This window comes from Triticum urartu, chromosome 2A (genome assembly GCF_056163025.1).
Source record: "Triticum urartu cultivar PI428250 chromosome 2A, HENAU_Tu73, whole genome shotgun sequence".
Taxonomy (NCBI): Eukaryota; Viridiplantae; Streptophyta; class Magnoliopsida; order Poales; family Poaceae; genus Triticum; species Triticum urartu.
In genome coordinates this window covers 595,086,818-595,158,906 of record NC_141874.1, presented here as the reverse complement: position 1 = coordinate 595,158,906, position 72,089 = coordinate 595,086,818, and the positions used below count along the sequence as shown (strand labels likewise).

The 72,089-nt window shown below is 42.8% G+C and overlaps 1 protein-coding gene, 1 long non-coding RNA gene and 1 pseudogene across 3 annotated transcripts; all 3 read right to left on the bottom strand.

Moving 5' to 3' along the window:
• Window positions 1-44,726: 44,726 nt before the first annotated feature.
• LOC147986140 (uncharacterized) lies at window positions 44,727-45,585 on the bottom strand (annotated as a pseudogene).
• An 8,160-nt stretch (window positions 45,586-53,745) lies between these two features.
• LOC125537439 (uncharacterized) lies at window positions 53,746-54,874 on the bottom strand. The gene is made up of 2 exons (XR_015615180.1): window positions 54,509-54,874; window positions 53,746-54,202 (listed from the first exon to the last, which is right to left on the bottom strand). It is a non-coding gene; the product is annotated as an uncharacterized LOC125537439 (long non-coding RNA).
• A 799-nt stretch (window positions 54,875-55,673) lies between these two features.
• Window positions 55,674-59,692, bottom strand: LOC125539024 (ribonuclease MRP protein subunit POP4). 2 transcript variants are annotated; one of them, XM_087544495.1, is made up of 9 exons: window positions 59,375-59,692; window positions 58,805-58,972; window positions 58,616-58,707; window positions 58,472-58,545; window positions 58,120-58,382; window positions 57,891-57,959; window positions 56,773-56,831; window positions 56,575-56,676; window positions 55,674-56,110 (listed from the first exon to the last, which is right to left on the bottom strand). In XM_087544495.1, the coding sequence occupies exons 2-9, from the start codon at window positions 58,954-58,956 to the stop codon at window positions 55,974-55,976; spliced, it is 948 nt and encodes a 315-aa protein (XP_087400621.1). In that variant the 5' UTR covers window positions 58,957-58,972; window positions 59,375-59,692; the 3' UTR covers window positions 55,674-55,973. The 2 variants fall into 2 exon arrangements, with proteins under 2 accessions (XP_087400621.1, XP_048558335.1); XM_048702378.2 differs by having other exon boundaries at window positions 58,616-58,660; window positions 58,746-58,972; window positions 59,375-59,691.
• Between the last annotated feature and the right edge of the window lie 12,397 nt (window positions 59,693-72,089).

Here is a 72,089-nt window from a genome sequence, read left to right as displayed (position 1 = left end):
GAGCAAATGATATTGGCCATATCATGTCACTATTTGATTGCATGTGATGTTTATCATGTTTTACATCTTATTTGCTTAGAACGACGGTAGCTTAAATAAGATGATCCCTCGTAATAATTTCAAGAAAGTGTTCCCCCTAACTGTGCACCGTTGCGAAGGTTCGTTGTTTCGAAGCACCACGTGATGATCGGGTGTGATAGATTCTAACGTTCGAATACAACGGGTGTAAGCCAGATTTACACAAGCAATACACTTAGGTTGACTTGACGAGCCTAGCATGTACAGACATGGCCTCAAAACACGGAAGACCGAAAGGTCGAGCATGAGTCATATAGAAGATACGATCAACATGAAGATGTTCACCGATGTTGACTAGTCCGTCTCACGTGATGATCGGACACGGCCTAGTTAACTCGGATCATGTTTCACTTAGATGACTAGAGGGATGTCTATCTGAGTGGGAGTTCATTGAATAATTTGATTAGATGAACTTAATTATCATGAACTTAGTCTAAAATCTTTACACTATGTCTTGTATATCAAATGGCCCACGCTAATGTTGCCCTCAACTTCAACGTGTTCCTAGAGAAAACCAAGCTGAAAGATGATGGTAGCAACTATACGGTCTGGGTCCGGAACCTGAGGATCATCCTCATAGCTGCCAAGAAAGATTATGTCCTAGAAGCACCGCTAGGTGACGCACCCATCCCAGAGAACCAAGACGTTATGAACGCTTGGCAGTCACGTGCTGATGATTACTCCCTCGTTCAGTGCGGCATGCTCTACAGCTTAGAACCGGGGCTCCAAAAGCGTTTTGAGAGACACGGAGCATATGAGATGTTCGAAGAGCTGAAAATGGTTTTCCAAGCTCATGCCTGGGTCAAGAGATATGAAGTCTCTGACAAGTTCTTCAATTGTAAGATGGAGGAAAACAGTTCTGTCAGTGAGCACATACTCAAAATGTCTGGGTTGCATAACCGCTTGACTCAGCTCGGAGTTAATCTCCCGGATGACGTGGTCATTGACAGAATCCTTCAGTCGCTTCCACCGAGCTACAAGAGCTTTGTGATGAACTTCAATATGCAGGGGATGGAAAAGACCATTCCTGAGGTTTATTCAATGCTGAAATCAGCGGAGGTGGAAATCAAAAAGGAACATCAAGTGTTGATGGTGAATAAAACCACTAAGTTCAAGAAAGGCAAGGGTAAAAAGAACTTCAAGAAGGACGGCAAGGGAGTTGCCGCGCCCGATAAGCAAGCTGCCGGGAAGAAGTCAAAGAATGGACCCAAGCCTGAGACTGAGTGTTTTTATTGCAAGGGAAGTGGTCACTGGAAGCGGAACTGCCCCAAATACTTAGCGGACAAGAAGGCCGGCAACACTAAAGGTATACGTGATATACATGTAATTGATGTGTACCTTACCAGTACTCGTAGTAGCTCCTGGGTATTTGATACCGGTGTGGTTGCTCACATTTGTAACTCAAAGCAGGAGCTGCGGAATAAGAGGAGACTGGCGAAGGACGAGGTGACGATGCACGTCGGGAATGGTTCCAAGGTCGATGTGATCCCCGTCGGCACGCTGCCTCTACATTTACCTACGGGATTAGTTTTAAAACTCAATAATTGTCATTTAGTGCCAGCTTTGAGCATGAACATTGCATCAGGATCTCGTTTAATTCGAGATGGCTACTCATTTAAATCCGAGAATAATGGTTGTTCTATTTATATGAGAGATATGTTTTATGGTCATGCTCCGCTGGTGAATGGTTTATTCTTAATGAATCTCGAGTGTAATGTTACACATATTCATAGTGTGAATACCAAAAGATGTAAGGTTGATAATGATAGTCCCACATACTTGTGGCACTGCTGCCTTGGTCACATAGGTGTCAAACGCATGAAGAAGCTCCATGCAGATGGAATTTTGGAGTCTCTTGATTACGAATCATTTGACACGTGCGAACCATGCCTCATGGGTAAAATGACCAAGACTCCGTTCTCAGGAACAATGGAGCGAGCAACCAACTTATTGGAAATCATACATACTGATGTGTGCGGTCCAATGAGTGTTGAGGCTCGCGGTGGCTATCGTTATGTTCTCACCCTCACTAATGACTTGAGTAGATATGGGTATGTCTACTTAATGAAACACAAATCTGAGACCTTTGAAAAGTTCAAGGAATTTCAAAGTGAGGTTGAGAATCAACGTGACAGGAAAATCAAGTTCTTGCGATCAGATCGTGGGGGAGAATACTTGAGTCACGAATTTGGCACACACTTAAGGAAATGTGGAATAGTTTCACAACTCACGCCGCCTGGAACACCTCAGCGTAATGGTGTGTCCGAACGTCGTAATCGCACTCTATTGGATATGGTGCGACCTATGATGTCTCTTACCGATTTACCGCTGTCATTTTGGGGCTATGCTTTAGAGACTGCCGCATTCACTTTAAATAGGGCTCCGTCGAAATCCATTGAGACGACACCGTATGAATTATGGTTTGGGAAGAAACCTAAGCTGTCGTTTCTAAAAGTTTGGGGATGCGATGCTTATGTCAAGAAACTTCAACCTGAAAAGCTCGAACCCAAGTCGAAAAAATGCATCTTCATATGATACCCTAAAGAAACTATTGGGTATACCTTCTACCTCAGATCCGAAGGCAAGATCTTTGTTGCCAAGAATAGATCCTTTCTAGAGAAAGAGTTTCTCTCGAAAGAAATAAGTGGGAGGAAAGTAGAACTCGATGAAGTATTACCTCTTGAACCGGTAAGTGGCGCAGCTCAAGAAATTGTTCCTGAGGTGCCTGCACCGACTAGAGAGGAAGTTAATGATGATGATCATGAAACTTCAGATCAAGTTGCTACTGAACTTCGTAGGTCCACAAGGACACGTTCCGCACCAGAGTGGTACGGCAACCCTGTCCTGGAAATAATGTTGTTAGACAACGGTGAACCTTCAAACTATGAAGAAGCGATGGCGGGCCCAGATTCCGACAAATGGCTGGAAGCCATGAAATCCGAGATAGGATCCATGTATGAAAACAAAGTATGGACTTTGACTGACTTGCCCGATGATCGGCGAGCCATAGAAAATAAATGGATCTTTAAGAAGAAGACAGACGCGGATGATAATGTAACCATCTATAAAGCTCGGCTTGTCGCTAAGGGTTATTGACAAGTTCAAGGGGTCGACTACGATGAGACTTTCTCACCCGTAGCGAAGCTGAAGTCCGTCCGAATCATGTTAGCAATTGCCGCATTCTATGATTATGAGATATGGCAAATGGACGTCAAAACGACATTCCTTAATGGTTTCCTTAAGGAAGAATTGTATATGATGCAGCCGGAAGGTTTTGTCGATCCTAAGAATGCTGACAAGGTGTGCAAGCTCCAACGCTCGATTTATGGGCTGGTGCAAGCATCTCGGAGTTGGAACATTCGTTTTGATGAGATGATCAAAGCGTTTGGGTTCACGCAGACTTATGGAGAAGCCTGCATTTACAAGAAAGTGAGTGGGAGCTCTGTAGCATTTCTCATATTGTATGTGGATGACATACTGTTGATGGGAAATGATATAGAATTCTTGGAAAGCATAAAGGCCTACTTGAAGAAGTGTTTTTCAATGAAGGATCTTGGAGAAGATGCTTATATATTAGGCATCAAGATCTATAGAAATAGATCGAGACGCCTCATTGGTCTTTCACAGAGTACGTACCTTGACAAGATATTGAAGAAGTTCAAAATGGATCAGTCAAAGAAGGGGTTCTTGCCTGTATTGCAAGGTACGAGATTGAGCACGGCTCAATGCCCGACCACGGCAGAATATAGAGAAAAGATGAGTGTCGTCCCCTATGCCTCAGCCATAGGGTCTATCATGTATGCTATGCTGTGTACCAGACCTGATGTAAACCTTGCCGTAAGTTTGGTAGGAAGGTACCAAAGTAATCCTGGCATGGAACGCTGGACAGCGGTCAAGAATATCCTGAAGTACCTGAAGAGGACTAAGGATATGTTTCTCGTTTATGGAGGTGACGAAGAGCTCGTCGTAAAGGGTTACGTCGATGCTAGCTTCGACACAGATCTGGATGACTCTAAGTCACAAACCGGATACGTGTATATTTTGAATGGTGGGGCAGTAAGCTGGTGCAGTTGCAAGCAAAGCGTTGTGGCGGGATCTACATGTGAAGCGGAGTACATGGCAGCCTCGGAGGCAGCACAAGAGGCAATCTGGGTGAAGGAGTTTATTACCGACCTAGGAGTCATACCCAATGCGTCGGGCCCGATGACTCTCTTTTGTGACAACACTGGAGCTATTGCCCTTGCCAAGGAGCCCAGCTTTCACAGGAATACCAGGCATATCAAGCGTCGCTTCAACTCCATTCGTGAAAGTGTTCAAAATGGAGACATAGATATTTGTAAAGTACATACGGACTTGAATGTGGAAGATCCATTGACTAAACCTCTCCCTAGAGCAAAACATGATCAACACCAGAACTGCATGGGTTTCGATTCATCACAATGTAACTAGACTATTGACTCTAGTGCAAGTGGGAGACTGTTGGAAATATGCCCGAGAGGCAATAATAAAATGGTTATTATTATATTTCTTTGTTCATGATAATTGTCTATTGTTCATGCTATAATTGTGTTATCCGGAAATCGTAATACATGTGTGAATACGTAGACCACAACACGTCCCTAGTGAGCCTCTAGTTGACTAGCTCGTTGATCAAAAGATAGTCATGGTTTCCTGACTATGGACATTGGATGTCATTGATAACGGGATCACATCATTAGGAGAATGATGTGATGGACAAGACCCAATCCTAAGCATAGCTCAAAGATCGTGTAGTTCGTTTGCTATAGCTTTTCCGAATGTCAAGTATCATTTCCTTAGACCATGAGATTGTGCAACTCCCGGATACCGTAGGAGTGCTTTGGGTGTGCCAAACGTCACAACGTAACTGGGTGACTATAAAGGTACACTACAGGTATCTCCGAAAGTGTCTGTTGGGTTGGCACGAATCGAGACTGGGATTTGTCACTCCGTATGACGGAGAGGTATCTCTGGGCCCACTCGGTAATGCATCATCATAATGAGCTCAATGTGACCAAGTGGTTGATCACGGGATCATGCATTACGGTACGAGTAAAGTGACTTGTCGGTAACGAGATTGAACGAGGTATTGGGATACCGACGATCGAGTCTCGGGCAAATAACGTACCGATTGACAAAGGGAATTGTATACGGATTGATTGAATCCTCGACATCGTGGTTCATCCGATGAGATCATCGAGGAGCATGTGGGAGCCAACATGCGTATCCAGATCCCGCTGTTGGTTATTGACCGGAGAGTCGTCTCGTTCATGTCTGCGTGTCTCCCGAACCCGTAGGGTCTACACACTTAAGGTTCGGTGATGCTAGGGTTGTTGAGATATTAGTATACGATAACCCGAAAGTTGTTCGGAGTCCCGGATGAGATCCCGGACGTCACGAGGAGTTCCGGAATGGTCCGGAGGTGAAGATTTATATATAGGAAATCAAGTTTCGGCCATCGGTAAAGTTTCGGGGGTAATCGGTATCATACCGGGACCACCGGAAGGGTCCCGGGGGTCCACCGGGTGGGGCCACCTATCCTGGAGGGCCCCATGGGCTGAATTGGGAGGGGAACCAGCCCCTAGTGGGCTGGTGCGCCCCCCTTGGGCCTCCCCCTGCGCCTAGGGTTGGAAACCCTAGGGGTGGGGGGCGCCCCACTTGGCTTGGGGGGCAAGCCACCCCCTTGGCCGCCGCCCCCCCTTGGAGATTGGATCTACTAGGGCCGGCGCCCCCCCTAGGGACCCTATATATAGTGGGGGGAGGGAGGGCAGCCGCACCCTAGCCCCTGGCGCCTCCCTCTCCCTGAGTTTGGGGAAGCCCTGCCGAGATCACCGTTGCTTCCACCACCACGCCGTCGTGCTGCTGGATCTTCATCAACCTCTCCTCCCCCCTTGCTGGATCAAGTAGGAGGAGACGTCTTCCCAACCGTACGTGTGTTGAACGCGGAGGGGCCGTCCGTTCGGCGTTAGGTCATCGGTGATTTGGATCACGACGAGTACGACTCCATCAACCCCGTTCTCTTGAACGCTTCCGCGCGCGATCTACAGGGGTATGTAGATGAACTCCTCTCTCCCTCGTTGCTAGATGACTCCATAGATTGATCTTGGTGATGCGTAGAAAATTTTAAAATTCTGCTGCATTCCCCAACAACACCATTACGCTGTGGTGTTCCAGGTGGCTTGAGTTGTGAAACTTATTCCACATTGTTTTAGATGAAGGCCAAACTCGTAACTCAAATATTCGCCTCCGCGATCAGATCATAGAAACTTTATTTTCTTTGTTACGATGATTCTCCACATCACTCTGAAATTCTTTGAACTTTTCAAATGTTTCAGACTTGTGTTTCATTAAGTAGATATACCCATATCTGCTCAAATCATCTTGAAGGCCAGAAAATAATGATACCCGCCGCGAGCCTCAACACTCATCGGACCGCATACATTAGTATGTATTATTTCCAACAAGTCTGTTGCTCGCTCCATTGTTCCAAAGAACGGAGTTTTAGTCATCTTGCCCATGAGGCATGGTTCGCAAGCATCAAGTGATTCAAAAAGTCCATCCGCATGGAGTTTCTTCATGCGCTTTACTCCAATATGACCTAAATGGCAGTGCCACAAATATGTTGCACTATCATTATTAACTTTGCATCTTTTGGCATCAATATTATGAATATGTGTATCACTGCGATCGAGATTCAGTAAACCATTTATATTGGATGTAAGACCATAGAAAGTTTTATTCATGTAAACAAAACAACAATTTATTCTTGACTTAAATGAATAACCGTATCGCAATAAACATGATCCAATCATATTCATGCTCAACACAAACACCAAATAACGTTTAATTAGGTCCAATACTAATCTCGAAGGTAGAGGGAGTATGCGATGGTGATCTTATCAACCTTGGAATCACTTCCAAAACACATCGTCACCTCACCCTCAACTAGTCTCTGTTCATTTTGTAACTCCTATTTCGATACTAATCATAACAACTGAACCAATATCAAATACCCAGGGGCTATTATGAACACTAGTAAAGTACACATCAATAACAAGTATATCATTGATGTCTACTACACAACCTTCTTCTTGTAGATGTTGTTGGGCCTCCAAGTGCAGAGGTTTGTAGGACAATGGCAAATTTCCCTCAAGTGGATGACCTAAGGTTTATGAATCCGTAGGAGGCGTAGGATGAAGATGGTCTCTCTCAAGCAACCCTGCAACCAAATGACAAAGAGTCTCTTGTGTCCCCAACACACCCAATACAATGGTAAATTGTATAGGTGCACTAGTTCGGCGAAGAGATGGTGATACAAGTGGTATATGGATGGTAGATAATAGTTTTTGTAATCTGAAAATATAAAAACAGCAAGGTAACTAATAATAAAAGTGAGCACAGACGGTATTGCAATGCATTGAAACAAGGCCTAGGGTTCATAATTTCACTAGTGCAAGTTCTCTCAACAATAATAACATAATTGGATCACATAACTATCCCTCAACATGCAACAAAGAGTCACTCCAAAGTCACCGATAGGGGAGAACAAACGAAGAGATTATGGTAGGGCACGAAACCACCTCAAAGTTATTCTTTCCAATCAATCCGTTGGGCTATTCCTATAAGTGTCACAAACAGCCCTAGAGTTCGTACTAGAATAACACCTTAAGACACAAATCAACCAAAACCCTAATGTCACCTAGATACTCCAATGTCACCTCAAGTATCCGTGGGTATGATTATACAATATGCATCACACAATCTCAGATTCATCTATTCAACCAACACAAAAGTACTTCAAAGAGTGCCCCAAAGTTTCTACCGGAGAGTCAAGACGAAAACGTGTGCCAACCCCTATGCATAGGTTCATGGGCGGAACCCGCAAGTTGATCACCAAAACATACATCAAGTGGATCAATAGAATACCCCATTGTCACCACGGGTATCCCACGCAAGACATACATCAAGTGTTCTCAAATTCTTAAAGACTCAATTCGATAAGATAACTTCAAAGGGGAAACTCAATCCATTACAAGAGAGTAGAGGGGGAGAAACATCATAAGATCCAACTATAATAGCAAAGCTCGCGATACATCAAGATCGTACCACCTCAAGAACACGAGAGAGAGAGAGAGAGATCAAACACATAGCTACTGGTACATACCCTCAGCCCCGAGGGAGAACTACTCCCTCCTTGTCATGGAGAGCACCGGGATGATGAAGATGGCCACCAGAGTGGGTTTCCCCCTCTGGCAGGGTGCCGGAACGGGTCTAGATTGGTTTTTGGTGGCTACGGAGGCTTCTGGCGGCGGAACTCCCGATCTATTGTGCTCCTCGATGGTTTTAGGGTATATTGGTATATATAGGAGGAAGAAATACGTCAGGGGCCCACGAGGGTCCCACGAGGGTGGAGGGCGCGCCCAGGGGGTGGGTGCGCCCCCTGCCTCGTGCCTTCCTTGTTGCTTCCTCTACGTACACCCCAAGTCTTCTGGATTGCTTCCGTTCCAAAAATAAGTTCCGTGAAGTTTCAGGTCAATTGGGCTCCGTTTGATTTTCCTTTTCTGCGATACTCTAAAACAAGGAAAAAGCAGAAACTGGCACTAGGCTATGGGTTAATAGGTTAGTCCCAAAAATCATATAAAATAGCATATAAATGCATATAAAACATCCAAGGTTGATAATATAATAGCATGGAACAATCAAAAATTATAGATATGTTGGAGACGTATCAATCATATATACTTTTGTTCACTTTGCCATCCTTCTTATCCGCCAAGTATTTGGGGCAGTTCAGCTTCTAGTGACCATTTCCTTTGTAATAGAAGCACTCAGTTTTAGGCTTGGGTCTAGCTTTGGGCTTCTTCTTGAAGTTCCCTTTCTTTCCCTTGCCCTTTTACTTGAAACTAGTGGTCTTGTCAACCATCAACACTTGATTCTTTTCTTGATTTCTACCTTCGCTGATTTCAACATCGCGAAGAGCTCGGGAATCGTTTTTGTCATCCCTTGCATATTATAGTTCATCACGAAGTTCCAGTAACATGGTGATAATGACTAGAGAATTCTGTCAATCACTATCTTATCTGGAAGATTAACTCCCACTTGATTCAAGCGATCGTAGTACTCATACATTCTGAGCACATGCTCACTGGTTGAGCTATTCTCCTCCATTTTGTAGGCAAAGTATTTGTCAGAGGTCTCATACCTCTCGACACGGGCATGAGTCTGAAATATCAATTTCAACTCTTGGAACATCTTATATGCTCTGTGGCGTTCAAAATGTTTTTGAAGTCCCAGTTCTAAGCCGTAAAGCATGGTGCACTAAACTATCAAGTAGTCATCATACCGAGCTTGTCAAACGTTCATAACGTCTGCATCTGCTCCTGCAATAGGTCCATCACCTAGCGGTGCATCAAGGACATAATTCTTCTTCGCAGCAATGAGGATAATCCTTAGATCACAGATCCAGTCTGCATCATTGCTACTATCATCTTTCAACTTATTTTTCTCTACGAACATATCAAAAATAAACGGAGAGTTACATCACAAGCTATTGATCTACAACATAGATATGCAAATACTATCAGGACTAAATTCGTGATAAATTAAAGTTCAATTAATCATATTACTTAAGAACTCCCACTTAGATAGACATCCCTCTAGTCATCTAAATGATCACGTGATCCATATCAACTAAACCATGTCTGATCATCACATGAGATGGAGTAGTTTTCAATGGTGAACATCACTATGTTGATCATATCTACTATATGATTCACGCTCGACCTGTCGGTCTCAGTGTTCCGAGGCCATATCTGCATATGCTAGGGTCGTCAAGTTTAACCCGAGTATTCTGTGTGCAAAACTGGCTTGCACTCACTGTATGTGAACGTAGAGCTTATCACACCCGATCATCACGTGGTGTCTCGACATGACAAACTGTAGCAACGGTGCATACTCAGGGAGAAAACTTATACCTTGAAATTCAGTGAGGGATCATCTTATAATGCTACCGCCGTACTAAGCAAAATAAGATGCATAAAGGATAAACATCACATGCAATCAAAATAAGTGATATGATATGGACATCATCATCTTGTGCCTTTGATCTCCATCTCCAAAGCACCGTCTTGATCACCATCGTCATCGGCTTGGCACCTTGATCTCCATCGTAGCATCGTTGTCGTCTCGCTAATTGATACGTCTCCGTCGTATCTACTTTTCCAAACACTTTTGTCCTTGTTTTGGACTCTATCTTGTATGATTTGAATGGAACTAACCCGGACTGACGCTGTTTTCAGCAGAATTGCCATGATGTTGTTTTATGTGCAGAAAACAAATACTCTCGGAATGACCTGAAACTCCACGGGAGGTCTTAGAAAAAACAATAAAAAATCCTCGCCAAATATGAAGACCAGGGGGCCCACACCCTTTCCACGAGGGTGGGGGGCGCGCCCCCCCATAGGGCGCGCCCCTACCTCGTGGGCCCCCTGTTGACCCTCCGACGCCAACTCCAACTCTATATATTTGCTTTCGGAGAGAAAAAATCAGAGAGAAGAAATCATCGCATTTTACGATACGGAGCTGCCCCCAAGCCCTAAAACCTCTCGGGAGGGCTGATCTGGAGTCCGTTCGGGGCTCCGGAGAGGGGGATTCGTCGTCGTCGTCATCATCAACCATCCTCCATCACCAATTTCATGATGCTCACCGCCGTGCGTGAGTAATTCCATTGTAGGCTTGCTGGACGGTGATGGGTTGGATGAGATTTATCATGTAATCGAGTTAGTTTTGTTAGGGTTTGATCCCTAGTATCCATTATGTTCTGAGATTGATGTTGCTATGACTTTGCTATGCTTAATGCTTGTCACTAGGGTCCGAGTGCCATGATTTCAGATCTGAACCTATTATGTTTTCATGAATATATGTGAGTTCTAGATCCTATCTTGCAAGTCTATAGTCACCTACTATGTGTTGTGATCCGGCAACCCCGAAGTGACAATAATGGGACCACTCCCGGTGATGACCATAGTTTGAGGAGTTCATGTATTCACTATGTGCTAATGCTTTGTTCTGGTTCTCTATTAAAAGGAGGCCTTAATATCCCTAAGTTTCCAATAGGACCCCGCTGCCACGGGAGGGTAGGACAAAAGATGTCATGCAAGTTCTTTTCCATAAGCACGTATGACTATATACGGAATACATGCCTACATTACATTGATGAATTGGAGCTAGTTCTGTGTCACCCTATGTTATGACTGTTACATGATGAACCGCATCCGGCATAATTATCCATCGCTGATCCGGTGCCTACGAGTTTTCCATATACTGGTTTACGCTTATTTACTTTCCTGCTGCTACTGTTAGAATCACTACAAAATACCAAAAATATTACTTTTGCTGTCTTTACTTTTGTTACCGTTACCACCACTATCATATTACTTTGCTACTAAACACTTTGCTGTAGATACTAAGTTTCCAGGTGTGGTTGAATTGACAACTCAACTGCTAATACTTGAGAATATTCTTTGGCTCCCCTTGTGTCGAATCAATAAATTTGGGTTGAATACTCTACCCTCGAAAGCTGTTGCGATCCCCTATACTTGTGGGTTATCAAGACCTTTTTCTGGCGCCGTTGCCGGGGAGCATAGCTCTATTCTTTGAGTCACTTGGGATTTATATCTGCTTATCATTATGAAGAATTTAAGAGATCCAAAAACCAAGATCTATCCCTCAACTACGAGGGGAGGTAAGGAACTGCCATCTAGCTCTGCACTTGATTCACCTTCTGTTATGAGTAAGTTTGCGACACCTACACCTGCTTCTGCTATTTGTTTTGATATGTCGCATGTTATTGATGATGCCACTTCTGCTATGCATGATACTTATGATGAAACTGCTTCTATGTCTGATACTACTGTGCCCCTTGGTGAATTTCTTGATGAACAAATTGCTAGGGCTGGAGAAAAAGAAATTATTGAATCTGAATACGATGATGATAGTGATGATGAAAACATGCCTATTATTCCTAAAGGTTATCTTTTTGACAGAGAATCCTCTGCTGCTATTTCCGCTTGCAAAGATAGATATGATCTTAAGAGGTTATTAATTAAATGGAACAAGGAATCACTTAGATAGAATGAGACCCGACCCTGCTTTTGCTACTTCACCTATATGTGTTCCTGATAAAGATTATGAATTCTCTGTTGATCCTGATATAATTACTTTGGTTGAATCTGATCAGTTTTATGGCTATGAATCTGAAACTGTTGTGGCACATCTTACTAAGTTAAATGATATAGCTGCCCTGTTCACTAATAATGAGAGATCACGTTACCTCTATTTACTCAAAATATTTCCGTTCTGATTAAAGGGTGATGCTAAGATATGGTTTAATTCTCTTGATCCTGGTTGTGTGCGTAGTCCCCAGGATATGATTTATTACTTCTCTGCTAAATATTTCCCTGCTCATAAGGAACAAGCTGCTTTGAGGGAAATATACAACTTTGTGCAAATTAAAGAAGAGAGTCTCCCACAAGCTTGGGGGAGGCTTCTCAAGCTACTTAATGCTTTGCCTAACCATCCTCTTAAGAAACCTGAAATACTTGATATCTTTTATAATGGACTAACCGATGCTTCCAGAGATTACCAGGATAGTTGTGCTGGTTCTCTTTTCAGGGAAAGAACACCGGATGAAGCTGAAATTCTATTGAATAATATGTTGACAAATGAAAATAATTGGGCACCTCCTGAGCCAGCTCCTGCTCCAATTACTGAGCCTATTCCTAAACCAACTCCGAAGAAGAGAGGTGTTCTATTTCTCAGTCCCGAAGATATGCAAGAGGCAATATGAAAGAAAAAGGTATTAAAGCTGAAGACTTTAAGAATTTACCTCCTATTGAAGAAATACATGGTCTTAATTCACCGCCTGTTGAAGAAACTTATGATCTCAATTATTTATTTGTTGAAGAACCTCCTGATCCCGATATCCCGACACAGGTAGTAAAGGTAAATTCTCTCTATAGATATGATAAAGCTGAAGTTCCTCCTACTAAAATTGCTAGTCAGCGCTTGGATGAGTTTGGTAACTTTATGTTTAAGCAAGATGACTTCAATGCTTATTTTGGTAGACAATTAAAAGAAAATGCTTATATGATTAGACGCTTGGGTGATTATATGGCTGATATTAAAGGAGAACTTAAACTTATTAGCAAACATGCTTCTATGGTTACCACTCAAGTAGAACAAGTACTTAAGGCTCAAAAAGAAGTGCTTGATGAAATGAATAGTAAGAAAAATGATTATGCTGTTAGAGTGGCTACTAGAACTGGTAGAATGACTCAGGAACCTTTGTATCCTGAAGGCCACCCTAAGAGAATTGAGCAAGATTCTCAAAGAAATAATATTGATGTTCCTAGTTCTTCTAAAAAGAAGAAGAAAAATGATAGAACTGTGCAAACTTCTAGTGAACCTATTGCTGAACCACCTGATAATCCAAATGATATATCTATGTCTGATGCTGAAACACAATCTGGTAATGAACATGAACCTAATAAAAATATTAATGATGATGTTCATGATGATGCTCAACCTAGTAATGACAATGATGTAGAAATCGAACCTGCTGTTGATCTTGATAACCCACAATCAAAGAATCAACATTATGATAAAAGAGACTTTGTTGCTAGGAAACATGGTAAAGAAAGGGAACCTTGGGTTCAGAAACCCATGCCTTTTCCTCCAAAACCATCCAAGAAAAAGGATGATGAGGATTTTGAGCGCTTTGCTGAAATGATTAGGCCTATCTTTTTGCGTATGCGATTAACTGATGTGCTCAAAACAAATCCTTATGCTAAATATATGAAGGATATTATTACTAATAAAAGAAAGATACCGGAAGCTGAGATTTCCACCATGGTGGCTAATTATGCTTTTAAGGGTGGAATACCAAAGAAACTTGGAGATCCGGGAGTGCCTACTATACCTTGCACCATTAAAAGAAATTATATTAAAACTGCTTTATGTGATCTTGGAGCCGGTGTTAGTGTTATGCCTCTCTCTATATATCGTAGACTTGACATGAATAAGCTGACACCTACCGAAATATCTTTGCAAATGGCTGATAAATCAACTGCTATACCTATCGGTATTTGTGAGGATGTGCCTGTTGTGGTTGCAAACGTTACTATTTTAACAGACTTTGTTATTCTTGATATTCCCGAGGATGATAGTATGTCTATTATTCTTGGAAGACCTTTTCTTAATACTGCAGGGGCTGTTATTGATTGCAACAAAGGCAATGTCACTTTTCATGTTAATGGTAATGAGCATACGGTACACTTTCCGAGGAAACAACCTCAAGTTCATAGTATCAACTCCATCGGAAAAATTCCATCGATTATAATTGGAGGTTTTGAATTTCCTCTTCCTACTGTCAAGAAGAAATATGATATACTTATTATAGGGGATGTGCATATCCCCGTTGAGGTAACTTAGTGTTATTCGAAATTTCTCCGGTTTCATGATTATCAGAATGAGTTTGTTAACAAGACTTGATCAACCTTGTTAGTGGATTCTTTTTTATGAGCATGAGATGGATGAAACTAGAAGCACAAACTTCTGTACCCTCTTTATATTTTCTATTATTTATATTAAATAAAGTAAAAATAGTATTTTTCTGTGTTTTATCTGATTATCCGTGCAATATAAAAATAACCCGAAAATAAAAGTCCTTAGAATGACATGCCAATTTAATATGATTTTTTCGGGAATATTTGAGGATTTACTGTGCAAAAATCACCGCGGGAGGAGCTGCCACCTGGCCACGAGGGTGGTGGGCTCCCCCCTATATGGCGCGCCCCCTACCTCGTGGGCCCACGGTGGCCCTCCTCCACTTATCCCAACACCCATCTTCTTCCCCTGTCTCATACAAACCCGAAAAACCAACTCAAGCACGTGTTCCAGCCACTTTTGCTGTGATTTTCGATCTCCTTGCTCAAAGCACCTCTTGCAAAACTGCTTGGGGAGATTGTTCCTTGGTATGTGACTCCTCCATTGGTCCAATTAGTTTGGTTCTAGTGCTTTATTCATTGCAAATTTGTGCTGCATAGGTGGCCATGTTCTTGCGCTTGCATGTCAATTTTATATGGTTCCAAGTAGTTCTAATGCTTGATATAGGCTCTAGGCACTTGTAGAAGTAGTTGCTATCAATTTTATTGAGTTTGGTTACTTTTATTTTGAAGTTACTAAAAAATTCAGATTATTTCAGAAAATGATGAGGAGATTATTGAGGGGCTCATCGAGCCAAAGCTCAAAGGAAACGGCACCCAAGCCTAAGTATAATTTGCCACGCACCGCGGAGATTCGGGCATGTGAATGGCCTTCTGAAGATTTCTTGAGAGCAGCCGGTATCTATGAAGATTTTCATGAATTGGCTCACAATGCTGGCCTCACCGCTTTCCTCCACGACCAATGCGATCAGTATCTCTTACTCACAAATACCTTTGTGCAAAACTTTTATTTTGATCCTAGGAATTCACCACCTACGGTGGAATTTCATTTATATGATGAGCCTAAGGAGATGTCACTTTTGATTTCTGTCGTATTTGTTTAGTCCCTTTTGAGGGCAAGACATAAGAACCACACCACGATGATGTGGGGGGATTTATTAATAATATCACTGTAGGAGAAACCAGGAAGGTTTCTGATGCACGAATCACTAGCATACTGCTACCTCTTGAGCTTGCGTTGGTTTTCCCCGAAGAGGAAAGGATGATGCATCAGAGTAGCGTAAGTATTTCCCTCAGTTTTTGAGAACCAAGGTATCAGTCCAGTAGGAGACCACGCGCAAGTCCCTCGTACCTACACAACACAAAGAGCTCAACGCAACCAACGCGATTAGGGGTTGTCAATCCCTTCATGGTCACTTACGAAAGTGAGATCCGATAGATAATATTTTTGGTATTTTTGATATAAAGATGCAAAGTGAAAAGTAAAAGGCAAAGTAAAAGCAAAGCAAGATTAAAGTGATGGAGATTGATATGATGAGAATAGACCCGGGGGCCATAGGTTTCAGTAGTGGCTTCTCTCAAGAGCATAAGTTTTCTACGGTGGGTGAACAAATTACTGTTGAGCAATTGACAGAATTGAGCATAGTTATGAGAATATCTAGGCATGATCATGTATATAGGCATCACGTCCGTGACAAGTAGATCGAAACGATTCTGCATCTACTACTATTACTCCACTCATCGACCGCTAGCCAGCATGCATCTAGAGTATTAATTTGAAAACAGAGTAACGCTTTAAGCAAGATGACATGATGTAGAGAGATAAATTCATGCAATATGAAATAAAACCCATCTTGTTATCCTCGATGGCAACGATAGAATACGTGTCTTGCTGCCCCTTCTGTCACTGGGAAGGAACACCGCAAGATCGAACCCAAAGCTAAGCACTTCTCCCATGGCAAGAACTACCAATCTAGTTGGCCAAACCAAACGGATAATTCGAAGAGACTTGCAAAAATAACCACTCATACATAAAAGAATTCAGAGAAGATTCAAATATTGTTCATAGATAGACTTGATCATAAACCCACAATTCATCGGTCTCAACAAACACACCGCAAAAGAAGAAGATTACATTGAATAGATCTCCACAAGAGAGGGGGAGAACATTGTATTGAGATCCAAAAAGAGAGAAGAAGCCATCTAGCTAATAACTATGGACCCGAAGGTCTGAGGTAAACTACTCACACTTCATCGGAGGGGCTATGATGATGTAGAAGCCCTCCGTGATGACGGCCCTCTCCGGCGGAGCTCCGGAACAGGCCCCAAGATGGGATCTCGTGGATACAGAAAGTTGCGGCGGTGGAATTAGGTTTTTGGCTCCTGTTCTGATCGTTTGGGGGTATGTGGGTATATATAGGAGGAAGGAGTACGTCGGTGGAGCACCGAGGGGCCCACGAGGCAGGGGTGCACGCCCTGTAGGGGGGGGCCCTACCCTCGTGACCGCCTCCGGTACTTCTTGGAGTAGGGTCCAAGTCTCCTAGGTCTTATCCGAGAAGAAAATCACGTTCCTAAAAGGATTTTTCTGTTTGGACTCCGTTTGATATTCCGTTTCTTCGAAACACTGAAATAGGCAAAAAAACAGCAATTCTGGGCTGGGCCTCCGGTTAATAGGTTAGTCCCAAAAATAATATAAAAGTGGAAAATAAAGCCCAATATAGTCCAAAACAGTAGATAATATAGCATGGAGCAATCAAAAATTATAGATACATTGGAGACGTATGAGGCATCCCCAAGCTTAATTCCTGCTCGTCCTCGAGTAGGTAAATGATAAAAAGAGAATTTTTGATGCAGAGTGCTACTTGGCATAATTTCAATGCAAAATTTCTTAATTGTGGTATGGATATTCAGATTAGAAAGATTCAAGACAAAAGTTCATATTGACATAAAGAATAATAACACTTCAAGCATACTACTAAAGTAATTATGTCTTCTCAAAATAACATGGCCAAAGAAAGTTATCCCTACAAAATCATATATTCTGGCTATGCTCTATCTTCACCACACAAAGTATTTAAATCATGCACAACCCCGATGACAAGCCAAGCAATTGTTTCATACTCTAACTTTTTCAAAACTTTTTCAATCTTCACGCAATACATGAGCGTGAGCCATGGACATAGCACTATGTGGAATAGAAGGGTGGTTGTGGAGAAGACAAAACGAGGGGAAGATAGTCTCACATCAACTAGGCGTTTCAACGGGCTATGGAGATGCCCATCAATAGATATCAATGTGAGTGAGTAGGGATTGCCATGCAACGGATGCACTAGAGCTATAAGTATATGAAAGCTCATCAAAAGAAACTAAGTGGGTGTGCATCCAACTCGCTTGCTCACGAAGACCTAGGGCAATTTGAGGAAGCCCATCATTAGAATATACAAGCCAAATTCTATAATGAAAAATTCCCACTAGTATATGAAAGTGACATAACGAGAGACTCTCTATCATGAAGATCATGGTGCTACTTTGAAGCACAAGTGTGGTAAAAGGATAGTAACATTGTCCCTTCTCTCTTTTTCTCTCATTTTTTTATTTGGGCCTTTTCTCTCTTTTTTTATGGCCTCTTTTTTTTCCGGAGTCTCATCCCGACTTATGGGGGAATCATAGTCTCCATCATCCTTTCCTCACTTGGGACAATGCTCTAGAAAATGATGATCATCACACTTTTCTTTTTCTTACAACTCGATACTTAGAACAAATATGACTCTATATGAATGCCTCCGGCGGTGTACCGGGATATGCAATGAATCAAGAGTGACATGTATGAAAGAATTATGAATGGTGGCTTTGCCACAAATACGATGTCAACTACATGATCATGCTAGCAATATGACAATGATGGAGCGTGTCATAATAAACGGAACGGTGGAAAGTTGCATGGCAATATATCTCGGAATGGCTATGGAAATGCCATGATAGGTAGGTATGGTGGCTGTTTTGAGGAAGGTACATGGTGGGTGTATGATACCGGCGAAAGGTGCGCGGTATTAGAGAGGCTAGCAATGGTGGAAGGATGGGAAAAAAGTGCATATAATCCATGGACTCAACATTAGTCATAAAGAACTCATATACTTATTGCAAAAATCTAGAAGTTATCAAAGCAAAGTATTACGCACATGGTCCTAGGGGGATAGATTGGTAGGAAAAGACCATCGCTCGTCCCCGACCGCCACTCATAAGGAAGACAATCAATAAATAAATTATGCTCCGACTTCATCACATAATGGTTCACCATACATGCATGCTACGAGAATCACAAACTTTAACACAAGTATTCTTTAAATTCACAACTACTAAACTAGCATAACTCTAATATTATCACCTCCATATCTCAAAACAATTATCATGCTTCAATCTTCTCTTAGTATTCAACGCACTCAAAAGAAAATTTCACATATCTTGAACACCAAGCATATTTATATTAAGCAAATTACCATGCTATTAAGACTCTCAAAATAATTTAAGTGAAGAATGAGAGATCAATAGTTTCTTTAAAACAAACCACCACTGTGCTCTAAAAGATCTAAGTGAAGCACATAGAGAAAAATTATAATGCTCAAAAGATATAAGTGAAGTGCATAGAGCAAAACTACATAGCTCAAAAGATTTAAGTGAAGCACATAGAGTATTCTATCAAATTTCAATTCAAGTATGGCTCTCTCAAAAGGTGTGTACAGCAAGGATGATTGTGGCATACTAACAAAAAAGACACAAATAATACAAGACGCTCCAAGAAAAACACATATCATGTTGGTGAATAAAAATATAGCTCCAAGTAAATTACCGATGGAAGTGGACGAAAGAGGGGATGCCTTCCGGGGCATCCCCAAGCTTTGACTTTTTGGTGTCCTTGGATTATCTTGGGGGTGCCATGGGCATCCCCAAGCTTAGGCTCTTGCCACTCCTTTTTCCATAATCCATCAAAAGAATTCACCCAAAACTTGAAAACTTCACAACATAAAACTCAATAGAAATCTCGTGAGCTCCGTTAGAGAAAGAAAACAAAAGACCACTTCAAGGTACTGCAATGAACTCATTCTTTATTTATTTTGGTTTTAAACCTACTTTATTCCAACTTATATATGGATTATAAACTATTTTACTAACCATAGATTCATCAAAATAAGCAAACAACACACGAAAAACAGAATCTGCCAAAAGCAGAACAGTCTGTAGTAATCTGTAGCTAGCGCAAGATCTGGAACCCCAAAAATTCTAAAATAAATTTCTGGACGTGAGAAATTTATCTATTAATCACATGCAAAAAGAATTAACTAAATATCACTCTTCAAATATAAATTACAGCAGTTCTCGTGAGCGCTAAAGTTTCTGTTTTTTACAGCAAGTTCAACAAGACTTTCCCCAAGTCTTCCCAACGGTTCTACTTGGCACAAACACTAATTAAGCACAAAAAACACAACCAAAACAGAGGATATATAATTTATTTATTACTAAACATGAGCAAAAAGCAAGGAATAAAAATAAAATTGGGTTGCCTCCCAACAAGCGCTATCGTTTAACGCCCCTAGCTAGGCATAAAAGCGAGGATAGATCTAGGTATTGCCATCTTTGGAAGGCAATCCATAAGTGGCTCTCATGATGGTTTCATATGGAAATTTTATTTTCTTTCTTGTAAAGTGTTCCATGCCCTTTTTTAATGGAAATTTAAATCTAATATTCCCTTCCTTCATATCAATAATCGCACCAACCGTTCTAAGGAAAGGTCTACCAAGAATAATAGGGCAAGAAGGATTGCAATCTATATCAAGAACAATGAAATCTACAGGCACATAATTCCTATTTGCAACAATAAGAAAATCATTAATCCTTCCCATATGTTTCTTAATAGTGGAATCCGCAAGATGTAAGTTTAGAGAGCAACCATCAAATTCACGGAAATCTAGCAAATCACACAAAGTTTTGGGGATAGTGGAGACACTGGCACCCAAATCACACAAAGCATAAAACTCATGATTTTTAATTTTAATCTTAATAGTTGGTTCCCACTCATCATAGAGTTTTCTAGGGATAGAGACTTTCAACTCAAGTTTTTCTTCATAAGATTGCATCAAGGCATCAACAATATGTTCGGTAAAGGCTTTCTTTTGACTATAAGCATGCGGAGAATTTAGCACGGATTGCAACAAGGAAATACAATCAATCAAAGAGAAACTTTCATAATTAAATTCCTTGAAATCTAATATAGTGGGTTTAGCAACATCTTAATTTTTATTTCTTTCAATCCCACTTTTATCAATTTCATCATAAAGATCTAAACACTCCGAATTTTTGGAACGCCTTCTAGGTAAAGGAAGATCATATTCAGTTTCATCAAGATTCATATTGCAAAACAAAGATTTGATAGGGGACACATCAATAACTTTTAGATCTTCATCTTGATTTTCATAGGTATTGGAAGAACACGCTTTAATAAAGGCATCTTTTGAAGCACGCATCCTAGCAGTTCTTTCCTTGCACTCATCAATGGAAATTCTCATAGCTTTGAGAGACTCATTGATATCATGCTTAGGAGGAATAGATCTAAGCTTTAAAGAATCAATCTCAAGGGAAATTCTATCAACATTCCTAGCCAAATCATCAATTTTAAGCACTTTCTCTTCAAGCAAAGCATTAAAATTCTTTTGTGAATTCATAAACTCTTTAACACTATTCTCAAATTTAGAGGGCATCTTATTATAATTTCCATAAGAGTTGTTGTAGGAATTTCCATAATTATTAGAAGGATTACTAGGATATGGCCTAGGATTAAAATTCCCTCTATAAGCGTTGTTACCAAAATTATTCCTACCAACAAAATTCACATCCATAGATTCATTGTTATTCTCGATCAAGGTAGACAAAGGCATTTCATTAGGATCAGAAGAAACACTCTTAGTAGCAAATAATTTCATAAGTTCATCCATCTTTCCACTCAAAACATTGATTTCTTCTATCGCATGCACTTTTTTATTAGAAGATCTTTCAGTATGCCATTGAGAATAATTAACCATAATATTATCTAGGAGTTTAGTAGCATCTCCTAAAGTGATTTCCATAAAAGTGCCTCCCGCGGCTGAATCTAAAAGATTTCTAGAAGCAAAATTCAATTCGGCATAAAAAATTTGTATAATCATCCATAAATTTAAACCATGAGTAGGGCAATTACGTATCATTAATTTCATTCTCTCCCAAGCTTGTGCAACATGTTCATGATCAAGTTGCTTAAAATTCATAATATCGTTTCTAAGAGAGGTGATCTTAGCGGGAGGAAAATACTTAGAGATAAAAGCATCTTTGCACTTGTTCCAAGAATCAATACTATTTTTAGGCAAAGAAGAAAACCAAGCTTTAGCATGATCTCTAAGAGAAAAAGGAAATAGCTTCAATTTAACGACATCATTATCGACATCTTTTTTCTTTTGCATATCACATAAATCAACGAAGCTATTTAGATGAGTAGCGGTATCTTCACTAGGAAGGCCGGCGAATTGATCTTTCATAACAAGATTCAACAAAGCAGTATTCATTTCACAAGATTCAGTATTGGCAAGAGGAGCAATCGGAGTGCTAAGAAAATCATTATTGTTGGTATTGGTGAAGTCACACAATTTGGTAGTATCTTGAGCCATCGCGACAAACAAGCAACCCAACACACGAGCAAACAAAAGGCAAGCGAGACAAAGGCAAACAGAGAAGGAGAAGGGGAAGGAGAAAGAGAGGGTGAATAAAACGGCAAGGGTGAAGTGGGGGAGAGGAAAACGAGAGGCAAATGGCAACTAATGTAATGCGGGAGATAGGGATTGTGATGGGTACTTGGTATGTTGACTTTTTGCGTAGACTCCCCGGCAACGGCGCCAGAAATTCTTCTTGTTACCTCTTGAGCTTGCGTTGGTTTTCCCCGAAGAGGAAAGGATGATGCAGCAGAGTAGCATAAGTATTTCCCTCAGTTTTTGAGAACCAAGGTATCAATCCAGTAGGAGACCACGCGCAAGTCCCTCGTACCTACACAACACAAAGAGCTCAACGCAACCAACGCGATTAGGGGTTGTCAATCCCTTCACGGTCACTTATGAAAGTGAGATCCGATAGATAATGTTTTTGGTATTTTTGATATAAAGATGCAAAGTGAAAAGTAAAAGGCAAAGTAAAAGCAAAGCAAGATTAAAGTGATGGAGATTGATATGATGAGAATAGACCCGGGGCCATAGGTTTCACTAGTGGCTTCTCTCAAGAGCATAAGTTTTCTATGATGGGTGAACAAATTACTGTTGAGCAATTGACAGAATTGAGCATAGTTATGAGAATATCTAGGCATGATCATGTATATAGGCATCACGTCCGTGACAAGTAGATCGAAATGATTCTGCATCTACTACTATTACTCCACTCATCGACCGCTATCCAGCATGCATCTAGAGTATTAAGTTGAAAACAGAGTAACGCTTTAAGCAAGATGACATGATGTAGAGAGATAAATTCATGCAATATGAAATAAACCCCATCTTGTTATCCTCGATGGCAACGATAGAATACGTGTCTTGCTGCCCCTTCTGTCACTGGGAAAGAACACCGCAAGATCGAACCCAAAGCTAAGCACTTCTCCCATGGCAAGAACTACCAATCTAGTTGGCCAAACCAAACAGATAATTCGAAGAGACTTGCAAAGATAACCAATCATACATAAAAGAATTCAGAGAAGATTCAAATATTGTTCATAGATAGACTTGATCATAAACCCACAATTCATCGGTCTCAACAAACACACCGCAAAAGAAGAAGATTACATCGAATAGATCTCCACAAGAGAGGGGGAGAACATTGTATTGGGATCCAAAAAGAGAGAAGAAGCCATCTAGCTAATAACTATGGACCCGAAGGCCTGAGGTAAACTACTCACACTTCATCGGAGGGGCTATGATGATGTAGAAGCCCTCCGTGATGACGGTCCTCTCCGGCGGAGCTCCGGAACAGGCCCCAAGATGGGATCTCGTGGATACAGAAAGTTGCGGCGGTGGAATTAGGTTTTTGGCTCCTGTTCTGATCGTTTGGGGGTACGTGGGTATATATAGGAGGAAGGAGTACGTCGGTGGAGCACTGAGGGGCCCACGAGGCAGGGGGGCACGCCCTGTAGGGGGGGTGCCCCCTACCCTCGTGACCGCCTCCGGTACTTCTTGGAGTAGGGTCCAAGTCTCCTGGGTCTTATCCGAGAAGAAAATCATGTTCCAAAAAGGATTTTTCTGTTTGGACTCCGTTTGATATTCCGTTTCTTCGAAACACTGAAATAGGCAAAAAAAAACAGCAATTCTGGGCTGGTCCTCCGGTTAATAGGTTAGTCCCAAAAATAATATAAAAGTGGAAAATAAAGCCCAATATAGTCCAAAACAGTAGATAATATAGCATGGAGCAATCAAAAATTATAGATACGTTGGAGACGTACCACATACATTTTCCTGTTTCACGTTACTTTGCATTATTTGCTAGTCGTTGTTTAATTGGACGCGGAAACAGTGGAAACCTTAGTATCCCTGATTTAACTATTCTACTCCAAGGTTTATACGGTGATAACACTTTTAGTATGGGCGGTATTATTGCTAGACGGTTAAATATGAACCGTACTAAGGGCCCCATCTTTGGAGGCATTTATGCTACACGCCTAGCCGCACATTTTAACATACCTATTAGGCATGCTGAGAAGGAAGAAAAAGTGCTACCCCGTGTTTATCTAGATCGTAAAAGTATGGTGGCACATGATTTTATTGTTAAGAATAGGGCAGGGGAGCTTAAATACCAATTGTTCTTTAATAAACATCATCCTGAGACTATTACCTTGCCTGCTCCTTCTTTGTTTGATTTGACTGCAGGCACGTACCTTGTTCCGTTGACGGCTATTCACGCCTACCGGAACCCTGCACCAACCGAGGAGCTAGAACAGGAACCACAAAATGAGCCCCCACGACATGACTGTCAGCCAGTGGCAGTCAAAGTCTTCTTCTTCATCACAATATGATCCCAACTATTCTTCCTCATCACAGTACGACCCCAACAACTATTATTATGGATATCCGCCAGGCCAGCCGTGGCCATAGACCAACTTAGGCCAAAAGCCTAAGCTTGGGAGAGTACGTATTTCTCACCGACATTACATTTATGTTCACACACACTCATTGCTAGATGTCGGTGCTCATACTTTTTCACTATAATATCCATGCTAGTTTATTTCCTTTTTCATGCTTTCTTCTTGTGTGTTTAATAAACCTTAAGAAAAACCAAAAAAATTAGTAGTAGTTTATTCTTCTGCTGTAGTAGCAATAATCAAAAAGAAAACTCAAAAACATTTCCCGTTCTTCTTTTGCTTGTTGGGAGCTTTCCCGTGTAAATAGTTTTATTTCTTTTCTTTTCTTTGGGGGTCAGTAGGAGAAGACCATAATTAAATTGTTGAAGTGGCTCTTATATGCATTATTGTTGAATTAACCCAAGAGCCCATATTGCCTTGTCTTCTCCTGTTTATTGAATACTCGCAGATTCCAGCTTAGTCCAATGCACGTGCACTCTTATTATTATTCACACCGTTCGGTCGTGCAAGTGAAAGGCAATTATGATGATATATGATGAACTGACTGAGAGGAGAAAAGCTGGTATGAACTCGACCTCTTTTGTTTTTGTAAATATGATGAGTCCCGCGTTCTTGATTCGGCTTATTATGGATAAACATGTTTGCAATGGCAATTAGAGATCGTAGTTGCTTGTGCCATGCTTGATTAGCTATGAGTTATAATGATTTACCTTGTGTGCCAACATGCTGTTGAGATGGTTATGATGTGGTATGATGGGGTGGTATCCTCCTTTGAATGATTTAAGTGACTTGACTTGGCACATGTTCACGCATGTAGTTGAAACGAATCAACATAGCCTTCACGATATTTATGTTCATGGTTGATTATATCCTACTCATGCTTGCATCCAATGTTTATTAATGTTAATGCATGTACATGGCTGTTGTCGCTCTCTAGTTGGTCGCTTCCCGGTCTTTTGCTAGCCTTCACTTGTACTAAGCGGGAATACTGCTTGTGCATCCAATCCCTTAAACCCCAAAGTTATTCCAGATGAGTCCACTATACCTTCCTATATGCGGTATCTACCTGCCGTTCCAAGTAAATTTGTATGTGCCAAACTCTAAACCTTCAAATAAACATTCTGTTTTGTATGCTCGAATAGCTCATGTATCAACAAAGGTTGTCCTTATCTTCCATGTTAGGCGGGTTATTCTCAAGAGGAGTGGACTCCGCTCCTCACTCATGAGAAAATGGCTGGTCACCGGGATGCCCAGTCCCATGCTTTATGAAAACTAAATCAAAATTAATTGCAAACAAAACTCCCCCTGGGACCTGATGTATGTTGGAGGCACTCGTTGTTTCGAGCAAGCCATGGATTGATGTTTGTTGGTGGAGGGGGAGTATAAACTTTACCATTCTATTTGGGAACCGCCTATAATGTGTTTAGCATGGAAGATATCGCCATCTCTTAGTTTCTATGTTGACAATGAAAGTATACCGCTCAAAATACAATTTATCTCTATTTCAAAACCAAGCTCTGGCACCTCTACAAATCCCTGCTTCCCTCTGCGAAGGGCCTATCCATTTACTTTTATGTTGAGACATCACCCTCTTATTAAAAAGCACTAGTGGAGAGCACAACTGTCATTTGCATTCATCACTATTAATCTGTGTTGGGTGTGACTATGATCGGATCTCTTTTACCATGAATTACAATGTCTAGTCAGTCCTTGATCTTTAAAGGTGCTCTGCATTTATGTTTTGCGGTCTCAGAAAGGGCTAGCGAGATACCATCTTGTTATATCATATTATGATTGTTTTGAGAAAGTGTTGTCATCCGAGATTTATTATTATTGCTCGCTAGTTGATTATGCCATTGATATGAGTAAACATGAGACCTATGCGTTATTGTGAATATGGTTAGTTCATAATCTTTGCTGAAAACTTGAATGCTGGCTTGACATAGTTACAACAACAAGAGCAAACAGAGTTTGTAAAAGTTTTTCTTTCTTTCTTTCAGTTTGTCAACTGAATTGCTTGAGGACAAGCAAGGGTTTAAGCTTGGGGGAGTTGATACGTCTCTGTCGTATCTACTTTTCTAAACACTTTTGTCCTTGTTTTGGACTCTATCTTGTATGATTTGAATGGAACTAACCCGGACTGACGCTGTTTTCAGCAGAATTGCCATGATGTTGTTTTATGTGCAGAAAACAAATACTCTCGAAATGACCTGAAACTCCACGGGAGGTCTTAGAAAAAACAATAAAAAATCCTCGCCAAATATGAAGACCAGGGGGCCCACACCCTTTCCACGAGGGTGGGGGGCGCGCCCCTACCTCGTGGGCCCCCTGTTGACCCTCCGACACCAACTCCAACTCTATATATTTGCTTTCGGAGAGAAAAAATCAGAGAGAAGAAATCATCGCATTTTACGATACGGAGCCGCCCCCAAGCCCTAAAACCTCTCGGGAGGGCTGATCTAGAATCCGTTCGGGGCTCCGGAGAGGGGGATTCTCGTCGTCGTCATCATCGACCATCCTCCATCACCAATTTCATGATGCTCACCGCCGTGCGTGAGTAATTCCATTGTAGGCTTGCTGGATGGTGATGGGTTGGATGAGATTTATCATGTAATCGAGTTAGTTTTGTTAGGGTTTGATCCCTAGTATCCATTATGTTCTGAGATTGATGTTGCTATGACTTTGCTGTGCTTAATGCTTGTCACTAGGGTCCGAGTGCCATGATTTCAGATCTGAACCTATTATGTTTTCATGAATATATGTGAGTTCTAGATCCTATCTTGCAAGTCTATAGTCACCTACTATGTGTTGTGATCCGGCAACCCCGAAGTGACAATAATCGGGACCACTCCCGGTGATGACCATAGTTTGAGGAGTTCATGTATTCACTATGTGCCAATGCTTTGTTCCGGTTCTCTATTAAAAGGAGGCCTTAATATCCCTAAGTTTCCAATAGGACCCCGCTGCCATGGGAGGGTAGGACAAAAGATGTCATGCAAGTTCTTTTCCATAAGCACGTATGACTATATACGGAATACATGCCTACATTACATTGATGAATTGGAGCTAGTTCTGTGTCACCCTATGTTATGACTGTTACATGATGAACCGCATCCGGCATAATTATCCATCGCTGATCCGGTGCCTACGAGTTTTCCATATACTGGTTTACGCTTATTTACTTTCCTGCTGCTACTGTTAGAATCACTACAAAATACCAAAAGTATTACTTTTGCTGTCTTTACTTTTGTTACCGTTACCACCACTATCATATTACTTTGCTAATAAACACTTTGCTGTAGATACTAAGTTTCCAGGTGTGGTTGAATTGAATTGACAACTCAGCTGCTAATACTTGAGAATATTCTTTGGCCCCCCTTGTGTCGAATCAATAAATTTGGGTTGAATACTCTACCCTCGAAAGCTGTTGCGATCACCTATACTTGTGGGTTATCACTAACTATTGCTTCTACGACTATTGCTACCGCTTAGTGATAAAGTAAAGCAATTACATGGCGGTTGCATTTCATACAATAAAGCGACAACCATATGGCTCCTGCCAGTTGCCGATAACTGTTACAAAACATGATCATCTCATACAACAATTTATATATCATCATGTCTTGACCATATCACATCACAGCAAGCCCTGCAAAAAGAAGTTAGACGTCCTCTACTTTGTTGTTGCAAGTTTTACGTGGCTGCTACGGGCTTCTAGCAAGAACCGTTCTTACCTACGCATCAAAACCACAACGATTTTTCGTCAAGTGTGTTGTTTTAACCTTCAACAAGGACCGGGCGTAGTCAAACTCGATTCAACTAAAGTTGGAGAAACACATACCCACTAGCCACCTGTGTGCAAAGCATGGCGGTAGAACCAGTCTCATGAACGCGGTCATGTATTGTCGATCTGGGCCGCTTTATCCAACAATACCGCCGAATCAAAGTAAGACGTTGCTGGTAAGCAGTATGACTATTATCGCCCACAACTCTTTGTGTTCTACTAGTGCATATAACATCTACACATAGACCTGGCTCGGATGCCACTGTTGGGGAACGTAGTATTTCAAAAAAAATCTATGATTATGCAAGATCTATCTAGGAGAAGCATAGCAATGAGCGAGGAGAGTGTGTCCATGTACCCTCGTAGACCGAAAACGGAAGCATTTATCAACGCAGTTGATGTAGTCATACGTCTTCACGATCCGACCGATCCTAACACCGAACATACGGCGCCTCCGTGTTCAGCACACATTCAGCTCAATGACGTCCCTCGTACTCTTGACCCAGTTGAGGTCGAGGGAGAGTTCCGTCAGCACGACGGCATGGCGACGGTGATGAAGAAGTTAACGGCGCAGGGCTTCGCCTAAGCACTACGACAATATGACCGAGGTGTGTAACTGTGGAAGGGGGCACCACATACGGCTAAGAGAAACTTTGATCTGCTATTGGGGTGCCCTCTGGCCACGTATATAAAGGAGGGGAGGGAAGAGGTGGCCAGCCCACGGGGGGCGCGCCAGGTGTGGGGAATCCTACTAGGACTCCCCAGTCCAAGTAGGATTCCCCTCCTCTTTCCTATTCCTAGTAGGAGAAGGAGGGAAGCAGGAGGAGGAGAGAAGGAAAGGGGGGCCGCCCCCAACCCTAGTCCAATTCGGTTTGGGCTAGGGGGCGCGCGCCACTCCCTGGCCAGCCTCCTCTCTTACAGCACTAGGCCCATGAGGCCCAATAACTTCCCGGGGGGGGTCCGGTAAACCCAGGTGCTCCGAAACTCATCCAAAATGACCCGAACAATTCCGGTGTCCGAATGTAACCTTCCAATATATGAATCTTTATGTCTCGACCATTTCGAGACTCCTCGTCATGTCCGTGATCTCATCCGGGACTTCGAACAAATTTCGGTCATCAAATCACATAACTCATAATACAAATCGTCATTAAACGTTAAGCGTGCGGACCCTATGGGTTCAAGAACTATGTAGACATGACTGAGACACATCTCCGGTCAATAACCAATAGCGGAACCTGGATGGTCATTTTGTCTCCTACATATTCTACGAAGATCTTTATCGGTCAAACCGCATAACAACATACGTTGTTCCCTTTGTCATCGATATGTTACTTGCCCGAGATTCGATCGTCGGTATCATCATACCTAGTTCAATCTCATTACCGGCAAGTCTCTTTACTCGTTCCGTAATGCATCATCCTGCAACTAACTCACTAGTCACATTGCTTGCAAGGCTTATAGTGATGTGCATTACCGAGAGGGCCCAGAGATACCTCTCCGATACTCGGAGTGACAAATCCTAATCTCGATCTATGCCAACCCAGCAAACACCTTCGGAGACACCTGTAGAGCATTATAATCACCCAGTTACGTTGTGATGTTTGATAGCACACAGGGTGTTCCTACGGTATTCGGGAGTTGCATAATCTGATAGTCAAAGGAATATGTATAAGTCATGAAGAAAGCAATAGCAATAAAACTGAACGATCAACATGCTAAGCTAACGGATGGGTCTTGTCCATCACATCATTCTCCTAATGATGTGATCCCGTTCATCAAACGACAACACATGTCTATGGTCAGGAAACTTAACCATCTTTGATTAACGAGATAGTCAAGTAGAGGCATACTACGAACACTTTGTTTTGTCTATGTATTCACACATGTATTAAGTTTCTAGTTAATACAACTCTAGCATGAATAATAAAAATTTATTATGATATAAGGAAATATAAATAACATCTTTATTATTGCCTCTAGGGCATATTTCCTTCAATAATATCATGGAAAAATAAAAAATTATAAATATGTTGTAGACGTATGAAACATCCCCAAGCTTAATTCCTGCTTGTCCTCGAGTAGGTAAATGATAAAAATAGAATTTTTGATGCAGAATGCTACCTAACATGTTCATCCTGTAATATTTCTTTTGTGGCATGAATATTAAGATCCAAATAATTCAAAGCAATATTCTATAATTTGACATAAAAAATTTCAATACTCAGGTATACCAACAAACAATCATGTTTTTTAAAATATCAATGCTAAAGAACGTTATCCCTACAAAATCATATAGCCTTGTCGTGCTCCATTTTCTTAACACAAAATATAAATCATGCACTACCCTGGTGTTAGCCAAGCAATTGGTTTATACTTTTTAACGCGCTTCAACATTTCAACCCTTACGCAATACATGAGCGCAAGCCATGGATATAGCACTACGGATGAAATAGTGTGTGGTGGTAGAGATGATATGGAGAAGACAAAAAAAGGAGAAAGTCTCACATCAACAAGGATAATCAACGGGCTATGGAGGTGCCCATCAATTGATGTCAATGCAAGGAGTAGGGATTGACATGCAACGAATGCACTAAGAGCTATAAGTGTATGAAAGCTCAAAAAGAAAACTAAGTGGGTATGCCAGAACGAGCCGCAGACACGGTGTTGTCGCCGCTCCCATACTGGAGCCGGCCTGACCTTGTTGATAACAACCAGGAAGTCTCCGTGCACGTGCCCCTAAGGACCAGTGCCCCGGAGCCGCAGTCATCGCTGTTGAATCCTTGAATCAATCTGAAGAACCTGACACCAAATATCACCATTGCATACGCACGATGAGAAACTCTAACCGCGCTGCCCCAAGGAGCTGGCAGGAATCTAAGCCGGAGCTCCGCCTAATCCATCCCAATGAATGAACTTGAGGAGGATCAAATCCCGGAAGACTGACTCAAAGAAGGAGTGATAACCCACAAGTATAGGGGATCGCAACAGTTTTCGAGGGTAGAGTATTCAACCCAAATTTATCGATTTGACACAAGGGGAGCCAAAGAATATTCTCAAGTATTAGCAGCTGAGTTGTCAATTCAACCACACCTGGAAACTTAATATCTGCAGCAAAGTGTTTTGTAGCGAAGTAATATGATAGTAGTGGTAACAGTAGCAAAAGGTAATGATAGCAATAGCAATGGAAAAGTAAATAAGAGAAGAACAATATATGGAAAGCTTGTAGGCAATGGATTGGTGATATAGAATTATGCCGGATGTGGTTCATCATGTAACAGTCATAACCTAGGGTGACACAGAACTAGATCCAATTCATCAATGTAATGTAGGCATGTATTACGAATATAGTCATACGTGCTTATGGAAAAGAACTTGCATGACATCTTTTGTCCTAACCTCCCGTGGCAGCGGGGTCCTAGCGGAAACTAAGGGATATTAAGGCCTCCTTTTAATAGAGTACCAGACCAAAGCATTAACACATAGTGAATACATGAACTCCTCAAAATACAATCATCACTGGTAAGTATCCCGATTATTGTCACTTCGGGGTTAACAGATCATAACACATAATAGGTGACTATAGACTTGCAAGATAGGATCAAGAACTCTCATATATTGATGAAAACACAATAGGTTCAGATCTGAAATCATGGCACTCGGGCCCTAGTGACAAGCATTAAGCATAGCAAAGTCATAGCAACATCAATCTCAGAACATAGTGGATACTAGGGATCAAACCCTAACAAAACTAACTCGATTACATGATAAATCTCATCCAACCCATCACCGTCCAGCAAGCCTACGATGGAATTACTCACGCACGGTGGTGAGCATCATGAAATTGATGATGGAGGAATGTTGATGATGACGATGGCGACGGATTCCCCTCTCCGGAGCCCCGAACGGACTCCGGATCAGCCCTCCCGAGAGGTTTTTGGGCTTGGCGGCGGCTCCGTATCGTAAAACGCAATGAATCCTTCTCTCTCCGAAACCAAATATATAGAGTTGGAGTTGAGGTCGGAGGAGCTACAGGGGGCCCACGAGGTAGGGGGCGTGCCCTAGGGGGGCAGGCGCGCCCCCACCCTCGTGGACAGGTGGTGGGCACCCTAGTCTTCATATTTTGCGAGGATTTTTTATTATTTCCAAATAGATGTTTCGTGAAGTTTCAGGTCATTCCAAGAACTTTTGTTTCTGCACATAAATAACACCATGGCAATTCTGCTGAAAACAGCGTCAGTCCGGGTTAGTTCCATTCAAATCATGCAAGTTAGAGTCCAAAACAAGGGCAAAAGTGTTTGGAAAAGTAGATACGATGGAGACGTATCAACTCCCCCAAGCTTAAACCTTTGCTCGTCCTCAATAAATTCAGTTGACAAACTGAAAGTGATAAAGAAAAACTTTTACAAACTCTGTTTGCTCTTGTTGTTGTAAATATGTAAAGCCAACATTCAAGTTTTCAGCAAAGATTATGAACTAACCATATTCACAATAACGCATAGGTCTCATGTTTACTCATATCAATGGCATAATCAACTAGCGAGCAATAATAATAAATCTCGGATGACAACACTTTGTCAAAACAATCATAATATGATATAACAATATGGTATCTCGCTAGCCCTTTCTGAGACCGCAAAACATAAATGCAGAGCACCTTTAAAGATCAAGGACTGACTAGACATTGTAATTCATGGTAAAAGAGATCCAGTCAAGTCATACTCAATGTAAACTAACAGTAATGAATGCAAATGACAGCGGTGCTCTCCAACTGGTGCTTTTTAATAAGAGGATGATGACTCAACATAAAAGTAAATAGATAGGCCCTTCGCAGAGGGAAGCAGAGAATTGTAGAGGTGCCAGAGCTTGGTTTTGAAATAGAGGTGAATAATATTTTGAGCGGTATACTTTCATTGTCAACATAACAACCAAGAGATGGCGATATCTTCCATGCTACACACATTATAGGCGGTTCCCAAACAGAATGGTAAAGTTTATACTCCCCCTCCACCAACAAGCATCAATCCATGGCTTGCTCGAAACAACGAGTGCCTCCAACTAACAAGAGTCCTAGGGGGAGTTTTGTTTGCAATTATTTTGATTTAGTTTGCATAAAGCAAGGGACTGGGCATCCCGGTGACCAGCCACTTTCTCGTGAGTGAGGAGCGGAGTCCACTCCTCTTGAGAATAACCCTCCTAACATGGAAGATACGGACAACCCTAGTTGATACATGAGCTATTCGAGCATACAAAACAGGATATTTATTTGAAGGTTTAGAGTTTGGCACATACAAATTTACTTGGAACGGCAGGTAGATACCGTATATAGGTAGGTATGGTGTACTCATATGGAATAACTTTGGGGTTTATGGAGTTGGATGCACAAGCAGTATTCCCACTTAGTACAGGTGAAGGCTAACAAACGACTGGGAAGCGACCAGCTAGAGAGCGACAACGGTCATGAACATGCATTAAAATTAATCAACACCGAATGCAAGCATGAGTAGGATATAATGCACCATGAACATAAATTATCGTGAAGGCTATGTTGATTTTGTTTCAACTACATGCGTGAACATGTGTCAAGTCAAGTCACTTAAATCATTCAGAGGAGGATACCACCCTATGATACCACATCACAACCATTTTAATAGCATGTTGGCACGCAAGGTAAACCATTATAAGATCCTAGCTAATCAAGCATGGCACAAGAAACTATGATCTCTAGTTGTCATTGCAAACATGTTTATTCATAATAGGCTGAATCAGGGATGATGAACTAATCATATTTACAAAAACACGAGAGGTCGAGTTTGAAAGATCGTGGATGTCGCCTAGAGGGGGGTGAATAGGCGTTTTAAAATAATTATGGTTTAGGCTTGAACAAATGCGGAATAAACCTAGCGGTTAATTTGCCAAGCACAAAACCTAAAACAACTAGGCTCACCTATGTGCACCAACAACTTATGCTAAGAAAGATAAGCAACTATGTGATAGCAAGATATATGACAAGAAACAATATGGCTACCACAAAGTAAAGTGCATAAGTAAAGGGCTCGGGTAAGAGATAACCGAGGCACGAGGAGACGATGATGTATCCCGAAGTTCACACCCTTGCGGATGCTAATCTCCGTTTGGAGCGGTGTGGAGGCACAATGCTCCCCAAGAAGCTACTAGGCCCACCGTAATCTCCTCACGCTCTCGCACAATGCAAGATGCCGTGATTCCACTAAGGGACCCTTGAGGGCGGTCACCGAACCCGTACAATTGGCAACCCTTGGGGGCGGTCACCGAACCCGTACACTTTGGCAACCCTTGGAGGCGGTCACTGGAACCCGTCAAATTGCTCGGGGCGATCTCCACAACCTAATTGGAGACCCCGACGCTTGCCCAGAGCTTTACACCACAATGATTGAGCTCCGAACACCAACAACCATCTAGGGCGCCCAAGCACCCAAGAGGAACAAGCTCAAGGGTACCAAGCACCCAAGAGTAATAAGCTTCTCAACTTATAACTTCCACGTATCACTGTGGAGAACTCAAACCGATGCACCAAATGCAATGGCAAGGGCACACGGAGTGCCCAAGTCCTTCTCTCTCAAATCCCACCAAAGCAACTAATGCTAGGGAGGAAAATGAGAGGAAGAACAAGAAAGAGAACACAAAGAACTCCAAGATCTAGATCCAAGGAGTTCCCCTCACATAGAGGAGAAAGTGATTGGTGGAAATGTGGATCTAGATCTCCTCTCTCTTTTCCCTCAAAACTAGCAAGAAACCATGGAGGGATTGAGAGTTAGCAAGCTCGAAGAAGGTCAACAATGGGGGAAGAACACGAGCTCGAAGGATAAGGTTCAATGGGGAAGAAGACCCCCTTTAATAGGAGGGGGAAAATCCAACCGTTATGTGCTCAGCCCGCACACGAGCGGTACTACCGCTCAGGTGGAAGAAACAGGGAAAAGGAGCAACAAAACATGAACCTTGGGGCGGTAGTACCGCAGGAGACAGCGGTACTACCGCTGGGTTAAGCGGTACTACCGCTCCCTTCGGCGGTACTGCCGCGCAGAACGAAGGGGAAAGGGAAAGAGGGAACCGGGCGGTACTATCGCGGAGGAAGGGCGGTACTGCCGCTAAGGAGCGGTACTGCCGCACTACTGCCGCAGCGAGGTACCGCACAATCCGACACAGAAAAAGACCCCTCGAATCGACGCGGTAGGGACATGGTAAGCCAGCGGTAGTACTGCTGCAGAGTCACCACCGGTACTACCATTGCGGAGCGGTACTGCCGCTTGTGACCCCTCAGCGGTACTACCGCTGGGTACCACGGTACTACCACTGGGACCCTGTCAAAAACCACACTCAAGAAAACAAGAACTGCCATAACTTCTGCATATGAGCTCCGAATTGAGCAAACTCAAGCTTGTTGGAAACAAGACGACGAGTAGCATCAAAACAGCGACTGGTTATAGTAAGAAGAGGTAGGGGAGGTATGCCTAACAAAAAGAGGAGTGAAACCTCCAACCGAGAAGAACCGGCAAAACCTCCAACATCGAAAACATCATAGAAGATGCAAGCGAACTCCGTTTTCGATGAACTCAAGCTTGTCAACAAGATGACCATAAGCTCTAAGACTCACAAAGAGAACCAAACAAGAACCAAGAAAGATGATGCAAGGATGCAATGGTTTGAGCTCTCAACGAACGATACGATCAAGCTACTCATCGAGAGCCCCCTTGATAGTATGGCAATCGATCCTATAACCCGGTCTCCCAACTACCAACATGAGACTGGTAAAATAGAAAACCTATCAAGGGCAAACCTTTGCCTTGCACATGGTCCACTTGAGCTAGATGATGACGATCTTGACTCCCTCAAGTTGGACCACCTTTCTTGATTGTGTTGGCTCGATGAAGACTAGTTGATTGCTCCCCCATACTCCACTATGGGTGAGCCTTTCTTCCGCACATCTTCACAAGTCCATTGTCACCACAAAGGACGGCAAGCTTCAAGCATTTGATCTCTTCGTGATGCTCCACTTGAACTTGCACACCGCAACCTTTCTTGATTGTGTTGACTCGATGAAGACTAGTTGATTGCTCCCCCATACTCTACTATGGGTGAGCTACTCTTCCGCACATCTTCACAGGTCCATTGTCACCACAAAGGACAGCAAGCTTCAAGCATTTGATCTCTGCGTGGTGCTCCACTTGAACTTGCACACCGCAACCTAACCCCACAAAGAACCCTCACGAAGACCATGGGTTAGTACACAAAGCGTAATTGACAATGCTTACCATACCATGGGATCACTTGATCCCTCTCGGTACATCTTATACGCTTTGTGGGTTGATCAACTTGATTCACTCTTTAACTTAGTCTTGATCAACCTCTCACAAGACCAATCTTTAGGTAATTCCTTGAATAGCACCTTGGTCGACACAAACTCTCCTTGAAACCAACACATGTACTCCAAGAAAAGCCTATGGACAAAACCTTCAAATATAACTCAAGGCAACCATTAGTCCATAGAGATTGTCATCAATTACCAAAACCAAACATGGGGGCACCGCATGTTCTTTCAGAGTTCATACCATCTTTTCTCATCTCAGTCAGTCCATCATATATCGTCATAATTGCCTTTCACTTGCACGACCGAACGATGTGAATAATAATAATAGTGCACGTGCATTGGACTAAGCTAGAATCTGCAAGCATTCAATAAATAAGAGAAGACAAGGAAATATGGGCTCTTTTGTCAGATCAACAATAATGCATATAAGAGCCACTTCAACAATTTAATCATGGTCTTCTCCTATCGACCCCCAAAGAAAAGAAAAGAAATAAAACTATTTACACGGGAAAGCTCCCAACAAGCAAAAGAAGAACAGGAAATCTTTTTGGGTTTTCTTTTTAATTACTACTACAAGCATGGATAAACTAATTAAAAGCTACAACTAATTTTTTTGGTTTTTTTATTAAGGTTTATTAAACACACAAGAAGAAAGCATAAAAAGGAAAATAAACTAGCATGGATGATACAATGAAAAAGTATGAGCACTGACATCTAGCAATGAGTGTGTGAACATGGATATAATGTCGGTGAGAAATACGTACTCCCCCAAGCTTAGGCTTTTGGCCTAAGTTGGTCTATGGCCACGGCTGGCCTGGCGGATATCCATAATAATAGTTGGGGTCGTACTGAGAAGAAGAAGACTCTGACTGCCACTGGTTGGCAATCATTTCCGGATCCCAATGGTAATTAGACTGTCGTGGAGGATCAACTTGTGGTTCCGACTCTGGTTCTGTGGCTGATGTAGGGTTCCGGTAGGCGTGAATAGCCTCTAACGGAACAAGGTACTGGCCTGCAGATAAATCAAACAAGGAAGGAGCGGGCAGGGTAATAGTCTCAGGATGATGTCTATGAAAGAACAATTTGTATTTAAGCTCCCCTTCCCTATTCTTAACAATAAAATCGCGTGCCACCATACTCTTATAATCTAAATAAACACGAGGCAACAATTTTTCTTCCTTTTCATAATGCCTAATAGGTATGTTAAAATGTGCAGCTAGGCGTGAAGCATAGATGCCTCCAAAGATCGGGCCCTTTGTACGGTTCAGACTTAACCGTTTAGCAATAATACCGCCCATACTAACAAAGTTATCAGAGAATAAACCATGGAACGAAATAATAATATCAAGAACACTAAGGTTTCCACAGTTTTCGCGATCAATTAAGCAACGACTAGCAAATATTGCAAAGTAGCGTAAAACAGGAAAATGTATGCTAGTGATTCGTGCATCGGAAACCTTCCTCGTTTCCCCTACAGTGATGGTATCAATAAACCCATACACATCGCCGCGATGTGGTTCCTCTGTCGTGCCCTCGAAAGGGACCAAACAAACCCGACAAAAATCATAAAGTGACATCTCCTTATGCTCATCATATAAATAAAACTCCACCATAGGTGGTGAGCTCCTAGAATGGAAATGAAAGTTTTGCACAAAGATATTAGTGAGTAAGCGATACTGGTCGTGCTGGTCGTGGAGGAAGGCGGTGAGGCCTGCATTCTTAGCCAATTCATAAAAATCATCATAAATCTCGGCTGCTCTCAAGAATTCATCGGAAGGCCATTTACACGGCCGAACCTCCGCAGTGCAAGGCAGATTATACTTGGGCTTCGTTGCCTTTTCATTTTGCTTTTCCTTCGAGCTTCGGCTTGATAAGCCCCTCAAAAATCTCTTCATTATTTTCTGAAAAATTCTGAAATTTTTAGTAACTTCAAAATAAAAGTAAACCAAACTCAACAAAATCGATAGCAACTACTCCTACAAGTGCCTAGAGCCTATATCAAGCATCCAAACTACTTTTGACCATATAAATTTGGCATGCAAGCTCAAGAACAGGGTCACCTAAGCAGCACAAATTTGCAATGAATAAAGCACTAGAACAAAAACTAATTGGACCAATGGAGGAGTCACATACCAAGGAACAATCTCCCCAAGCATTTTTGTGAGAGGTGCTTTGAGCAAGGAGATCGAAAATGGCAGCAAAATGAGTTTGGACTCGGGTTTGAGCTGAATATTCGTGTTTGTGGGAGGAAGGAGTGTGTGGGTGCAGGAATAAGTGGAGGAGGGCCACCGTGGGCCCACGAGGCAGGGGGCGCGCCCAGGGGGTAGGGCGCGCCCTCCACCCTCGTGGCCAGGTGGATGCCCCCCGTGTTGTGTTCTCGGTGCCAAATATTCTCAAATATTCCAGAAAAATCATATTTAAATTTCAGGGCATTTGGAGAACTTTTATTTTCGGGGTATTTTTATATTGCACGGATAATTCAGATAACAAACGGAAAATACTTATTTGTATTTTATTTAATGTAAATAACAGAAAGTAAAAGGAGGGTACAAAGAGTTGTGCCTTCTAGTTTCATCCATCTCATGCTCATCAAAAGGAATCCATTAATAAGGTTGATCAAGTCTTGTTAACGAACTCATTCCGAATAACATGGAACCGGAGAAATTTCGAATAACACTATGTTACCTCAACGGGAATATGCACATCCCCAATAATAAGAAAATCATATTTCTTCTTGATAGTAGGAAGAGGAAATTCAAAACCTCCAAATATAATCGATGGAATTTTTCCAATAGAGTTGATACTATGAACTTGAGGTTGTTTCCTCGGAAAGTGTACCGTATGCTCATTACCATTAACATGAAAAGTGACATTGCCTTTAGTGTAATCAATAACAGCCCCTGCAGTATTCAAAAAGGGTCTTCCAAGAATAATAGACATACTATCGTCCTCGGGGATATCAAGAATAGCAAAGTCCGTTAAAATAGTAACGTTTGCAACTACAACAGGCACATCCTCAAAAATACCGACAGGTATAGCAGTTGATTTATCAGCCATTTGCAAAGATATTTCAGTAGGTGTGAACTTATTCAAATCAAGTCTACGATATAAAGAGAGAGGCATAACACTAACACCGGCTCCAAGATCACATAAAGCAGTTTTAACATAATTTCTTTTAATGGAGCATGGTATAGTGGGTACTCCTGGATCTCCTAGTTTCTTAGGTATTCCACCTTTAAAAGTATAATTAGCAAGCATGGTGGAAATTTCAGCTTCCGGTATCTTTCTCTCATTTGTAACAATTTCTTTCATATACTTAGCATAAGGATTCATTTTAAGCATATCAGTTAATCGCATACGCAAAAAGATAGATCTAATCATTTCAGCAAAGCGCTCAAAATCCTCATCATCCTTTTTCTTGGATGGTTTGGGAGGAAAAGGCATGGGTTTCTGAACCCATGGTTCTCATTCTTTACCATGTTTCCTAGCAACAAAGTCTTTCTTATCATAACGTTGATTCTTTGATTGTGGGTTATCAAGATCAACAGCAGGTTCAATTTCTATATCATTATCATTGCTAGGTTGAGCATCAACATGAGCATTATCATTGCTAGGTTGAGCATCAACATGAGCATTATCATTAACATTATCACTAGTTTCAGGTTTATTACCAGATTGTGTTTCAGCATCAGAAATAGAAATATCATTTGGATTCTCAGGTGTTTCAACAATAGGTTCACTAGAAGCATGCAAAGTCCTATCATTTTTCTTTTTCTTCCTTTTAGAAGGACTAGGTGCATCTATATTATTTCTCTGAGAATCTTGCTCAATTCTCTTAGGATGGCCTTCAGGTTACAAAGGTTCCTGAGTCATTTTACCACCTCTAGTCATAACTCTAACAGCATTATCATTATCTTTACTATTCAATTCGTTGAGTAAATCATTTTGAGCCTTCAGTACTTGTTCTACTTGAGTGGTAACCATAGAAGCATGTTTACTAATAAGTTTAAGTTCACCTTTGACATTAGCCATATAATCACCCAAGTGTTCAAGCATATTTGAATTGTATTTCAATTGTCTACCAAAATAAGCATTGAAGTCTTCTTGCTTAACCATAAATTTATCAAACTCATCTAAGCATGGGCTAGCAAACTTAGTAAATGGGATTTCAGCTTTATCATATCTATAGAGAGAATTTACCTTTACTACTTGTGTCGGGTTATCAAGACCATGAGTTTCTTCAATAGGTAATGGATTAAGATCATATGTTTCTTCAACAGGCGGTAAATTGAGACCATGTATTTCTTCAATAGGAGGTAAATTCTTAACATCTTCAGCTTTAATACCTTTTTCTTTCATAGATTTCTTTGCCTCTTGCATATCTTCAGGACTAAGAAATAGAACACCTCTCTTCTTCGGAGTTGGTTTAGGAATAGGCTCAGGAAGTGTCCAATTATTTTCATTTGTCAACATATTATTCAATAGAATTTCAGCTTCATCCGGTGTTCTTTCTTTGAAAACAGAACCAGCACAACTATCTAGGTAATCTCTGGAAGCATCGGTTAGTCCATTATAAAAGATATCAACTATTTCATTTTTCTTAAGAGGATGATCCGGCAAAGCATTAAGTAACTTGAGAAGCCTCCCCCAACCTTGTGGGAGACTCTCTTCTTCAATTTGCACAAAATTATATATATCCCTCAAAGCAGCTTGTTTCTTATGAGCAGGGAAATATTTAGCAGAGAAGTAATAAATCATATCATGGGGACTACGCACACAACCAGGATCAAGAGAATTAAACCATATCTTAGCATCACCCTTTAATGAGAACGGAAATCTTTTAAGGATATAAAAGTAACAAGTTCTCTCATCATTAGTGAACAGGGTGGCTATATCATTTAATTTAGTAAGATGTGCCACAACAGTTCCAGATTCATAGCCATGAAAAGGATCAGATTCAACCAAAGTAATTATATCATGATCAACAGAGAATTCATAATCCTTATCGGTAACACAGATAGGTGAAGTAGCAAAAGCAGGGTCAGGTTTCATTCTAGCATTAAGAGATTGCTGCTTCCATTTAGCTAATAACCTCTTAAGTTCGTATCTATCTTTGCAAGCTAAAATAGCTAGAGCGGCTTCTTTTTCAAGAACATAACCCTCAAGAATAACAGGTGATACATATTCATTAGAGGGAGAGTCTTCATCATCACTTTCATCAATATTATCAGATTCAATATTTTCACTCTCTCTAACCCTAGCAAGTTGTTCATCAAGAAATTCACCAAGTGGCACAGTAGTATCAAGCATAGAAGTAGTTTCATCATAAGTATCATGCATAGCAGAAGTGGCATCATCAATAACATGCGACATATCAAAACGAATAGCAGAAGCAGGTTTAGGTGTCGCAAGCTTACTCAAAACAGAAGGTGAATCAAGTGCAGAGCTAGATGGCAGTTCCTTACCTCCCCTTGTAGTTGAGGGATAAATCTTGGTTTTTGGATCTCTCAAGTTCTTCATAATGATAAGCATATATAAATCCCAAGTGACTCAAAGAATAGAGCTATGCTCCCCGGCAACGGCGCCAGAAAATAGTCTTGATAACCCACAAGTATAGGGGATCGCAACAATTTTCGAGGGTAGAGTATTCAACCCAAATTTATTGATTCGACACAAGGGGAGCCAAAGAATATTCTCAAGTATTAGCAACTGAGTTGTCAATTCAACCACACCTGGAAACTTAATATCTGCAACAAAGTGTTTAGTAGCAAAGTAATATGATAGTAGTGGTAACGGTAGCAAAAGGTAATGATAGTAATAGCAACGGAAAAGTAAATAAGAGAAGAACAACATATGGAAAGCTCGTAGGCAATGGATCAGTGATAGAGAATTATGCCGGATGTGGTTCATCATGTAACATTCATAACCAAGGGTGACACAGAACTACCTCCAATTCATCAATGTAATGTAGGCATGTATTCCGAATATAGTCATACGTGCTTATGGAAAAGAACTTGCATGACATCTTTTGTCCTACCCTCCCGTGGCAGCAGGGTCCTAGCGGAAACTAAGGGATATTAAGGCCTCCTTTTAATAGAGTACAGGACCAAAGCATTAACACATAGTGAATACATGAACTCCTCCAACTACGGTCATCACTGGTAAGTATCCCGATTATTGTCACTTCGGGGTTAACGGATCATAACACATAATAGGTGACTATAGACTTGCAAGATAGGATCAAGAACTCTCATATATTGATGAAAACACAATAGGTTCAGATCTGAAATCATGGCACTCGGGCCCTAGTGACAAGCATTAAGCATAGCAAAGTCATAGCAACATCAATCTCAGAACATAGTGGATACTAGGGATCAAACCCTAACAAAACTAACTCGATTACATGATAAATCTCATCCAACCCATCACCGTCCAGCAAGCCTACAATGGAATTACTCACGCACGGCGGTGAGCATCATGAAATTGGTGGTGGAGGAAGGTTGATGATGATGATGGTGACGGATTCCCCTCTCCGGGTCCCCGAACGGACTCCGGATCAGCCCTCCCGAGAGGTTTTTGGGCTTGGCGGCGGCTCCGTATCGTAAAACACGATGAATCCTTCTCTCTTATTTTTTTCTCTCCGAAACCAAATATATAGAGTTGGAGTTGAGGTTGGAGGAGCTACAGGGGGCCCACGATGTAGGGGGCGTGCCCTAGAGGGGCAGGCGCGCCCCCACCCTCATGGACAGGTGGTGGGCCCCCTGGTCTTCATCTTTTGCAAGGATTTTTTATTATTTCCAAATAGATGCTTCGTGAAGTTTCAGGTCATTCCGAGAACTTTTGTTTCTGCACATAAATAACACCATGGCAATTCTGCTGAAAACAGCGTCAGTCCGGGTTAGTTCCATTCAAATCATGCAAGTTAGAGTCCAAAACAAGGGCAAAAGTGTTTGGAAAAGTAGATACGACAGAGACGTATCAAGGAGCACCGTTTTCCGTCCAAACGCCGCCCCTGCGAGGACTAAAACTTTATCTATCTACTTGCGAGAGCCGAGATACTAGGATTCTCCTCCCCGCCATCGGCCGCTGGAATGGCAGGCGGAGGGGAGGTGAATCCACGGGCTCGTCGGTGAAGATCGAGGGAAGGAAGCCTTTCCCAAGTCGCCTTGAGAGAGAGGAAAAAAAGCAACACACACCTTATTATTTGCTTAAAGCTCTTTGACCTAATAGACATGATAAACAAGCTTAGGAAATTTATCATTTGTTTAAAGTTCTCGTTACCTCTGACCTATCTCGAATAGAAACAAGCACAAAAATATTCATCATCTATACCAATATAAAAAGACCCAAAGGGGCAGATCCAATTAATCTCGGCCATCAAATCATGTCAATCCAACGACCTAGACTGTTTCAATGTTGAGCGCTCAACACGTTTAGCGTGCAGTTAATTTCAAGCCAAATATAGTGTTAATCATATAATAACACGCAAATGATATCTTACTTAATATCCGCATGCACTTAATATGCTTCCAAATTAACATGCATTGCACGTACACATTAACTAGTTCCTGTAAGTATCTCATGGGCTCTTACCCACCAAAGGACCAAGCTCATAACCAAAGAATTCTTGGCTACTGACCCAATAGAGATGCGATGACTTCAAGTCACTAGCTAGCTGTACCACATGTACCCAAGTCGTCTATAAGGTGCAATCCTCCCTGTTCCTCATCTTACTTCTATGTATTGGTATTGTTCATTCATTCCCGTGTAGTGCATTATTTTCTAGTATACCCGATTCCAGCACAAAAGCAAATATCACCAAGTAAACATATCCATTCAGTGCAGGATTACACAATACTGTTAATTGCTCAACGATGCAGGCAACACAGCCCAAGTCACCTTAACTAAAATTGAGGCGGTCTCGAGATTTAGTTGATGGCTGGCGTGTCTATTTAACTTAGCTTTGAAGGAACAATTGTGTTCAATATTATAGTTACAGCCTTTGTGACCAACCTTGAACTTCAAATTCATCAGCGTATCCCATGTGACAGCAATCACAAAGCTTCCTAAGCCACAGGACTCACTAATATTTCCACTGAAGAGCTGGAATTCTTTATTCATCTCCAGAAGAGCAATAGAACTGAGAGATAAATCAAAGCCAGTCTGCACTTTTGATATGATAACATGTACTGTGGCCTCAACTGAATTATGAACAAGCGCAAAAGACGTATCAACTGCACCATAGTTTCCAACAATGCGGTCTCCATGACATGAGTAAACCGTCAAATTCTGAGATTCCATCAATCAGTTGTAAATCATCCTCTTCGTTCTCCCCATTCTTGATCCTCATGTCAAACTCAAGTAGCACATCAAATATCAACAGGATGGTTCTCTTAGGACCATTCATTTCATTTAGAGAACCCTGTTGCACGATGAAGGGATCATCCCTGCTACGATTGAAAACATAATTGAGTCTTAGATCAACTTCATCGTGTGCTGCTATATGTCCATATAAATGTATTGAGCCACTGTTGATAGGAGCTTTAGCTAACTTCATTGAGAAGATCTGCATCACGTTACGTGGCATTTCATATGCACGCGTTGGCTCCAACCGAGTCTCTGTCCGGTCGGTGATATCAAAAAAGAAATTATGTTCCCAATAAGCCGCTCTCTTGTATATAGCACCATCACGGTGGCCGCTCCCTGAAATTATCGGCATGTAACATATATCTTGATACGTCTCCAACGTATCTATAATTTTTGATTGTTCCATGCTATTATATTATCTGTTTTGGATATTTAATGGGCTTTAATATGCTCTTTTATATTATTTTTGGGACTAACCTATTAACCGGAGGCCCAGTGCCAGTTTTTTTTGCCTATTTCTGTGTTTCACAGAAAAGGAATATCAAACGGACCAAACGGAACAAGACCTTCGCGGGGATCTTTCTTGGAACAAACGCAATCCAGGAGACTTGGAGTGGAAGTTAGAGACGCAACGAGGTGGCCACGAGGTAGGAGGGGGCGCCCAGGGGGTAGGCACGCCCCCACCCTCATGGGCCCCTCATAGCTCCACCGATGTACTTCTTTCACCTATATATACTCTTATACCATAAAAACATCCAGGGGAGCCACGAAACCACTTTTCCACCGCCGCAACCTTCTGTACCCATGAGATCCCATCTTGCGGCCTTTTCCGACGATCTGCCGGAAGGGGATTCGATCACAGAGGGCTTCTACATCAACATCATAGCCTCTCCGATGATGTGTGAGTAGTTTACCACAGACCTTCGGGTCCATAGTTATTAGCTAGATGGCTTCTTCTCTCTTTGGTTCTCTATACAACGTTCTCCTCGATGTTCTTGGAGATCTATTTGATGTAATATTCTTTTGCGGTGTGATTGCCGAGATCCGATGAATTGTGGATTTATGATCAAGTTTATCTATGAACAATATTTGGTTCTTCTCTGAATTCTTATATGCATGATTTGATATCTTTGCAAGTCTCCTCGAATTATCGGTTTAGTTTGGCCTACTAGATTGATCTTTCTTGCAATGGGAGCAGTGCTTAGCTTTGGGTTCAATCTTGCGGTGTCCTTTCCCAGTGACAGTAGGGGCAGTAAGGCACATATTGTATTGTTGCCATCGAGGATAAAAATATGAGGTTTATATCATATTGCTTGAGTTTTTATCCCTCTACATCATGTCATCTTGCCTAAAGCATTACTCCGTTCTTATGAACTTAATACTCTAGATGCATGCTGGATAGCGGTCGATGTGTGGAGTAATAGTAGTAGCTGCAGAATCGTTTCGGTCTACTTAACACGGACGTGATGCCTATATTTCATAATCATTGCCTAGATATTCTCATAACTATGCGCTCTTCTATCAATTGCTCGACAGTAATTTGTTCACCCACAGTAATACTTGCTATCATGAGAGAAGCCACTAGTGAAACTATGGCCCACAGGTCTATTTTATATCATATAAGTTTCCGATCTACAATTCTAGTTTACTATTTATTTTATTTTGCAATCTTTACTTTTCAATCTATACAACAAAAATACCAAAATTATTTATCTTATTATCTTTATCGAATCTCACTTTTGCAAGTGGCCATGAAGGGATTGACAACCCTTTATCGCGTTGGTTGCTAGGTTCTTGATTGTTTGTGCAGGTACTAGGCGATGTAGTATCCTACTGGATTGATACCTTGGTTCTAAAAAAACCAAGGGAAATACTTACGCTACTTTGCTGCATCACCCTTTCCTCTTCAAGGGAAAACCAACACATGCTCAAGAGGTAGCAAGAAGGATTTCTGGCGCCGTTGCCGGGGAGATCTACGCTCAAGTCAAGACATACCAAGTACCCATCACAAACTCTTCTCCCTTGCATTACATTATTTGCCATTTGCCTCTCGTTTTCCTCTCCCCACTTCACCTTTGCCGTTTTATTCGCCCCTTTTTTCCGTTCTTCTCTTTTTCGCTCGCTTCTTGTGTGATTGTGTGTTGGATCGATTGTTTGTCAGGATGACTCAAGATAATACTAAATTATGTGACTTTTCCAATACCAACAACAATGATTTTATTAGCACTCCGATTGCTCCTATTACTGATGCTGAATCTTGTGAAATTAATGCTGCTTTGTTGAATTTTGTCATCAAAGATCAATTTTCTGGCCTTCCTAGTGAAGATGCCGCTACCCATCTAAACAACTTTGTTGATTAGTGTGATATGCAAAATAAGAAAGATGTGGATAATGATATTGTTAAATTGAAGCTATTTCTGTTTTCTCTTAGAGATCGTGCTAAAACTTGGTTCTCTTCTTTGCCTAAAAAAAGTATTGATTCATGGAATAAGTGCAAAGATGCTTTTATATCTAAGTATTTTCCTCCTGCTAAGATCATCTCTCTTAGAAACGATATTATGAATTTTAAGCAACTTGATCATGAGCATGTTGCGCAAGCTTGGGAGAGGATGAAATTAATGATACGTAATTGCCCTACATATGGTTTGAATTTATGGATGATTATACAAAAAAATTATGCCGGATTGAATTTTGCTTCTAGAAATCTTTTACATTCTGCCGCGGGAGGCACTTTTATGGAAATCAATTTAGGAGAAGCTACTAAACTACTAGATAATGTTATGGTTAATTATTCTCAATGGCATACTGAAAGATCCACTAGTAAAAAGGTTCATGCGATTGAAGAGATTAATGTTTTGAGTGGAAAGATGGATGAACTTATGAAATTTCTTGCTAATAAGAGTGTTTCTTCTGATCCTAATGATATGGCTTTGTCCGCTTTGATTGAGAATAATAATGAATATATGGATGTGAATTTTGTTGGTAGGAACAATTTTGGTAACAATGCTTATAGATGAAACTTTAATTCTAGGCCGTTCCCTAGTAATTCCTCTAACAATTATGATAATTCCTACAACAACTCTTATGGAAATTTTAATAAGATGCTCTCTGATTTTGAGACTAGTGTTAAAGAATTTATGAATTCGCAAAATAATTTCAATGCTTTGATTGAAGAAAAATTGCTTAAAATTGATGAGTTGGCTAGGAACGTGGATAGAATTTCTCTTGATGTTGATTCTTTGAAACTTAGATCTATTCCACCTAAGCATGATATCAATGAGTCTCTCAAGGCCATGAGAATTTCCATTGATTAGTGCAAAGAAAGAACCACTAGGATGCGTGCTAAAAAAATTGCTTTGTGAAAGCGTGTTTTTCTAGTTTTCACGATAATAAAGATGTAGATCTAAAAGTGATTGATGTGTCTCCTATTAAATCTTTGTTTTCCAATATGAATATTGATAAAGATGGGACTAGAGATGAGTCAACTTTAGTTAGAAGGCGTCCCAATGATTTGGAGTTTTTAGATCTTGATGCTAAAACTAATAAAAGTGGGATTGACGAGGTCAAAACTTTACATAGCAATGAACCCACTATTTTGGATTTTAAGGAATTTAATTATGATAATTGCTCTTTGATAGATTGTATTTCCTTATTGCAATCCGTGTTAAATTCTCCTCATGCTTATGATCAAAATAAGGCTTTTATTAAACATATCGTTGATGCTTTAATGCAATCTTATGAAGAAAAGCTTGAACTAGAAGTTTCTTTCCCTAGAAAACTTTATGATGAGTGGGAACCTACTATATTAAAATTAAGATCAAAGATGATGAATGCTATGCTTTATGTGATTTGGGTGCTAGTGTTTCCACGATTCCAAAAACTTTGTGTGATGTGTTAGGTTTCCGTGAAATTGATGATTGTTCTTTAAATTTGCACCTTGTGGATTCCACCATAAGAACCCTATGGGAAGGATTAATGATATTCTTATTGTTGCAATTAGGAATTATGTGCCCGTAGATTTCATTGTTCTTAATATAGATTGCAATCCTGCATGTCCTATTATTCTTGGCAGACCTTTCCTTAAAACGATTGGTGCAATTATTGACATGAAAGAAGAGCCATTTATGGATTGCATACCAAAGATGACAATACCTAGATCTATTATTGCTTTTATACCTAACTAGGGGCGTTAAACGATAGCGCTTGTTGGGAGGCAACCCAATTTTATTTTTGTTCCTGTTTAGTAATAAATAAATCATCTATCCTCTGTTATGATTATGTTTTTTATGTTTTAATTAATTTTTGTGCCAAGTAAAGCCTTTAGGATCTTCTTGGGTGATTGTTGTTTGATCTTGCTGAAAAAAACAGAAAGTATGCGCTCACAAAAATATTTTTAATTTTTTACCAGAGAGCGATAAAATACCAATTCCAACTGAAGTAGATCAATATACAAATTATTTAGGTTTTTCTATTTTTTCAGAATTTTGAGAGTTAAAGAAGTATTCGAACTATCTAGATTGCTACACGATGTTCTGTTTTTGGCAGATTCTGTTTTCGCGTGTTGTTTGATTATTTTGATGAATCTATGGCTAGTATCGGGGGGTATGAACCATAGAGAAGTTCGAATACAGTAGGTTTAACACCAATATAAATAAAGAATGAGTTCATTCCAGTACCTTAAAGTGGTGGTTTGTTTTCTTATACTAACGGAGTTCATGAGATTTTCTGTTGAGTTTTGTGTTGTGAAGTTTTCAAGTTTTTGGGTAAAGATTTTTGGAATAAGGAGTGGCAAGAGCCTAAGCTTGGGGATGCCCAAGGCACCCCAAGGTAAAATTCAAGGACAACCAAAAGCCTAAGCTTGGGGATGCCCCCGAAGGCATCCTCTCTTTCGTCTTCTTCTGTTGGTAACTTTACTTGAGGCTATATTTTTATTCACCACATGATATGTGTTTTGCTTGGAGCGTCTTGTATGATTTGAGTCTTTGCTTTTTAGTTTACCACAATCATCCTTGCTGTACACACCTTTTTGGAGAGACACACATAAATCGGAATTTATTAGAATACTCTATGTGCTTCACTTATATCTTTTGAGCTAGATAATTTTGCTCTAGCGCTTCACTTATATCTTTTTAGAGCACGGTGGTGGTTCTATTTTATAGAAATTTTTGATCTCTCATGCTTCACTTATATTATTTTGAGAGTCTTTTAAAGCATGGTAATTTGCTTTGGTTATGAAATTAGTCCTAATATGGTAGGCATCCAAGATGGGTATAATAAAAACTTTCATATAGAGTGCATTGAATACTATGAGAAGTTTGATACTTGATGATTGTTTTGAGATATGAAGATGGTGATATTAGAGTCATGCTAGTTGAGTATTTGTGAATTTGAGAAATACTTGTGTTGAGGTTTTCAAGTCCCGTAGCATGCACGTATGGTAACCGTTGTGTAACAAATTTGAAGCATGAGGTGTTTCTTTGATTGTCCTCCTTATGAGTGGCGGTCGGGGACGAGCGATGGTCTTTTCCTACCAATCTATCCCCCTAGGAGCATGCACGTAGTGCTTGGTTTTGATACTTGTAGATTTTTGCAATAAGTATGTGAGTTCTTTATGACAAATGTTGAGTCCATAGATTATACGCACTCTCACCCTTCCATCATTGCTAGCCTCTTCGGTACCGTGCATTGCCCTTTCTCACCTCAAGAGTTGGTGCAAACTTCGTCGGTGCATCCAAACCCCATGATATGATACGCTCTATCACACATAAGCCTCCTTATATCTTCCTCAAAACAGCCACCATACCTACCTATTATGGCATTTTCATAGCCATTTCGAGATATATTGCCATGCAACTTTCCACCGTTCCGTTTATTATGACACACTTCATCATTGTCATATTGCCTTGCATGATCATGTAGTTGACATCGTATTTGTGGCAAAGCCACCGCTCATATTTTTTATACATGTCACCCTTGAATCATTGCATATCCCGGTACATCGCCGGAGGCATTCATATAGAGTCATATTTTGTTCTAGTATCGAGTTGTAATTTTTGAGTTGTAAATAAATAGAAGTGTGATGATCATTATTATTAGAGCATTGTCCCGTGTGAGGAAATAAAAAATATATAAAGGCCAAATAAAAAAAGGCTAAAAAATAAGAGAAAATGAGAGAAGGGACAATGTTACTATCCTTTTTCTACACTTGTACTTCAAAGTAGCACCATGATCTTCATGATAGAGAGTCTCTTATTTTGTCACTTTCATATACTAGTGGAAATTTCCATTATAGAACTTGGCTTGTATATTCCAACAATGGGCTTCCTCAAAATGCCCTAGGTCTTCGTGAGCAAGAAAGTTGGATGCACACCCATTTAATTTCTTTTGTTGAGCTTTCATACATTTATATCTCTAGTGCATATGTTGCATGGCAATCTCTACTCCTCGCATTGACATCAATTGATGGGCATCTCCATAGCCCGTTGATTAGTCGCGTTGATGTGAGACTTTTTTCCCTTTTTTGTCTTCTCCACACAACCTCCATTATCATATTTTGTTCCACCTATAGTGCTATCTCCATGGCTCACGCTCATGTATTGCGTGAAAGTTGAAAAAGTTTGAGAATACTAAAGTATGAAACAATTGCTTGGCTTGCCATCGGGGTTGTGCATGATAGGAGCATTTTGTGTGACGAAAATAAAGCATGGCCAAACTATATAATTTTGTAGGGATGAGCTTTCTTTGGCTATGTTATTTTGAGAAGACATAATTTCTTGGTTAGTATGCTTGAAGTATTATTATTTTATGTCAATATTAAACTTTTGTCTTGAATCTTTAAGATCTGAATATTCATGCCACAATAAAAAAATTACATTGAAAACTATGTTAGGAAGCATTCCACATCAAAAATTCTGTTTTTACCATTTACCTACTCGAGGACGAGCAGGAATTAAGCTTGGGGATGCTGATAGGTCTCCAACGTATCTATAATTTTTTTTATTGTTCCATGCTATTATATTATCTGTTTGGATGTTTAATAGGCTTTAATAGGCTCTTTTATATTATTTTTGGGACTAACCTATTAACCGGAGGCCCAGTGTCAGTTTCTGTTTTTTTGCCTATTTCAGTGTTTCGCAGAAAAGGAATATCAAACGGAATCCAAATGGAACGAAACCTTCGCGAGGATTTTTCTTGGAACAAACGCAATCCAGGAGACTTGGAGTGGAAGTCCGAGACGCAACAAGGTGGCCACGAGGTAGGAGGGCGCCCCCCAGTCTCGTGGGCCCCACGGAGCTCCACCAACGTACTTGTTTCGCCTATATATACTCTTATACCCTAAAAACATCCAGGGGAGCCACGAAACCACTTTTCCACCGCCGCAACCTTCTGTACCCGTGAAATCCCATCTTGAGGCCTTTTCCGGCAATCTGCCGAAGGGGGATTCGATCACGGAGGACTTCTACATCAACACCATAGCCTCTCCGATGATGTGTTAGTAGTTTACCACAGACCTTCGAGTCCATAGTTATTAGCTAGATGACTTCTTCTCTCTATTTGGTTCTCAATACAAAGTTCTCCTCGAGTTCTTGGAAATCTATTTAATGTAATACTCTTTTGCAGTGTGTTTGCCGAGATCCGATGAATTTGTGGATTTATGGTCAAGATTATTTATGAACAATATTTGGTTCTTCTCTGAATTCTTATATGCATGATTTGTTATCTTTGCAAGTCTCTTCGAATTATCGGTTTAGTTTGGCCTACTAGATTGATCTTTCTTGCAATGGGAGAAGTGCTTAGCTTTGGGTTCAATCTTGGTGTCATTTCCCAATGACAGTAGGGGCAGCAAGGCACGTATTGTATTGTTGCCATCGAGGATAAAAAGATGAGGTTTATATCATATTGCTTGAGTTTATCCCTCTACATCATGTCATCTTGCCTAAATCATTACTCTATTCTTATGAATACTCTAGATGCATGATGGATAGTGGTCGATGTGTGAAGTAATAGTAGTAGATGCAGAATCGTTTCGGTCTACTTAACACGGATGTGATGCCTATATTTCATAATCATTCCCTAAATATTCTCATAACTATGCGCTCTTCTATCAATTGCTCGGCAGTAATTTGTTCACCCACCGTAATACATGTTATCATGAGAGAAGCTACTAGTGAAACCTATTGCCCCCGGATCTATTTTATATCATATAAGTTTCCGATCTACAATTCTAGTTTACTATTTATTTTATTTTGCAATCTTTACTTTTCAATCTATACGACAAAAATACCAAAAATATTTATCTTATTATCTTTATCAGATCTCACTTTTACAAGTGGTCGTGAAGGGATTGACAACCCTTTATCATGTTGGTTGCAAGGTTCTTGATTGTTTGTGTAGGTACTAGGTGACTTGCGTGTAGTCTCTTACTGAATTGATACCTTGGTTCTAAAAACTGAGGAAAATACTTACGCTACTTTGATGCATCGTCCTTTCCTCTTAAAAAAAAACCAACGCATGTTTAAGAGGTAGCATATCTTCAGTTAAACTAGCCTCTGCTGCATTATTAGTCTTCCTCTCATTCACGCCATGTATGAAGAATTGGCGCAGCCAATTCAGTGTACTCTTCTCAAGGAAAAGACAATCAAGATGTTGATTTCGATAGGCCCGTGCTAAAGCCTTGAGTGGAGCATCGCCTCGCGCAAGTGCTGGAAACCAGCAGCGAGGCAGAGTAGAGGCAACCCTGCTGACGCTTCGAGTAATCGAGCGTGAGAGGATTTGCATCTCAACCGCCTCCAATCTCCCCTCTTATGCCTATACTTATCAAATTCAAATCACTACTATGCAGAGACAAAATAATGCACATATCCCTCCGCCGCCGCAAAATAGCCGTCGCGCAGTCTGCCAATACTCAGAACTATGGGCATTAATTCTCCAAAATCAGCTTTTGAGAAACTTCCCCCAAAATCAGCTTCCTGCAAAATCACCCAGAATCAGCTGCCGAGTTCTTTTCTAAGATTGTGGTCTGAGATTATGGGATGAGTTGTGTGTTAAAATGTCTGTAATGTCCCTGAACTAAAAATATGTGTTGAATTGCTAAGACTTACAGTAGTTGTTTTAGAAAATTTATATCGAATATGAGCATGAAAACGAGCATACATCCGTTCAGCCATCAAGCAAATCATCTACTCCTACCAAACAAAAAACGTCCATCCATTTTCCATGTACAGAGAAAGAGAAGAACTAGGAACATAAACGAACAAGAAGGAATAGAGCTGCACCCAGAACAGAACAGAGAAGACAGAGAGGGGATGAGAGCTCAGCCTAGGCGACGGCCCGAGCAAACTCCGGCGAGGCGGCGTCGGGTGTCGAGGCCAGCGGCCGAGGCGGAGTAGCGGCTGAGGGCCTCGAGGCGAGCAAGCGGGGAAGGAGTGGCCGGGGCGGAGCAACGGCTGCGGGCCTCGAAGCGAGCGGGCGGGCGAGAGCAGCGGCTTCAGGCGAGCGGGAGGGGCGGGCTGTCGGGCGGCGCGGCGGCGGCGGCGGCCCTGTAACCCTATCGCGAGCGCGAGTGTGGAGGTGGGGGATCGAGCGAAGGAGAGGGACGAGTCGTGCGACTCGTTTTTCTGGGCGCGGCCGGCCACCGCCCACCAGTGGCAGTTCTTTGGTAATTTGCCTCTCAAATAGGGGTACTATCTTAAGTCGAAACGTTTTGTTTTGTGGGAGCGTCCAGAATCGTCAGAAGCGAGGTCTCCAGACGATTTTCGATTGCACTACTGATTCCGGCGATTTTCAAATGATTTTGGATAATCAGATCCAGTTCTTTTGAGCTTTCGATTTTTCAGACCCAGATTGGCCGTTTTGATTTTTCAGACCCAGATTGGCCGCACTAGCAACGGTGGATAACTGGCATGTGCACATGACCTATAGAATTCACACATCTAGCATGCCTCGCCACATCGTTTTTTTACCATACACTGGCTGCTGGTTTGCGTAGACGGGAAAATTTCAGGTGATACCAAAACTTAGGTGATACCGTGATATGGATTTCTCAGCCGTTGGATTTCAAATTCGACGGACATCTAAAGAGCTATTGTACCTGCGCATAATTTTGAGATTCTCCGATGGCTTTTCTGCAAAATGTTTAGTAGCTTACCCTCGGCGATTTATGTACCGAATGAGGGCGTTTAATAACAGCACCGAAAACCCCCTGCGTCTATCTATTGTATAACTAAAAATAGCGTAGCGTCTTCTTCCACGCCGGAGTCCTTCCCACGGCAAGGGATCCGCCGTGACCAGTTTCATCCTGCACCGGTGCCGCCGCTCCAGCCACAGCTCACAGGTTATGGTTTCAGCGCTGCAATACACGCCTGCTTGGCTAGGCTAGCGAACGAGGCAACACATTAGCAACGCGACACCCAAACTTTCACCCGACCAGTAACATAAACATCAACTGGTCACCTGTGATTGATAAAAAAAATCTCCGATAAAGACCTGTTATTGATCATGGTATGGTAGTTCCTATCCTACAAGGATGCAGCTTGCACAAGAAGCGTGTTCGAATTTATGGCGTCTTTGCCGGGAGTGGAGTGACAGGCTTACAACGTGGAGCAACAAAAACTGCCAAGTGCTAAGCAATGAAGGGATAGACTGACGTTAATCAACAGAAACAACAACCAAGCAAGAAAAACTGTAGCAGTTCCTCTCGGCAAAATTTGTCAGAAAACAGAGTCTAACAGGCTCGAAACTCTATCTGATCAGTGATTGCGCACGCTGCAGACGCTGGCTTTCCTTCAACTTCTCCTTTGGCGACAGTTTGTCGCCGATCAGTGTAACCTTCCAGCAATCAGCTTGGAGGACGAAAACTGACCCAGCTTTCGGCACAACTGCAGGTTTCAAAGTGAGCTTCTTAGAAAGCAATCCCATCAGGTCTGCAGTAACTAATACTAGAATTCATGAATGCAAACAACATGGTATAATGGCAAGAACCAGCCTATGGGGAGAGCAGTTCCGTTGAGTGAGTAAGATACAATGTTCTGAGCAACAAGCTGAACAACCATGTCTGCTTGTATTTCTGGCATATAAAATATTCAAGTGTGGACCTCACGGGAAAAACCAGAATGTGTTCCATATGGATGGAGAGTTGCAGTAAGATTATTTAGTACGATCAATGGGAAAAGGAGGTATCGTATTAGCAGTAGAAAAGAAAAGCCGACAAAGGATTGTAACAGCCATCACCCAGAACAAGAAAAAAGATTGTAAAAGATATGCTCTCAAGGAAACTATAAATCACTTCATCCAAGCCTGTTCAAAACATTGATTAGGAAGTGGGATAGTAAGTACTCCGTACCTCGGAAGCGGTTGTCCTCTGATATAATTCCAAAAGTCTCTGCAGTGTCCCGAATCATGATGCCACTTACACCTTGATATGAGGCTGCTTTGCATTGTGCCACTGGGAATGGGCAAAAGAATAACATAAAAACAATGACAGAATAAATACAGGCAGTCTAATAATCCAGTATGCAACTATGTCAAGTATATGAATCACCTATTATAAGGGCCCCATGAAGATCTGCTGAAAGGAGGTTTTCAGACAATTGCTTTTTCCTATGGAGAAAACAGGTAACATCAATACCTCATACATTGTACTGAAAATGCATAATAAAAGGTTAGCCCAAGTCTGGGAAAGGTTAAGCTGATTACATTTCTTGAATTTTAGTGCTCAAATTTTCAAAAAAAAAAACTTTCAGAACTCTATTTACCAAACTTAAATACAACAACTTAGTTAAGCTATTATCTAATGCAATCAGGCGCATATCAAATAATTTAGTCTCTACACTTTCTGTAGAAATATCATTTTTGGGTGGGCTTGATTTTATTAACAGCATAAAGCCTATGTGTTACTGTACTGTGATCATAAGTCAAAACAAACTGATAATCACAGAGTAGCACAAATGCACCAATATAACATTACAGTCATAGAATCCTTCAAAAATAGAGACCAATTAAAAACGGTCTAAAAACAATTAGGTCATATATGTAAAACTTTGTTGTGCAAATTGCCAGAGTTTACAAATTCTTGCGCATAATACTAAATTGTGTAACAAAAAGTAGTGCTTTTTACCAGGGCCTTAACTCTGACTGACCCAATCTGGGAGTTGACAACCCACTCGTGGGTGCCACCGTGCCAATTAGGCATGAGGTGACTTTAAAAATGTGGGTCCACCTTTAGGAGTGATCCAATTTAGTTGTTTTCTCATAAGACATGGAAATGATCACAAAGATCTGCAGACATGTAACTAATCTTCACCGGGGTTAACAACGTCTAGAACATGTTGTTTATGACTAGTCAGCATACTTTGCCAGCATGTACGTATTTACGAGTCAATCAGTTCATGCGTGTAGACAAAGTGGCATGATCACGAGTCTACATGTTTGGCCGCTCAGGTAAGGACCATGGGGAAAATGCGTTATTTTTTAAACATAATCTGGTACTATGCACAAACATTTGCAAATCCTCCTAGTTTGCACTACAAGCGTCGAATTAAATGGTAACAACAAAGTATTAATCACAAGCTTTTTATCTTTCCTTGCAAAAGCAAATAGTGTGTAGATGGAAACGAGGCCTGAAAGTAACAGAAAGGAAAGATAGTGAGGGATCCATACGGGGTGCTTTTTGTAAGCTCTCGCATATACTCTTTCCACATTTCATGCATTGGCTTATAGAGGTCAAACCTGCAAGAATAAGAATCACATGTAAAAACTGCATAAACTCCAAAGATACCACATGTGGGGATTTTTGGAAGGATATATACATGTATCATTCATATCATATAAAAACGCGATGATAGAAGAAGAAACTTATATCTGCACACTAATCTTGAACAAGAATTACCTGCGGAATGTATCATGTAAATCAAATGACCCACATTTCTTATGTTGCTTCAGTGACATGTGTCTTTTTGATCGCTTTGAGTGGGTCAACAAAGACTGTGATTGTGCATCCACTAATATAGGACCCCTTTGAACATAGTTATCCAAAAGAATCCCTCTATCCAGCTTTAACTTTTTGGATCCCTTGGCGATTCTTCCGGCTTCTCCACCTTTCTGAATTATGTCATATACAACACTGTGAACTATGTCCGTGCTGTCGAGATCCTACACCAGTTCACCCAAAAAATATTAAAGGTTATTTCAACCAATATAAGTTAAATTTGAGAGCCATAACGCATATCATGGGATCTTACCGAATAGTCATCTTGGGACAAATTTTCATGGAGAACAAATGAAAGCTCAGAGTATATAGGGTTGACTTCTCCACCTAAAAGGTAAAAAAAGTTACCTGTTAATTTTGGAACACAGCCACACGAACATACAAGACATGGATTTACCTGAGGAACCAGAAGTGTTTTGTTGATGACTGGAATTTCCTTGAGCTGAGGAGCAGCAGCAGTATGAGAAAAACTGGTGACATATAAAATCTGCATCAATGGAACGGAGAATGGTGAACAAAATAAAAACCTCTAAATGTAGGGAGCTGGGCAGAAGTTCGAGAAGGAGTGAATTTGGGAGTTTTTCCTTTAATCCGTGCATCAAACTTGGGCTTGGGGGTACTATCTTTGTTCTTCGGGCACTTAGGCTGTTCATCTTTCAGCTTCTTAGCTTTAGCTGCTGCATACCGTTGTTGAATGGCTTCTAAGGTCCGTTTCTTCTGATCAGAAATAGTTGACATTGATCCTACGCCAGATCTGAGATTAAAGCAAGTTAAAAGCAGTGGTGGAGCCAGGAACAAATCATAGGGTGTGCCACCTTAAAAAATCAACATCACACGAGTAATACAAAATTGCCCAAAAGAGCAATATAAATAGTTTAATCAAGTCTCACAACATTAGAGTTCACTATATATGTTTGAAATTTGCAACTACCAACTACTCCCTCTGTTGTACTAAATCAGCGACACTTGATATGGAACGGAGGGAGCTCCGAACCTGAACACTGAAGTAATACTGAAAGTCTGAAAGAGTAGTTTCTACAATCACACTAACCAGTGGCGGAGCCACGATTGAACATTTAAATCATCTATGCACTGTGACAATAAGACAATGCATACATCAATTCACCAAAGACAAAACTACCGGCAAGAAAATTACCAGCGATTGGAGGGGCGCCGCGGCGGAAGTAGGCAGCAGCAGGCAACACACAGCTGGCGGCGGAAGAATCACGGGGCCGGGGCGCAGCGGAGGAGGCCCTTGTCGCCTCGTCGGCTGTTCTGCTCGTCGCCGCCGCGGGGGGAGGGGGGGTGGGCACGGCGCACCGCACAAGCCAACAGAAGCAGTGCAGCACGGCCAGGCTGCACGAGGCACGGCGACCGGAGCGGGGAAAGGCCGGGAACGGGATGACGGCGACGGCGGCGGGCGGTGTGCGTTGGGTCGTGGAGCTCGTGCTGGGCCTGGGCTGGGCTGGCTGTATAGGTGAGACTTAAAAAAGTCCTGCGCCCAAGCCTGGGCCTTGGGTGCCGGGGGCCAGCTCCGCCCCCGACACTACACGCCCTTGTCTCAACCCCTCAAAAAAAAAGTTAGTACACACCCCTAAAGAAAACTAGTCAGTACACTAGTTACCTTAAGATTCTCACAATATATATACTCCCTCCGTTCCATAATAATTATTATTATTATGGAACAGAGGAAGTTCCTAAAAATTCGTTAGAATTAGATTCAGACTGTTATGTTTGGCCTTTGAAACCCTGGGACATCACCCGCAAAAAATAAAGAACCCTGGGACATAAAAGCTCTTCTATCATACATTCATAAAGCTGGGATGTTTCTCTCTCAAAAAGAGTTATCTTGAGTTGGTTCTAAAAAGAAAATTACCACGAGCTAGTTCTAAAAAAAACTCGAGTGAATGGAACGAAACTACTATTGTGCTCATACCCAAAGTCAAAAACCCAGAGAAGGTCACTGAGTTTAGGCCTATAAGCCTTTGTAATGTTTTATACAAGTTGATCTCAAAGGTATTTGCAAATCGGCTCAAGGAAATCCTGCCTGAAATCATCTCGCCAACACAGTCAGCATTTGTCCCCGGTCGGATGATCACCGATAACGTGCTCCTGGCATATGAAATCACTCACCTGATGCATAAACGGAAGGGAGGGCGCAAGGGACTGGTGGCAGTGAAGCTTGATATGAGCAAAGCGTACGATCGCGTTGAGTGGGGCTTTCTAGAACGGGTCATGATCAAAATGGGTTTCGCTGGTGCACCTGATTATGAAGTGCGTTAGATCAGTTTCATACAGGGTAAAGATTAATAGGAGTTTGTCAGAAGTGATCACCCCAGGCAGAGGACTCCGGCAAGGGGATCCGTTATCACCGTACCTCTTTATAATGTGTGCGGAGGCTTTCTCTGCTATGTTGTACCAAGCGGAGCAGGAGGGCTCTATCCAGGGGGTTCAGATATGTCGTGGAGCTCCAAAGATAAACCACCTTTTTTGCGGACGATTCGCGAATTGTTATGAAGGCAACAGTGGAGGGGGCAGCCAAACTGCAGCAAATTTTAGCTCTTTATGAGGATCAATCCGGCCAAATGATTAATAAGGAGAAGTCTAATGCCATGTTCAGTAAAGGAACCAGTGTAAACACACGGGGGGCTGTCCTGGCTGGCCTTGGCATAGCAGTAGAGTCCTTTAATCAGCGATATCTGGGACTACCAGTTCACATTGGAGCATCCAGGAGTAAGGAATTTGAATATTTGAAACAGAAGATTTGGCAAAGGATTCAAGGGTGGAAGGAAAAGCTGCCATCGAAGGCGGGGAAAGAGGTCTTGATCAAGGCTGTAGCTCAGGCGATACCCACGTACGCAATGTCGTGTTTTGATCTCACAAAGCAACTTTGCGAAGAGATCAGCGCACTTATTGCCCGGTACTGGTGGAGCCAACAAGATAAAAGCCGATGTCATTGGATAAGCTGGGAACGAATGACGAAATCGAAGAAGGATGGAGGACTTGGGTTCAGAGATCTGCATATTTTTAATCTGGCCATGTTGTCTAGGCAGGGGTGGCGATTACTCGAGGCTCCGGATACACTATGTGCGCAAGTACTGAAGGCTCGCTACTACCCAAACTGTTCTCTTCTTGAGGCGACAGAAAGAGAGGGTATTTCTTATACCTGGAGAAGCATACTGAAGGGGGTTAATCTGCTCAAGGAAGGAATTGTTTGGCGGGTGGGGTCGGGTGATAACATCAAAGTGTGGGAGGATCCGTGGATTCCTCGAGGAGATACTAGAAAGCCAACATCAGTAAGAGGGAACACAATTATTACACATGTTTCTGAACTAATGGACCCGGTTAGGGAAACCTGGGATGAGCAGTTAATAAGGGACCTTTTCAATGAAGATGATGTGTCGCATATCCTCGCTATCTCGGTGCGACCGGATATGGACGATTTTGTAGCATGGCACTATGACCCCAAAGGAAAATTCTCTGTAAAAGGGGCGTATCATGTCGGTATCCGGATAAGAGATGCAAGAAATGGCAATGATGCAGGCCCATCATTGAGTCAGGGAAGGGGAGAGGATAAATGGCAAAGATTGTGGAACCTGGAGATGCCAGGGAAGGTGCGTATTTTTCTGTGGAGGTTTGCGCATAATAGCTTGCCCCTCCGTATGAATATTAAACGAAAAAGGGTGAACTTGGATACAAGATGCCCAGTGTGTGGCCGGCTGGATGAGGATGGTGGTCATCTGTTCATAAAATGCAAAGCTGTCAAGCAAGTTTGGAGAGGATTGGAGCTAGAGGATACAAGAAGTGCTCTGTTGGAGTGCACTGGGCGAGGAGAGGTGTTTGATCACATATGGACCTTGGATAATAGTAAGCGAGATACTTCCCTTATCCTGCTATGGGAATGGTGGTCAGTGAGAAACAAGGTAAATGCAGGAGAGACGATGAGGTGCACTGACAATATCTGCTATACTATCCGACAGTATCTTCATGAATTTAGTAAAAGTGTTATGAAGCCTGTACAAGTGCCTCCCCAGGACAAGGTTACGTGGAAGCGACCCCCACCTGATGTCGTTAAAGTCAATTTTGATGCATCCTATCATGCGGACACAGGGAGAGGAGCATGGGGGTGTGTTGCTCGTACTGACCAAGGTGAATTTCTGGCAGCAAAGGCCGGCACACTTGAGCATCTTACAGGGCCTCTACATGCAGAAGCTTTGGCATGTGTGCTAACTACTGAAGCAAGTGCAGAACTGGGCATCCACAGGGTGATTCTTGAGTCTGATTCCCAAGTGCTTGTCCATGCAATCAATTCTGGTGAATATGAACGAGCTCTGATCGGTGTCCTCCTACGGGAGACGCGAAGTATCTGCCATGCGAACTTTGAATCATTTAGTTTCAGTTTCTGTAACCGAAATTGTAATAAGGTAGCACATGAGTTAGCTGCTTTTGGCTTCAGATCAGGAGCTGCTGATCTGTCGTGGATCGAGTATGCCCCAGACTTTGTTTCTGTTCTGGTCGCCAGCGACATTGCTGAGCTAGTTTAGTAATGGAATGAATTGTTCCAGGTCAAAAAAAACTCGAGTCTGATGCTTCGATGGATTAAGTCAGTTCTGACGTTCAGGTCTTCAGGATGTCACCGCTCGCCAGTGGTAATGGACAAGACGACAAGGCTGCCACGCGCTCCACCACAGATGTTGCCAAGTTCAAAGTCAGGCACTGGCGCGCCGCTGGCCGCAGCCGTGCGAGAGTGAGGGCATCTCCAGCCGTTGGCCCCCCAGGAGGGGCAAAAATTGCCCTTGGGGGCGCACCGGCGCTAAACCGCGCACTGGGGGCGTGATGCCCCCCAGTCGCGGCGCCCACGGTTAGTCAAAAAAGTCAAATACGGCGCAAAAACAACTCAAATTTAACGCAAACATCGGCGAGTTCGTTCAAACTTAAACATATTTTACAAAAAAAGGGAAAAAACTACTGCGGGCTACCCCCGCCGTCTCCCTCGCCGCCCGCCTCGCCGCCCGCCCACGCGGTTCTACATGCCGAGGAGGCTGTAGAACCGCGTGTAGTCACCGCCGTCGTCGTCGTCGTCGCCGCCGCCCCCGCCTACGCCTCCGCCGTCCCTGCTGCATCCCTCCCCCGGTTGGCGCGGCGGGTTGGACGGTCCGGGGGCGTCGTCGTCGTCGTTGCTGTCGAGGACCACGACGCCGTGCTCGTCCTCGCGCCCACGCTTGCGGGCGGCGATCTCCTCCAGGGCCCGACGCTGCCGGACCATCTCGTCGCGGAGGTAGTCGTCCCGCGCCCACCGCAGGGCGTCCTCGTTGGAGAAGCCGCGCCGGGCTATCTCCTCGTACTCCGCGGGGAGGCCGGGCTCCGACTTGGGCTCGACGAGGACGAAGCGGCCGGTGGGTGGGGAGGCATTGGCGCCAATGCGGACGCCGGAGCTGCGGGTGCGCGCGCTGACCGGCGTGCCCTGGGGCTCCGGCTTGACGGGGCGGAGGCAGGGCGAGCCGCCGGACGAGGAGGAGGACCCCCCGGTCTCCATGCGCCTCGGGGTCCAGGAGCTTCCCGACGGCGTGAGAAGGAAGGGGGGGGCGGGGTACTCGAGGCGCGGCGTGTTGCCGCCCTCGATGTACTCGAGGACGGCCTCCAACATGCGCCCGGGCACGCCCCACCACCGACGCCGGCCGACGGCATTGAGCCTGCCGGAGGGCTCGACGCCGTTGGTGGCCTCGAGCTGCTCGGCGTGACGGCGGCGGAAGTAGGGCTCCCAGAGCGGGCTGTCGGGGACGTACCGTGGCCCCTCCCTCGCCGCACGCGGCAGGGACGAGCGGATGCGTGCGATCTCCGCACGCCGCGCCGCGCCGGTGGGTATCGGGGGCACCGGCACGCCGCCGGCGCTGATCCTCCACGCCCCGGGTACCCGCATGTCCGGCGGGACCGGGTACTCGGCCTCGAAAAGGAGGCGAGCCTCGCTCTCGTGAAGATGGCGGCGGCGGCCGAATCCGTTCGCCGCCGCGCCGTCGCCTGAGAAGCGCTCGGTCATGGGTGCTGGAGACGGCGAGAGAGAGGAGAAGGAGGAACGACGACGGCGAGAAAGAGGCGAGGGAGGAACGACGACGGCGAGAGAGTACGAGTCGCCGAGTGCTCTGGGGCGCGTCTTATATAGGCCGAGGCGCCGCCCGTGCGCGAGCCGCCGTGAGTACGCGTGACGGGCGAGGGAGGGCGAGGGACGCGCGTCATCCGGTCTTCACTGTGCCGCCCGTGAGGCATCAATGGCGCAGGCTGACCGGCGCAGCAACTTTGGCATTGATTCGCCGCGGGAAACGAGGCGATGAGGACGACGAAGGGCCAAGAAGAGGGTAGACTCGCTGACGCGGCGGGCCCGCGGCTGTTTTGCGCCAAAACAGTTCGCCCCGGCGCCTCGGGCGCCCCCCAGCGCACCGGGTTCGGCCTGGGTCCACCGACGCTGTTTTCGGCCCAAATCGACGAAAATCGGACTCCTGAAGACGTGACTGGGCCGATTTTTCGACGCCGGTGCAAAAAAACGCGTGGAAAGGCCTTCCTAAGGACGCGGCTGGAGATACCCTGAGGATGGCGGATGGGGAATGGGAACAAGGGGAGGCGGCAGGCGTAGCGACCGGCGGTGAGACAGCGGCATGGGACGACGTTTGGTTCAACGACTTCGCTCAATGGCTTGGTGTACCGTGCACCGCTACATGGGTGACGGCTTGACCGGAGCTAGAACGGAGCAGTCCTTATTGGGCTGTAAGTTCTCATTTTTCTATATATTTCTCAAAAAATTCTTGTAAATTCTGATTACAGCACGCTAAAAGGATAAAATGTGTGAAAAGAAACAACTACACTATTTTCTAAGCTCTATATAGGGCACATAGTGTACGAGCAGAAGCTCAAGATAGAAGAATGATCATATAAAATTCTCCTTTCTTTTGCGAAGAATATAAAAAAATTTCTTGACAAGATGAGGGCTCTCACAATATATAAGCAACGGAAAAATAACTCTATGCTTTCGTCCAAAAAAGGAAACATAACTCTATGCAAAGTGTCTTTGTCCCCTGCTCCTGCGATAGGAGGGGATGGGACCTTGTTGCTTCGTTCCAATGGTTGGGTAAGGACTAAGTTTAGGGTTTGGTCTTCGTTCCTTGGTGTGAGATGGCCTAGAAAGAAAATCGAGGGTGGGCTCAAAGTTAACGCCGAGAAAATGAAACTGTCATTTGAGGAAAAAAAATCGATTATCTGTAATCCTTTTGTGCAAATAAACTGAAAATTTTCCGGATTACTGCTGGAAACATGTATAGTATTTACTATAACTTTTTCGGATTTTTTTGAAAATATCAAATTTTGAACAACAAATTGAATCTGTTCACCAAAATAGCCATTTTCTCCAAATCCATTCGTCCCAATAAGCTCAAACTTTTCCAGATTACTAGAGCTAGCTAGTAGCTACTGACTAGAACTAAACTAGTTAAAGGCTACAACAAATAAATGAAATTAGACAGAGAAGAAATCTACTGACAAGAACTAAACTAAACTAGCTAGTAGCACACTGGAGCACATCACTGGACAAGCATAAGAAATTTTAGACAGAGAGTCCATAGAGAAATTAGACAGAGAAGAAATCCACCGGGAAGGCAGGACTGCGGGCAGGGGAACCTCGGAGATCCTGAAGCAATGAGCGACGGCCAGGCAAGTTCCAAAGGGCCTGGGCGACGAGCTGCCCGCCTACACGTGCTTGCTCCCTCGGTGGCGGCGAGCCGGTGCCGACGGTGTGCCGAGGTCTACGCGGTATTGCGGCGTCTGGCGCTCGGCGGGGGCGAGTTCCACGCCTCCGCGGCTACGCCTGCTCCGGCCGTCCGGCGGCTAGGTCGTCGAGAGCAGGGGAGCGTGCGGCCGTGCGGGGTTGTTGCCTGCTCGTGGGTCGTGGCCTCGAATGCCTAATTCCGTTAGATGGGCCGGCTGATCTGCTTTTTCTGGGCTGGGCCTACCGATACATAATAGTAAAAAAAAACATTTCGCGATTTTGGAGGGTAGGCTGGAACCTATCGAAGCCGGAGAAATATCTAGTGCACCCAGCCATCTTGTGCTACCTGTGCATCAAGTTTGTCTAAAAAAAACCCTGTGCACCAAGTTAATAAAATCCAATTTATGAATGTCGAAAAATTCTGAACAAAAAGTATATTGTACTAGCAACATGAATTTGTCCTACTACAAAATTAGAGATCCAAATTGAAAACACGGTATTAGAAAAAAAAAGACAAATTCACCGATGATATAGAAAATGGACTGAATTCATGGCCCAGATTAAAAGGTACTATTCGCAGCATTATTTGTCTTTTTTGTTTCTAACTATGTTCCTTGAATTTGAATCTAAAATTTTATACTATGGTAGACATGTGTCATACTACACTTCCACAAAATTTCCTAATTTTTCAATATTTATAAAAGTGATATACGGAGATCGGTGCACCGGTAGCATCAAATTCACCATCGCACTAGATATGTTCCCTATCAAAGCCTCACCGGTAGATCCGTAATGTGGCGGCACTGGCATGGAAGAAGTCACCACTGTATCATCCTCCTCGCACCGGCGATGCTTCCTGTTGTCATTGGGAAACGAGTGGAGGGTAATGCGTACCCTGGTCTAGTTATCTGGATCTGAATTTTTCGTGTGTAGGTCTATCTAGGTGATGTTGTCCAGCGGAGCAGACAATATGGATTTGCGTCTTGGTCCTTCAACTCCAGCTTTGACTGAGGAAGGCTGCCCAATCTTGTATTTTTGAGGATCATGTGAGGTTTCTATTCCCCAACTCCTCATGGATGGGAGTCCTCTAGGTCCTCTCTTGTATTTTATTTTCCAGGGCAGCGATTTGTTCTGCAGACCGCGGTTGTAGGCGTCTTCTAATCAGTACAGTTACTAAGCTCCCGGGAATTGGAGTGTTGTGGTTAATCATGGCTGGGTCCACATGTCACCTGGTTTTTGAGTTGGTAATTCCCTAGCTTGGCTGCTCGCTGACCCCATCTCTCTTCTTCTCCTCCTTCCAAGCGTCGCCACGCTAGGGTTTGCGGCCGCCGCCAGCCTAGCTACGGCCGACACCGCCACCTCCTTCTCCCGCATCCGGCGTCCCTGCCTTGCCCACATTGCCTCTCAACCCGATCTCTCCCCTCTCTCCTCTCTCCCTCGATGGTGTGGGCGAGCAGGGAGACCGACACCTCACTTCCTCCTCCACTCCTCCTCTTGCACCTCACCCGGGCCACCGGATCCCTGCACACACAAACCTAGTTGCACGGTGGGGAATTGCGGAGGCTGAAGGCTTGCAGCATATGAAGCTGGTGCAGGTTGACTCTCCCCTTCCACAAGGATTCCTCCCCCTCCATGGATGACCAGGTAGGGTTCTTTCCACCCCTTTTCCTCTCCCTTCCTAATCTTTCTACTTGATCCATAGTTTTTCCTTTTCCCCCACATATATGTTTGATTTCTTAGTTTTGATTTAGATTTTCAGGAATCACTAGATGGATCAGGAACTTACAATTTATTTTGTACTATGTTTGTATTCCATTTAATTCCGACCTTTCCTTTTTTCTGAATATATGATATATGAGAAAAAGGTGCCATAACAGTGCAAGGTTAGATTCTCCATTTTATGTTGTTGATTATGGATTTACAGTGGATTGGAAATGCATAAGTACGAACTAAATAACTTGACTTCTTTTGCTTTTACATAGAAGAATTAGTTGAAGGAAATATGCCATAGAGGCAATAATAAAGTTGTTATTTATATTTCCTTATGTCATGATAAATATCTATTATTCATGCTAGAATTGTATTAACCGGAAACTTGATACATGTGTGAATACATAGACAAAACAAAGTGTCCCTAGTATGCCTCTACTAGACTAGTTCGTTAATCAAAGATGGTTAAGTTTCCTGACCATAGACATGTGTTGTCATTTGATGAATGGGATCACATCATTAGGAGAATGATGTGATGGACAAGACCCATCCGTTAGCTTAGCATAATGATCGTTAAGTTTTATTGCTACTGCTTTTTTCATGACTTATACATATTCCTTTGACTATGAGATTATGCAACTCCCGAATACTGGAGGAAAACCTTGTGTGCTATCAAACGTCACAACGTAAAAGCATGATTATAAAGATGCTCTACAGGTTTTTCTGAAGGTGTTTTGTTGGGTTGACATAGATCGAGATTAGGATTTGTCACTTCGAGTATTGGAGAGGTATCTCTGGGCCCTCTCGGTAATGCACATCAGAATAAGCCTTGCAAGCAATGTGACTAATGAGTTAGTTACGGGATGATGCATTACGGAACGAGTAAAGAGACTTGCCGATAACGAGATTTAACTAGGTATAAGGATACCGATGATCGAATCTCGGGCAAGTAATGTTGGAAATATGCCCTAGAGGCAATAATAAATTAGTTATTAGTATTATATTTCATTGTTCAAGATAATTGTTTATTATCCATTCTAGAATTGTATTGATAGGAAACTCAGATACATGTGTGGATACATGGACAACACCATGTCCCTAGTAAGCCTCTAGTTGACTAGCTCGTTGATCAATAGATGGTTACGGTTTCCTGACCATGGACATTGGATGTCGTTGATAACGGGATCACATCATTAGGAGAATGATGTGATGGACAAGACCCAATCCTAAGCCTAGCACAAAGATCGTGTAGTTCGTATGCTAAAGCTTTTCTATTGTCAAGTATCATTTCCTTAGACCATGAGATTGTGCAACTCCCGGATACCGTAGGAGTGCTTTGGGTGTGCCAAACGTCACAACGTAACTGGGTGGCTATTACACTACAGGTATCTCCGAAAGTGTTTGTTGGGTTGGCACAAATCGAGACTGGGATTTGTCACTCCGTGTAACGGAGAGGTATATCTGGGCCCACTCGGTAGGACATCATCATAATGTGCACAATGTGACCAAGGAGTTGATCACGGGATGATGTGTTACGGAACGAGTAAAGAGACTTGCCGGTAACGAGATTGAACAAGGTATCGGGATACCGAGGATCGAATCTCGGGCAAGTATTGTACCGATAGACAAAGGGAATTGTATACGGGATTGATTGAATCCTTGACATCGTGGTTCATCCGATAAGATCATCGTGGAACATGTAGGAGCCAACATGGGTATCTAGATCCCGCTGTTGGTTATTGACCGGAGAGTTGTCTCGGCCATGTCCGCATGACTCCCGAGCCCGTAGGGTCTACACACTTAAGGTTCGATGACGCTAGGGTTATAGGGAAAGTGTGTATGCGGTTACCGAATGTTGTTCGGAGTCCCGGATGAGATCCCGGACATCACGAGGAGTTCCGAAATGGTCCGTAGGTAAAGATTGATATATAGGAAGTATGGTTTTCGCCACCGGAAGTGTTCCGGGCATCACCGGCAGTGTACCGGGACCACCGGAGGGGTTCGGGGGTCCACCGGGAGGGGCCACGGGCCTCGGAGGCATACATGGGCCAATAGTGGGAAGGGACCAGCCCCTAGGTGGGCTGGGGCGCCTCCCACCAAGGCCCAAGGCGCCTCCAAGAGGGGAGGGGGGCAAACCCTAGGGCAGATGGGCCCTAAGGCCCACCCCAGGTGCGCCTCCCCCTCTCCCCCTTGTGGCCGCCACCCTAGATGGGATCTAGGGCTGCCGCACCCCTTGGGGTGGGAACCCTAGGTGGGGGTGCAGCCCTCCCTCTCCCCCTATATATAGTGGAGGCAAAGGGGCAGCCCAACACACGATTCGATCTCCCTGTTGGCGCAGCCCTACCCCTCTCCCTCCTCGTCTCTCGTAGTGCTTGGCGAAGCCCTGTTGGAGTCCCGCGCTCCTCCACCACCACCACGCCGTCGTGCTGCTGCTGGACGGAATCTTCCCCAACCTCTCCTTCTCCCCTTGCTGGATCAAGGCGTAGGAGACGTCACCAGGCTGCACGTGTGTTGAACGCGGAGGCACCGTTGTTCGGCGCTTAGATCGGAATCAACCGCGATCTGAATCGCTGCGAGTACGACTCCTTCATCCGCGTTCTTGCAACGCTTCCGCTTAGCGATCTACAAGGGTATGTAGATGCACTCCCCTTCCCCTCGTTGCTAGATTACTCCATAGATTGATCTTGGTGATGCGTAGAAAATTTTAAATTTTTGCTACGATCCCCAACAAGTAACATACCGATGACAAAGAGAATAACGTATGTTGTCATTACGGTTCGACCGATAAAGATCTTTGTAGAATATGTAGGAACCAATAAGAGCATCCAGGTTCCGCTATTGGTTATATTGACCGGAGAGGTGTCTCGGTCATGTCTATATAGTTCTCGAACCCGTAGGGTCCCCACGCTTAATGTTCGATGACGATTTGTATTAAGAGTTATGTGTTTTGGTGAACGAAGTTTGTTTGGAGTCCCGGATGAGATCACGGACATGACGAGGAATCTCGAAATAGTTGAGAGGTAAATATTGATATATTGGACGATGGTATTCAGACATCGGAATAGTTCTGGAATGTTTCGGGTATTTTTCGGAGTACTGGGAGGTTACCGGACCCCCCCCCCTCGGGGGAAGTAATGGGCCTTCATGGGCCATAGGGGAGAGAGAGGAGGCCCGCAAGGGGTGCCCCCCCAAGGGAGTCCGAATTGGACAAGGGGGAGGGGTGCGACCCCTTTCCTTCTCCCTCTCCCTCTCCCTCTCCTTTCCTTTCCCCCCTCCGAAAGAAAGGAAAGGGGGGGCGGCTAGGATTGGGAGTCCTAGTCGGTTTCCCCCTATGGCGCGCCCCTTGTGGTCGGCCTCCTCCCCTCCTCCTTTATATACGGGGGCAGGGGCACCCCAAAGTACAACAGTTGTTTCTTAGCCGTGTGTGGTGCCCCCTCCACAGTTTACTCCTCCGGTCATATTATCGTACTGCTTAGGCGAAGCCCTGCGTGGATCACATCACCATCACCGTCACCATGCCGTCGTGCTGACAAAAATCTCCCTTGACACTTTGTTGGATCAAGAGTTCGAGGGACGTCATCGAGATGAACGTGTGCAGAACTCGGAGGTGTCGTACTTTCGGTGCTTGATCGGTTGGATCGCGAAGACGTTCGACTACATCAACCGCGTTAAGCTAATGCTTCCGCTTTTGGTCTATGGTGGTACGTGGACACACTCTCCCCTCTCATTGCTATGCATCTCCTAGATAGATCTTGCGTGATCATAGGGAATTTTTTGAAATTGCATGCTACGTTCCCCAACACTGGCATCCGAGCCAGGTCTACGCGTAGGTGATATGCACGAGTAGAACACAAAGATTTGTGGGCGATAATAGTCATACTGCTTACCACCAACGTCTTATTTTGATTCGGCGCTATTGTTGGATGAAGCGGCCCGGACCAACCTTACATGACCACGTTCATGAGACCAGTTCCACTGACAGACATGCAACTAGTTTTGCATAAAGGTGGCTGGCGGGTGTCTGTTTCTCCAACTTTAGTTGAATCGAATTTGACTACGGCCGGTCCTTGTTGAAGGTTAAAACAGCAAACTTGATGAAACATCGTTGTGGTTTTGATGCGCAGGTAAGAACGGTTCTTACTGGAAGGCAGAAGCCCATAGCAGCCACGTAAAACTTGCAACAACAAAGTAGAGGACGTCTAACTTGTTTTTGCAGGGCATGTTGTGATGTGATATGGTCAAGACATGATGTGATATACGTTGTTGTATGAGATGATCATGTTTTGTAAAAGATATCGGCAACTGGCAGGAGCCTTATGGTTACCACTTTGTTGTATGAGATGCACACGCCATGTAATTGCTTTAATTTATCACCATGTGTTCACTACTGCAGGATGCTGCTAACGCG

Coding starts and splice junctions, on each gene's coding strand:
- LOC125539024 (XM_048702378.2), bottom strand. CDS start 58,956: ATGTCAACTATTTCTGATCAGAAGAAACGGACCTTAGAAGCCATTCAA. Junction 57,960..58,119: donor TTACATGATACATTCCGCAG/GTAATTCTTGTT, acceptor TTATTCTTGCAG/GTTTGACCTCTATAAGCCAA. Junction 56,832..57,890: donor GAGCTTACAAAAAGCACCCC/GTATGGATCCCT, acceptor TTTTCTCCATAG/GAAAAAGCAATTGTCTGAAA.